The sequence below is a fragment of the Nelumbo lutea genome, chromosome 6 (genome assembly GCF_056320005.1).
Source record: "Nelumbo lutea isolate HS-2025 chromosome 6, American lotus-T2T, whole genome shotgun sequence".
NCBI classification, from domain to species: domain Eukaryota; kingdom Viridiplantae; phylum Streptophyta; class Magnoliopsida; order Proteales; family Nelumbonaceae; genus Nelumbo; species Nelumbo lutea.
The window spans coordinates 54,588,295-54,660,383 of record NC_142689.1 but is presented as its reverse complement, the minus strand read 5'-3'; the positions used below and the strand labels follow the sequence as shown (position 1 = coordinate 54,660,383).

Below are 72,089 nucleotides of genomic sequence, written 5' to 3'. Positions count from 1 at the left end.
AACTTTTTGAGAAGACGAGATTGATGGGATTGACAAAGAAAATTCGCAGTAATTACAGAAAATCAAAGTGACCCTTTGAAACAGTTTGGGTTATGGTTGAGTTGGCCTCGAGTGTCATGTGGCACTTTCATGGCCACCTTACCTCTTTGGCCACGTTGGCACCATGTGGAATGGATAAGCACGATCAAGAAGAGGAATCCCATACAGATAAGGAGGATAGTTCCACCGGGGATTATGAGATTATGACTTATCTCAAAAACCTCGGCGGACAACCTCATCTCAACAACCCTGGAAGCCTCATCTGAATCAGACACAGATATTTGGCTATAAATTGTTAACATCCGCTCAAGGTAAGGGACTTTTGACTCTTTAACCTTCGTACTATTATTTTGCTTCTGCTGAGACTGACGTTCTTCTCAACTGCTCAGCCCAACTACCCATCTCTCATTACTGACTTGCGCGACAAAGTGCCTACCCGGGGAATAACTCATTGGGCCTCTGATCTCTTTCTTAGTTTCAGATCTTGCCACGTGACTTTGTCCTACCACCTTGGCTTCGCTAGTTTCAGATCTTGCCACGCTGCCCAGGGAATAACTCCTTGGATCGGAAAACATTAGATTGGCGCTATTTGTGAGAAGCGTACAAAAAGTCATTCCCAAGACTCTTCCCGCGCAATCAAGAACCATGCTAAGAAACACATCCGATCACTCCATAGCCCGATCCCCATCTCGGGAATCTCATTCACACCACAACTCTCCACCTTGGGAGCCACAATAGCAAGCCATTGTCGACCCTGCGCAGTTCCAGGCGATGCAACAAAAGGTCAATCAGATACCCGCAATGATGCAAATGCTGGGACAGTCAGCACAGCCCCCCCCCCCCCCCCCACAGACCACTCCCCCTTCCATCCAAACGCTTAACATGACCGGTCCTTGCCCCAGTGACCCCAAAAAGTACCACTTGGATGGGCATAAGGCTCAGTCTAACGAATAAAAGCATTAATCATCAAAAAGACTGAACTACCCAATCCGATCTCGTGCACGCGAAAACTGCAACAAATCAAACTGCCCTATGTGGGTTCCGGTGAAAGAAAGGCTCAATCATTGTTAGCAACAACAATTGATCTCAATCACTGAATCCAATTCGGTCAGGGACCATCCTACGATACTAAAGGGAGAGAAATCCACAAGCGCAGCCCCAACCAATAGAGATGTAGAGAACAAGGTGTTCAAAGAATGTCTGGCCAAACTGGAATGCAACCAAGCTGACAGAAGCATGGCTTCTCCAACGGCCCAGCCCATGAAACCTTACAACCAGCTTGCCAAGGAGTCAGTCTTCGTCCAAGAAATCATGGACGAACTCCCTCTAGCCAGCTAGCAACCTCCGAAGTTCAAAATGTACGATGGAGCTACAGACCCCAACAACCACATAGAAGGGTTCAAAGCCCTAATGATGTTGCATAGCTCACCCAAGGGGTTAATGTGTAAAGCCTTCGTCTCCACCCTCAAAGGAGTCGCTTGGACATGGTATGCTTCACTTCCCCCGATGCTCCATCTCTTCTTGGGAGCAGCTGGAGAGCCAACTCCTGGCACAATTCACAACCAGTGAGCGACATTAGAAGACTTTGGCTAGCCTCATGTAGGTGCGACAGAGGAAGGAAGAAACCCTCATAGAGTACTTGGCGAGGTTTAATGTCGAGGCCTTATAATTTTGCGCCCTGAACCAGTCCATAGTAGTTATGGCCATCATGAACGGCCTACATTCTTCTGCCTTCATCTTCTCATTGTCAAAGAACCCTCCAAACCTAGCCGTGCTAATGAAACAAGCCTAGAAGTACATTGGTGTGTCCGGAAGCGCATCGTTAAACACTCTAAAACACCAGTTTAAACATTTATAGAATTTTACCCTCAAACAACTACTAACGTAGTAAATGGGTGGGAACGGGTCGTATCCACAGGGAAGCGAGGGAAAAATTAATATTTTCTTAGATCCAGACAAGAGAACACAAAGGGGAGTTGTAGAAATATAAAATTAATTAATTAAAAAAATGGAATTCAGTAAAACCAAATTCGAACAGTACTAATAATAAGTGCATAAAAATAAATAAATAACATAAACAAATAAATAAAAAATAAAATAAAAATGTTTGAGAATCCGATCATAGGTAGCACTTTTTGGATATCTCCTTCCACCCTCGAACTTCTCGATCTAAGCCTTCTGTATTACCTGGCCAAATTTCAAATCTGTAGAAGAGAATTAAAACACAAATTAAATCTAATAAAAGTAAATTTGCATGAAGAAAAAATAAATTAAAATTAAAGAACAGAAAGTAATTCTAAAATTGAAGAAAATATGGTTGGGATTCAAATCCAGAGGTGGTATTAGTGGTGTTGGCGAACTACAAGTAAGAACCCCTCCTCTTGCTTGGGCGTCCTCCTCCTCCTCTACCCTTGAACTTTTCAAGATCAGCCTTCCTTCTTACCTGGGTGAATTGACCAACCCCTTCTACAGGGCCCCTAGGACCCTTTTTATAGAGAATGGTGGACACAACTAGGAATAGGGAGAAAGATGGGGGTGGCAACTGGGTCTTAGCAAAGTTAGGGATGCCCTAAGGTTTCTAATGGAGGGTTAAGATGGTTTTGGGGTGAACTATGGCTGAAAATAAAAGGAGAGGGTGCCCAATATTATGTAGGGCTGAGATTTGGGTGCCCAAAAATGGAGGGTGTAGATTAGAACATCTAGGGTTGAAGGGTTAAGATTAAAAGAATAGGTGGTGCCCTCAAGTGAATGGTTGCGAGATAAGATGGAGGGAGTGGCTTAGATTTAATGGTGGGGATCTGAATGGTAAGGATTAGTAGAATAGGTGGTGCCCTATGGTTTAAAAGCTAAAAAGGAGAGCACTAAAATGAGTGGTTGAGATTAAAAGAGGTGGAGGGTGGAGATTAAACACTTAGGGGCGGCTAGGGTTTGCTAAGAGTGAAAAGATTAGGTTAAAAAGGCTCCCTAGGGCTGCTAAGGAGAGGAAAGCATGGTAAAACAATAGGATGGGCGCCAACTGGGTTTAGCAGATAGGAGGCGCCCTCCTGTTCTCAGTTCTTTACAAAAACACCCCCTCTCTCAGCTGGACTTCACACCAGCTTCCCAAAAACTGCTTTTCAGCCATGAAAACTTCCTAGTTTTCTACCTAATTTGCACAGAGCTCCTCAGAGGTCTCATAATTGATTTTAACCGGAAAAAAAAAGTGTCCACTTTGACTATTCTATGGCTGAAAATACCCTTGAATTGATGCCCTTACATCAAAATGCAGGGTTATCACACCTCCCAACTTAACCATTGCTAGTCCCTTAGCAATGCAGCCTTAAAATTACACTAAGTATATAGATCTTTTCCATTACAAGGTCATCCCTAACAGAATTAATCAAGCATCCTGATTCCAACATTCTCAAACTCTATACAGATCGGTATTGGGCTTTAGGGGTAAAGCTGTCTTATTTTGAATATTACAAAAATATGGCTAAAAGATCTTATTTACCCTTCCATTTGTTGACTGTCTTGATAAAATGAGATTGATTTTAAAATCAGACAGGTATTCTTCTTATTATTTCTTACAATGGATTTCTACCCCTGAACTTATTATTTTTATTACATTTTACTGTTTTACGCGAATCTTGACACTTGCCTTAGGTGAAGAGACCTGGTTACTAAGTGTTAGGTAAGTGTCTTTGGCATTCCTTTTTCCATTTGATGCAAATCTCGACACTTGACTTAGGTGAAGAGATCCGGTTACTAAGTCTAGGGTGTCCATGACCTTTTATTCCTTTTTTTTTTTTTTGCAATGTTGTGTTTAGGGTAGTCCACTGCTTTTAACAATTTGAATAATTTTTGTCTAATTTCTCCATCTTTCTCTTCTTATCTTGGCAGGGGCAAATTGGGAGTAATTTCCAATTTCTAAACAGTTTCAATAATATTCAAATAAGACCAATTTTGACTCCTATCACTTGCTACCAATTTCTACAAAATTCAATATTCTTTTATCAGTTTCCTCAACTTTTTCTATTCGGGAATCTCTTTTAATGGAAAATTTTAAAATTTTTTAGTGAAATTTTAATTCTACATATTTAAGGCTTAGATTCACAATTTTTTTTTTCAAATTTTATCTCTTTTTCCTCACTCATTAGCCCAGCGCAACATGGAGAACGACATGCACTCCATCACATTTATCCTCACTATTTGCCGAATAGACACCTTATCTTCCTCAACAAGTTCAATCACGGATCACGTGTTAGATAGTTGTATGCCCTTAGCTCTAATCAGAATGATGTACATTATGAATTTATTGTAAATGAATAAAGTACATATTTGATTCATGTTCATGTTGTATGTTTTTGTGTAATGCCCTTAAACTAGACACTTATGACAATCGTGTTAGTTTAGAATGTTCATAGCCGTTGGATAAATCTGGGGAGATTTATCCTGCCAAGGCTGACACTGGTGTGCTACCAAATGTTGGGGTGGCCTGTCTCAGCCACCTGGGTGACACCCAAGGCACAAGCAGTGTAGGATTAATTGAATCTTTGAATCAGACCAGATTTCCAGTATTGCCCTAGACCTTGGAGATTGATGGGCAAAACTGGAAAGTTACACTGATCCCTAGACTCGATTATGATACTACACTAGGTGTCAGATTGGGTTGTCTTTGATATGCCAATCAGTGAGATCCTTAGCGGGGGTCAAAACCTGGGTATGTTGGGACAGTCTGATAATTCATCTGAGTGGGTGATCATAGTGACAGGATCAACCCCTTTGTCGGACAAAGGTAATGGTTGGGGATGCACTCTCTCTGATGGAAACCAAGACTGCCGGCAGCCGATTTCAATCGTTGAAATTTGTTTTGCAAAATGTATTTTATATGAGATATAAAAGTATATATATTACGGTTTCTAATTGTTTGCAAAATGTTTTAATTCTTAGGATCCATGTGAGTAGAGAGTGCAACATTGTTCCTTGCAGCCGAGGGAGAGGTCCTCTTTTGTCGGGCAGTGTTTGATCATTATGGGCTGAGAGGTTAAGTGTAAGATCATTGAGGGTAATACCTTATGGGTTAATCTTGCATCTGCCCACAGTCCCTGGGTGTTACAAGGTGGCTTGGCCCAGGGACCACTTAGGGTAAGTGTTGGGCCCATAGAGACCATGTGATGGGTTTCAGGGGGTGCACTGTCCATAACAGTGTATTCGGCCAGGTCTTGTAATAAAGGCTAGGCTGAACCTATGTGGCTGATGTGTAGATCAATGTTTGGGTCCCACGCCATACAAAAAAGCCCAACTGGGTAACAATTTGTAAGGCTAAGTGAGCACATAACCTTATTGGGCCTAAAGCCCATTTCGAACTGGGTTGTTTTGATCAGTTGGGCGAATTTTAAGATTAGATTGGCTGATAGGATTAGGCCTTAACCCTATCCACTCAGAGAGTCCAGATCTGAATGTGATTCAAATCTGGAAACCTCCTAATAGGATTAGGAAGGGGCTGATCTAATTTGTAGATAAGATAAGGGTTTACCCTTATCACTTAAAGGGAATTCTGATCCAAATATGATTTGGATCAGCAACTCCTAATGGGATTAGGAACTAATCCCTTTAAGCTTATAAAAAGAGGAGGGGGAGGCAGCCTTTAGAAGACACATATTCACATCCTCTTCAGAGCTGAAATCACAGAAGAGAGAATTCAGCATCACTATGCTAAATCTCTCTTGCCCCTTCTTCCTGCCGCCGCCACATCTGCTAGTTCATTCTCCTCGTGTCAGTAGGAGTGATCAAGATAGGATCTTGATATCAGTCCTTTGTGAAAGGGCTGATTGGATGTAGTGCTCATGTGCCATACAGTTGATTCTTGTGAAGGATCTGGTTCTTGTGAAGAACGCTGCTGATTTTGCTCCATCCTGCATTGGGCCATCTTTAGTGGGAGCAGTTTTTGGTTCCTTCGTTGGGCGTGAACACCTCCATTGGGAGATACTATTTCTCCATATCAGGTATATCCCTCTCCTACTGCTTTTGTTCAGATCTGGTTCGGTTCTTGGTTCAAGATTGATCCTTGAAAAATGTGATTTTTCTAAAATAGGGAATACGATTCCCAATAGGATGGAGAGAAATTTTTGAAATTCGCCCATTCTATCCCACAAGATTCGGGCATCCATACAATGGATATCTCATTCCTTCATCACGCCTTCACCTTGGTTCTCAACTTTTGAAGCTCAACGGGAAAGGGCCAGCCTCTAGGGTAGCGTACAAAGAAGAATCTCTCCTTCCAGTGCTTCACTGAAGATGGAGCCCTGACAAGCACCTTATTATGCTATCGAGCTAAGAAGTAGTAATACCCCTGTTGGTGCTTCTTTAGTTGTAGGAAATAAACAATCAATAAGGTGACATCCAGACCATGGACCGAACAATATCACAAAAGACTCACTAAGTACCTAAAAGAGTTCGACATCAGCTGAATAGGCTGGACATGGAACCACCTCAACACTGCGACAATCCCCTCGCTCGAAGAAAACCTTAGCCCAACCATAAGGTTGTTTTCATAGACACAAAGATCGCCTAGCCAAGTTGAGGTGGCTCTCTCACCAGCACTCGAGCATCTCATTTCATACTTCTTGAGTATACAGTAAAGGGCCCTGATTCAGGCCAAGTCCCCAAGAGTCAAGCAGCATAGAATGGACCCAAACCGGTTGTTAGACTGTGGAGGGAGGTCAGTCCCCTTCTCAAACGCCACTTTGACCTCGACCTCATCAGCCTCGGCCCCCCAAACTGTGGCCTCCTCCAGCTCTACGGCCTCAATTCCAAGCTCATCAGCCTCACGAACTATAAGCGCGGTGGCTTCGACAAGAGACCCCGGCTTGGACTCACTACCCGAGGAAGAAAAGGAAGAGGATAAGCAGGAAGAGTCAGTGGACAAAGAAGAAGACATCTTACTAGGCAAGAATGAAAGTTTAGAATATGGGAACCGAAGCACCAGCCGAGCCAAGGACTACTTCTTGCTGAACTCCAAAGAACTCTCTTCGCGAGTGACAGTAGAAATGCTCTTCACTCCCCTTTTATAGGGCTCCCAGCGATGTAGATCAAGACAAATCAACAACATTGATCAAACGCTGCCCTTTGATAGATTGGGAAGATGAAATGATGCCACCGCCCTTCACATGCACATAGCCTCGAGGAAATGAAACGATGCCCCTACTGATCCATCTTGAAAATGGTATGGATGTCGAACCGGCCGGTTCACCCAAAAAACCAGCTACACCTTAGGTCGCTCAACTTGGAAAGATATGCTTAACCAAAAGAGTTCCTCAACCGAAGACCACAAACCTCTTCCATGCCACACCGGGGCTGAGCACTACACTCCTAGACTTCAGAACTGGGGGGGGTAGTGTTTGGGTTATGGTTGAGCTGGCCTCGGGTGCCACATGGCACCTATACACCCACCTTATCTCTTCAGCCATGTCGGCACCATGTGGAATGGATAAGCATGACCAAGAAGAAGAATCTTGTATGGATAAGGAGGACAGCTCCCCTGGGGATTAGGAGTTATTCCGAAGATCTCGGTGGACAACCTCATCCCAACAACCCCAGAAGCCTCATCCGAATCGGACAAGGATCTTCAACAATAAATATGTAACCTCCGCTCAAGGTAAGGGACTTTTGACTCTCCAGCGTTCGTATTGTTATTCTTCTTCTGCTCGGACTAACGTTCTTCTCAATTGCTCAGCCCGACTACCCATCTCTCATTACTGACTTGAGTGTCGGAGTGTCTACACGGGGAAGAACACCTCGGGCCTCTTATCTCTTTCTTGGTTTTAGATCTGGCTACACGGCTTCATCCTACCACCTTGGATTTTCTTGTTGGCAGAATTATCTAATTGCGATCTTGGTTCGGGACACCTCGTATCAGATTGCGTCAGAAACATGTGAAAATAGAGCAAAACGTAGTTAATTAAAACCTTTAAAAGAATAAGAAAAAAAGAAGAGTAATAGATCTGGTTAGTGCCAAGACATACATGACCTAAATCAACTCGGTCTTTCTCATTCCAAATGTAGATTCGAAAAAGATAATCAAAGAAACCTAAGAGCAATGTTTGGTCGAATGTAAGAAGATACAGACAAGCCAGACAAAGAAAAAAACAAGTTTTACCTAATCAGGATGTGGCCTGAAGCTGAGATCAATCATTATAAAGAGGATACCCAACTAAACTCGAATTTTTCAATGTGTGAATCTTAGACTATGAAAGGAAAACCAATACAATAGATTGAACAAGGAGCTTTTAGGTGCAAGCTTCATCAATTCTATAGGCTAGAAAACTTTGACAACAATTCCAATAGCTGATTGGGTTCAAACAATGAAGGATTCATGCCAAAAAATGATCAAAGGTGCAAGGTTCCATTGTTGTGCACATGCTTTTTCTTGTAAAGGAAATGAACGGTGAGCAGAGTAAACGAGAAAGGAGAACGATGGGGAGAAAGAAAAAGAAAGAATGAAATCAATAAGAATGTAATAGGAAATAGGAAAAGAGGGAAATGTGGAAGATTGGTAGTTTTGTGTAAAATTTTATAGGTAGGGTTTCAAGATGTTTGGAAGCTAGTAGTGGTGTTTGATTGGTTATGGAAGGTCACGGTCATGGGAATATGGGTCAAAAAGATGATCCAAAATAGAATCTTGATTTGGTGGAGGAGCAAATAGGGAAATTTTGGGTTATGATTTCATGGGTAGATGTTTTGGTGTGTTCTAATTGATTCAGATGTGTTTGGTGTGTTCTAATTGATTCAGATGAGAGGGGTCAAAATGGAATATTCGCTTGATGATAGGGTAAATGGAGGAATTTTGACTTGAGATTTGCTAGTAGGTATTTTGGGAGGTTTTGGGTCTAATGGTAGTATCTGATCTAAGGGTTGAGGTGTAGATGGGGGTTGATTAGGGCCATCGGATTGGGATCAGGTATGATTATGGTGAATCTAAAGGCTTTTGGGCTAAAATTTGGATTCTTTAGGTTTTTTGGTATTTTAGATGGGTCGGAAGGGCTTGATTGGGTATTTTGGGTGAATTAGGGATTTCAAGCAGTGAACCAAGCAAAAAGTGGGTGCTGAAAGCTGCCCCTCTTTGTTGTAAGATAGAAAACTATGAAACAATAAAGACTAAAAAGTACACATATTTTTGTGAAGGGTAATATCGAAAGATGGATGAATTTAAAATGAGTGATAAAGTTGAATTTACTCAAACTGGGTTAAGTGATAATTCTATCATGTTCCAAATGATTGATCACCTCATTATCTTTGATGTCCACTTCCCTAATGCATTGGGCTTTTAACAAGAAGATTCTCTTCTTTTTTTTTTTCGTTTTGCCCCTTGTTTTAAAGAATCACCAAGTTCAACTTTTCTTCTTGTTCCTCTTTTTTCTTCCTTCCCCCCCCCCCCTTTTTTTTGACAATTCTTATATTCTAGTCTTTGGGGTGGATCCTCAAAAATTTTCATAATTTTTTATTCTTTAATTGCCAACCAATTTGGTCTATCTAGCATTAATTGCTAATTCATCTAGGATCGTGGAGGACTTCTAACTAAGACGAAACGTGGCTTATGGCAAGGGTTCTGAAATGAAGGATAAAAATATCAAGAAGATTTACTACAATAGGTATTAGATGCTTGAATCAATTTATAGGGCTTTACTCAAAATTATGCTCATGCGCTCTTATTTTTTCTCGATTAAACACTCTTACAATAATGCTTAACCAAACAATCAAATGAAGAAACATTTAATGTGTCATTTTTTTAGAAAATATTTATTTGAGAAAATGCCCCATCAAGAAACACCCATGGAACAAAAAATATACTAAATCAGTAATCGAGAGAAACATTAAAAAAAATCATTCAACTTCTAATTCAACGTAACCTATAAAATATAAATTATCAGATTTTATGAGAGTTTAATCAATAAGAGAAACTCCATGTTTCAAATCAGACATGGTGGCTGGCGAGGACCTCTTGGCATATGTTATGAGGTTCTAGAAATTAACACACTCTATTTTTGATGAGCACGCCACTGAATTGTTTTGTTGAATAATGCGTGCAAGGTATGCAACCAGCCTACAGGATAGGCATTTAGAACATTGAGATTGAAACCTTCAACCAGTTGTGGAAGTGTACAGAGAGGACCATGCACACTGTTGGTGTGTCCGGAAGCATGTCGTTAACCACTTCGGAACACTAGTTTCAATATTTATAAATTTTTTGATTCTCAAAATAACTACAAAACATAGTTAGTGGTGAGAATGGGGTCGTATCCATAGGGAAGCATGGGAAAAATTGTTACGTACTTCAATCCAAACAAAATAACAAGATTTGAGATTGCAGAAACACAAAATTTAATTAAATGAACTGGAATCCATTAAAATAAAATTCTAACAATGTTGAAAGTAAAAATTGTAGAAAATAAACAAAATAACAAAAATAAAAAAAACTAAATAAAAAATCTGCAACCCGGTCAAAGGTAGCAGTCTTTGGATCTATCCTTTAACCCTCGAACTCCTCGAGCTGGGCCTTCCGTCTTACTTGGTCGAATTTCAAATCTGTAGAAAGGAAGACAAAAATTAAATTTGATAAAAATAAATTATAAAGATAAAATAAAAACTAAAAATTAAAGAACAAAAAATAAAAACACGCATAAAAAGTAAATCTAAAACTATGGGAAACTGGTTGGGATCTGAATTCAGAGGTGGCAGTAGTGGCTAGGCGAACTGCAAGTAGGAACCCCTCCTCTTGTTTGGCCGTTCTCCTCTTCCTCTACCCTTGAACTTCTCAAGATCAGTCTTCCATCTTACCTAGGGGCAGAATCCAACCTAAAAGAAAATAAAAAAACAAAAGGAATAGATGATCAAATCTAGTGACGGTAGTTGCAGATTGGCTGGATTGCTTGCAAGAACCCCTCCTGACAAGATCTGGGTGTCCTTCCTTTCTACAACCCTTGAACTCCTCAAGAAACATTAGCCTTGTTAACTGGGTGAATTGACCAATCCCTTCGCTAGGGTCCCTAGGGTCCTTTTTATAGAGAAGGGTGGACAAAACTAAGATTAGAGAGAAAGAAATGAGCGACAACTAGGTTTTTAAACAAATATGGGTGCCCTAGGGTTGAGAATGAAGGGTTAGGATTGTTCTAAGATTATCCTAATGCTGAGAAGAGAATGAGAGAGCGCCCAATATTATGTAGGGTTAAGATTTGGGTGCCTAGAGCTAGAGAAATGTGATTGGTTGGTGTGATGTGGCACCCTAAGGTAATTAGTTAAGGTTTAAGGAGTGAGGTGTTAGGCTAGAATGTTGTCTAGTAAGAGATCTAAGGGCTTGATGGGCTGAAGGGATGAGAGATCCATCAAACAGATGGCCGAACCCTATAGGAAGGTTGGGCAAAATTTTAGAAAATTTTCTCTCTCCCATTTTGGAATCACATTCCCTATTTTAGAACACTGCATATTCAAGGATCAATCTTGAACCTAAACCAAACCAGATCTGAAACCAAAAGGGAGTGGAGGGATATACATGATACGAAGTAGTAATAACCTCCAATGAAGGTGTTCACGCCCAAGGAAATATCCAAAGACTACTTCCACCGAAAATGACATGGTGCGGGATGAAGCAAAATCAGCAGGACGGTTCTTCAGCAAGAATCGAATTCTTCAACAAGAATCTGATGGAGGGCTAGTGAGTACGACTTCAGATTACCTTTTCTGCCAAAAGGTAATATCAAGAACTCTTCTTGATCACTCCCATAGGTGGAGATCGAACTGGTATGGTGGCAAAAGCAGGAGAGAAGAAGACAGTGCAGTCAAACTGTGTTGTCTCTCTCTAGAAATCAGCAATCAGTTAGATGATTTTTGTGTCCTCTAAGGGTTTGGCCTACTCTCCTATTTATAGCCTTAAAGAGGGGTTCTCCTAATCCTATTAGGAGTTTCCTAATCCAAATCTTGTATTTGGATTTGGACCCTCTTTAAGAGATAAGGATAATCCCTTATCTTATCTGCAGATAAAGATCAGCCCTCATAATCTAATTAGGAGTTTTTGATCCAAATCTTTATTTGGATCTGGATTCTCTGAGTGGATAGGGATAACCCCTTATCCTATCTGCTGATCTAAATCCTAGAACTACCGTCTTTAAATTAATCTCATTAAGCCAGTTTGAATTGGGCTTTAGGCCCATTAAGTCCATCTGCCCACTTAGCCTCCTAACTGTTGCCCAATTGGTTATCCATGTATGGCGTGGGACCCAAACATTGATCTACACATTAGCCACATGGGTTCAGCTCAGCCTCTATTACAAGACATGGCCGAATTCACTGTAGGACATAGTGAACCCCTGAGTTCATCACGATGGGTTCTTAATGGGCCCAACATTTACACTAAATGATCATTGGGTTAAGCCACCTTATAAAAACCCAAGGACTGTGGGCAGATGCAAGATTATCCCATCAAGTATTACCCTCAATGTTCTTACACTTAACCTCTCAGCCCATAATGATCATACACGGCCTGACAAGAAAGGACCTCTCCCTCGGCTGCATGGTACAGTGTTGCACTCTCTACTCACATGAATCCTGGGAATTAAAACCTTTTGCAAACATTTTGAAACCATAATATATATATATATATATATATATATATATATATATATATATATATATATGTAGTATGTCTCTATATAAATATATTTTGTAAAACAAATTTCAACGGGTGAAATCAACTACCGACAGTTTTGGTTTCCATAAGAGAGAGAGCATCCCCGATCATTCACTTTGTCCGACAAAGGGGCTGATCATATCACTATGATCACCCACTCAGTTGAATTCTCGGGCTGTCCCAACATACCCAGGTTTTGACCCCCTCTAAGGATCTCACTGATTGGCATATCAAAGACAGCCTAATCCGACACCTAGTGTAGTATCATAATTGAGTCTACCGGTCAAGTGTAACATTCTGGTTTTGCCCATTTATCTCCAAGGTCTAGGACAATACTAGAATTTTGGTTTGGTTCAGGGTTTGACGAAAACCCACACTGCATGTACCTCAGGTCTCACCCTGACAGCTAAGACATGCCACACCAACCAACTTGGCAGCACATCAGTGTCATCCTTGGCATGATAAATCTTCCCAGATCTATCCAATGGCTATGGAGATTCTAAACTAACACGACTCTCATATGTGTCCAATTTAGGGTATTACACAGAAACACACCATAATAACATGAATAAATTTGTACTTTATTCATTTACATTAATGTCATAATGTACATCATTCTGATTGGAGCTAAGGGCATACACTATCTAGCAGCTCCCACCTGCACTTAGGTCCAATCTGGTATAACCCAGAGTCCCATGCTTTCCACGTGTTTCTCAAATGTTTTGTGTCAGTGGCTTAGTCAATGGGTCTGCTACATTTTTCGCTGATGCTACCTTCTGAATTAGGACGTCCCTTCTTCCAACTATCTCCCGCAGTACATGGTACTTCTTCTCGATGTGCTTCGACTTTGAGTTGGCTCGTGGCTCCTTAGCCTGAGCAATGGCTCCAATGTTGTCACACAATAATGGAATGGGTGATGTACTAGATGGAACTACTCCCAATTCGTGAATGAACTTCTTCATCCATACGGCTTCTTTGGTAGCTTCACTTGCGGCAATGTATTCAGCTTCAGTTGTGGAATCCGTCGTGGACTCCTATTTGCTGCTTTTTCAGCAAACAGCACACGATCCTATCGTGAAGATATAGCCAAATGTAGACTTTCTATTATCTGGATCTGATTGGAAGTTGGCATTAGTATACCCCTGGATCTATAGTAAACTACCATTGAATACTAGACAAAACTCTTTTGTCATTCGAAGGTATTTTAGTATGTTTTTCATAGTGGTCCAATGCTCTTGCCCTTGTTTGACTGGAATCTACTTAGCACACTCTTTGCTTGAGAGATGTCAGGACGAGTGCACAGCATGGCGTACATGATGCTCCCTACGGCTGAGGCACAGGGAACTTTCATGCCCTTAATCTCTTCGGGAGTCTTGGGAGACATACCCTTGGAGAGATTGACTCCATGGCTGAAAGGAACATTTCCTTTCTTGGATTTCTCTATGATATATCTCTTGACTATTTTGTCAATATAAACAAATTGGGATAATCCTATTATCCTCTTTGATCTATCTCTATAGAGTCGAAGACCCAATATGTAGGAGGCTTCTCCAAGATCTTTCATAGAGAATTGTTGTGAGAGCCACACTTTCACCGTAGTCAACATTCCTACATCATTCCCAATGAGTAGAATGTCATCTACACACAGAACCAGGAGTGTAACCTTATCACCACTGGTTTTCCTACAGACACAGGGCTCAACCTGATTTTGCTCAAAATCAAACTGTTTAACGGTAGAGTCAAACCAGATGTTCCAACTCCTAAAAGCTTGCTTAAGTCCATATAATGATCGATTTAGTTTATATACCATGTGTTCCTAACCCACAGCTATGAAACCGTATGGTTGCTGCATATAGATATCTTCAGTAAGATCTCCATTCAGGAACACAGTTTTGACATCCACTTGCCAAATCTCGTAATCATTGTATGCTACTACAGCTAGTAGGATCCTAATGGATTTAAGCATGGCCACCAACAAAAAGGTTTCATCATAATCAATTCCTTCTTATTGAGTGTACCCTTTCGCCACAAGACGAGCCTTGTAGGTCTCAACCTTACCATCGGTTCCCTTCCTCCTCATATAGATCCATTTGCAACCAATTTCTTTTACCCCAGGGAGTGGATCTACTAGAGTCCGGACTCCATTGGTCTCCATTGAGTCCATCTTAGCTCTCATGGAATCTATCCACTTCAAGGAATCTATGTCCAACATAGCTTCCGTATAAGTCATGGGATCCTCCTCATTGGTGGTGGCTTCCACCAAGTAATTTTCTTGGCCATAGTCATAACGAACTGGAGGCCTGGATGCCTGAGATGATCTCCTAGGTTGGTTATTAAATGGAGCTTGTGGGACATCTCTCACTACCCCTGAGCTCTCCTCATCAAGAACAACTTCTTGACGATGATTGTTCAAGATGTAATCATCTTCCAAGAAATGGGCATTTTGACTACAGAATACCTTCTGTTCTCCTGGGTCATAGAATAAGTAACCCATAGAGCCTTTGGGGTAGCCGATAAATAAGCGATGGCTGGTCTTGGATTCCAATTTGTTAGCACTCGTTCTTTTAACATGTGTCGGACAACTCCAAATCTTCAAGTGTCTCACACTTAGTTTCTTACCGGTCCAAATCTCATAGGGAGTCTTCAGAACTGATTTGGTTGGGACTCGGTTTAGCACGTATATTGTAGTCGCTAATGCGTAACCCAAAAGGATGCGGGTAATTCTGAATGTATGAAAAGTGATCGGACCATATCTAAAAAAGTTTGGTTCCTCCTCTCAGACACACCGTTTAGCTGCAGTGTGTTAGATAGTGTATGCCCTTATCTCCAATCAAAATGATGTATACTATGACATTTAATGTAAATGAATAACTTACATATTTGATTCATGTTATTATGGTGCATTTCTGTGTAATACCCTTAAACTGGACACATATGAGACTCGTGTTAGTTTAGAATCTTCACAGTTGTTGGATAGATCTGGGGAGATTTATCCTGCTAAGGCTGACACTGATGTATTGCCAAGTTGGTTGGGGTGGCTTGTCTCAGCTGTTAGGGTGAGACCTGAGGTACATGCAGTGTACTTTTCTTGAAACCCTGAACCAGACCAGAATTCCAGTATTGCCCTGGACCTTGGAGATTGATGGGCAAAACAAGAATGTTTCAATCAAATCAAATTGTCCAGGGATATCTTGGACAGTCTAAGGACGATGTATGAAGAGCAGAACCGTTCTACTCGACAGAAGGTCTTGAAATAGTTCATGACCGCGCAGATGTCCAAGAACCAACAGGTTCATGACCATTGTCTAAAGATGATGGGTTATATTAATGAACTTGAGGCTCTTGAATTCGGGCTGGACCATGTGACCAAGGTAGATGCCATCCTAAATTCTCTGCATCCTTCCTTCAATCAGTTCATCATGAACTACAACATGAACAAGTTAAATGTTAGCATCCAGGAACTCAGCAATATGTTGTAGAGGGCTGAGGAACTGATTAAGAAGGATGAGCCCATTGATATGATTGTTGAAGCTGACAAATTGGGCAAGAAGAAGAGGAAGGCAAAGAGAAAGCCTTAGAAGAAAGCTACAAAGTCCAAGAAGCAGAGGAAGGACAAAGCATCAAATGCTTGTCACTTCTGCAGATAGGCCGGCCATTGGAAGAGGAACTATCCTCAGTACCTGGAATCCAAGAGACAAGGTAATTTTGATTCCTTTGCCATAGAAACCAATTTGTTGGTAACTTTTACTTCCTGGTGTATTGACTCTGGGGTTTCCACTCATGCATGTAATATGTTGCAAGGGTTCAGGACAAGTTGAAGATTGAGTGACAGAGAGGTGATTCTTTACTTGGGGACTTCTGCAAGTGTTGCAGCTACAGCCATAGGATCTATAGAATTGTATTTCAGAGAAGGATTAATTACATTAAAAGATTGTCTTTATGTACCGAATTTGAGAAGAAATTGATTTTTGTTTCACAGCTGTGTGCAGATGGATATTCTATTCTCTTTAGTAATTTGATTACTATAAAAAGAAATAACAAATTCCTCGCATATAGAGAACTTGAGAATGGTCTCTATGTTTTCCATCCTTCTCTGGAAACAAACATAACCGAAACTACGTCAGATAATATCCCCAAAAAAAGAACCCATGATACAGTCAATCCCGCGTGCCTGTGGCATTACCGACTTGGCCACATTAACATAGATCGTATCACAAGGTTGGTAAAGGATGGTCCTTTGGATTTTCTAACTATAGAAGATCTTCCAATCTGTGAACCTTGCCTTCAGGGTAAGATGACGAAATGACCATTTAATGGTAAGCTTGAAAGTTCGACAGTTACACTTGACCTTATACATATTGATGTATGTGATCCCATGAATGTTAGGACACGTAACCAGCACATTTACTTCATAGCATTTACCGATGATTATTCACAGTATGGTTACGTGTTCCTAATGAGACATAAGTCTGAATCTTTTGAAAAGTTCAAAGAATTCAAACAAGAGGTCGAGAAACAGTTAGGGAGAGAAGTTAAGACCCTCTGATCACAACTAGCTCCTCCTGCTACACTGTGAAGGGATGAGAGATCCATCATATGGATGGCCAAACCCTGCAGGTAGGTTGAGCAAAATTTCAAAAAATTTCTCTCTCTCCCATATGGGAATCACATTCCCTGTTTTAGAAAACTACATTTTCAATGATCAATCTTAAACCCTAAACTAGACCAGATATGAAACCAAAAGGTAGAAAAGGGATATACCTGATACAGAATAGTAGTAACTCCCAATGAAGGTGTTCACACCTAAGGAGATATACCTGAGACATAAGTCTAAATCCCAGAACCGCCCCTCTTTAATTAATAAAATTAAACTAGTTCGAATTGGGCTTTAGGCCCATTAAGTCCATGTGTTCACTTATCCTCCAAACTTCTGCCCAGTTGGGTATCTTTGTAAGGCGCGGGACCCAAATCTACACATCAACCACATGGGTTCAACCTAGCCTCTATTACATGGCCTGGCTGAATTCACTGTAGGAGACAGTGAACCCCTGAGTCCATCACCATGGGATCTTAATGGGTCCAACATTTACACTAAATGGTCCCTGGGTCAAGCCACCTTATAAAAACCCAAGGACTATGGGTAAATGCAAGATTAGCCCATCAGGTATTACCCTCAAGGGTCTTAAACTTAACCTCTCAGCCCATAATGATCAAACACTACCCAACATTTCTCTCCCTAATTGTTTCTCGACCTCTTGTCTGAACTCCTTGAACTTTTTCAAAGGATTCAAACTTGTGTCTCATTAGGTACACGTAACCATACCGAGAGTAATCATCAGTGAATGTTATAAAATAAACGTGTTGGTTACGTGTCCTAATACTCATGGTACCACATACATCAATATGTATAAGGTTAAGCATGCCTGTACATCTTTTAGGCTTACCGTTAAATGGTCGTTTCATCATCTTACCCTAAAGGCAACGTTCACAGTTTGGAAGATTTTCTACAGTTAGAAAATCCAAAGGACCATCATTTACTAACCTTGTGATACGATCTATGTTAATATAGCCAAGTCGGTAATTCCACAAGCACGTGGGATTAACTGTATGACGGGTTCTTTTTTTGGAGATATCAACCAATGTAGTTTTGACTATGTTAGTTTCTAGAGAAGGATGGAGAATATAGAGACCATTCTCAACTTCTCTATATGCGTGGAATTTGTTACTTCTTTTGATAGTAATCATATAACTAAAGAGAACAGAATATCCATCTGCACAGTTTTGAAACAGAAATCAAATTTCTTTTCAAATTTTGTACATAAAGACAATCTTTCAGTATAATTGTTCATTATCTAAAAATTAACTCTGCAGTTCCTATGGTTGTAGCTGCAACACCTGCAGAAGTCCCCAAGTATAGATTCACCTCTCTGTCACTCAGTCTTCTGCTTATGCTGAACCCCTACAGTGAGTTACACACATGAGTCGAAGCCCTGGAGTCAATACACCAGGAAGCAGAAGTTACCAACAAATTGGTTTCTATGACACAGGATTCGAAATTACCTTGTCTCTTGGATTCCAGGTACTGAGGACAGTTCCTCTTCCAATGGCCAGCCTATCTGCAGAAGTGACAAGCATCTGATGCTTTGTCCTTCCTCTGCTTCTTGGACTTTGTAGCTTTCTTCTAAGGCTTTCTCTTTGCCTTCCTCTTCTTCTTGCCCAATTTTCCGGCTTCAACAATCAAAGCAATAGGCTCATCTTTCTTAATCAGTTCCTCGGCCCTCTGCAACATATTGTTGAGTTCCTGGATGCTAACATTTAGCTTGTTCATGTTATAGTTCATGATAAACTGATTGAAGGAAGGAGACAAAGAATTTAGGATGGCATCAACCTTGGTGACATGATCAAGCCTGGATCCAAGAGCCTCAAGTTCGTTGATGTATCCAATCATCTTAAGACAATGGTCATGAACTTGTTGGTTCTTGGACATTTGCACGGTCATGAACTGTTTCAAGACCTTTTGATGAGTAGAATGATTATGCTCCTCATACATTATAGCACCGGGCAAGAGAATTTTTCACTTCTCATTCTTGATAGTCCATCCTACGTGCCTCAGAAGCCCTATCACCCGGACGTTCCGGGGTAGGGTTTTTAGCTACTTTGTCCAATTTCTCAGACGTCAGGACCAGCATAAGGCTACGGTACCAATCATCGTAATTAGGGTCCTTAAGCTTGTTGTCGTCCAATAATTTAACGAATTGTCCGTTTGTCATTTTTGATAAAGGGCAAAGCAAATATTAGTCCACAACCTTATTTGATTCATGTTATCTACATAGATATGGCTTTTAATCTATGTTCAATTTCCATTTATTCATTTCTGAGATTTCCCTTCTATCTCAATGACGGAGACTGCGAATTATATCTTTAGAAATGTGAGAAATCACATAGGGTGCATGGAGCCAATTGTTTCAACTACATAACCCGACCACCTTTTTGTGAAGGATCATATCCACTCATCGTATGAGCTTTCCCTTTGGCATCTGTCAGACAAGGTTCAATGCCATTTTAGGTTAAACATTTCTGTCCAGTGAGTGCTCACCCATCATATTCATGAACGCCAAGGTACCGTGAGAGAGTCTTCCATTTTAGGATAGGCCCCTCCCACATCGGTCTAGGAAGCCCCTATCATCTTATAAAACAATCCAACAGATCCAGCAGCAAATGGATAGCCCAATTTTATGGTGCGTTTCCTCATTACTGAAGGACCCATCTTCATGTTAATGATGGAAGGCCTTTAGAGAGTTCATCACATGAATCTCCCTATCACATGCACTCATATTTCAGCAGAGGGAACGAAATATTACGCCTTAGTTTAATTTAGGTCAAACAAAGTGGCTCCCACTGACTTTCATAAAGCCAAATTTAGATGGGCCCTAAACGGCTAGGGTTTCGCACGATTCCTCTTAGGGAGGAAGTTAGAGTGAGGCCCACCATAAAGGAAGATCAACCAATGATCTTAAGGACACCATGGCAATGATGTGCATTCAGCCATGGTGTGCGCAAGAAACACTATCATATCAGCATGGGCCAAGTACTTATGGCACATAAACGTTGCACATCACACATCCATACATCACATGCAGGAAAATCATAATTGATCCAATCAATTAAATAACTGTAAAACCCATGATTAAAGCCCATAAAAATTCATAATATTACTAATTAATATTAGCTAGGTATATGGGTTGAATTGCAAAGAGCAGTTCGACCCATATAGCTTTTATGCTGAAATGGGCTAAGGCAGTTTTAACATATTAAAACTGGGTTTTACAGGTGTCGGCTGAATTGCATCTTGCAATTAACCGTCATCTCCTGGACCCCTGAGCAAAAACTTAGGGTTGAAAACAGCCCCCATCGAACCACAGATTCAGTCCAACTATTTTGGTCTAATCTAGTTTGAATGGGTCTAGGGTTTGATTTTTAATTCAAGATTTAATTAAAGAACATAATCGGAAATTAAATTACTGAAACAAGACATTCAAGAATCAGTAGGAGGGCTCTTTGTAGGACTGCTACCCTGCAAAACAAAAGTTAGATCGCAGCATGCAATTTCCAAAACTGCAAATCATAGATGGTCGAACCCTAATCTGAAAAATTCTCCTCCTTGCGCTTTCTGCTTCAAATTTGAATGGAATAAAATAGAAAAACCTATTTTCTATTAATATTACAACAAAATTGAATTCCTATACATTCTGTTTAAAAATTAAAAAATAATTAATTACAGACTAAGAATAAAAAAGAATAGTTAATTATAGCCTTAAAGAGAGGTTCTCCTAATCCCATTAGGAGTTTCCTAATCCAAATCTTGTATTTTGATCTGGATTCTCTTTAAGAGATAAGGATAATCCCTTATCTTATCTGCATATAAAGATCAGCCCTTCTAATCTAATTAGGAGTTTCCTTATCCAAATCTTTATTTGGATTTGGACTTTTTGAGTGGATAAGGATAATCCCTTATCCTATCTTTTGATCTAAATCCCAGAGCCGCCCTCTTTTAATTAATCTCATTAATCCAGTTCATATTGGGATTTGGGCCCATTAAGTCCATCTGCCCACTTAGCCTCCTAACTGCTACCCAGTTGGTTATCCTTGTATGGCATGGGACCCAAACATTGATCTACACATCAACCACATGGGTTCAGCCCAGCCTCTGTTACAAGGCCTGGCCGAATTCACTGTAGGAGACAGTGAACCCCTGAGTCCATCACCATGGGCTCTTAATGGGCCCAACATTTACACTAAATGGTCATTGGCTCAAGACACCTTATAAAAACCTAAGGATTGTGGACAGATGCAAAATTAGCCCATCAGGTATTACCCTCAATGGTTTTACACTAAACCTCTCAGCCCATAATGATCATACACTGCCTGACAAGAGAGGCATCTCCCTCGGTTGCAAGGTACAGTGCTGCACTCTCTACTCACATGGATCCCGAGAATTAAAATATTTTGCAAACATTTTGAAACCATAATATATATATATATTTTTGCAAAACAAATTTCAACGCCGACAGTTTTGGTTTCCATCAGAGAGAGTGCATCCCCAATCATTCACTTTGTCCGACAAAGGGGCTGATCCAATCACTATGATCACCAACTCAGATGAATTCTCGGACTGTCCCAACATACTCAGGTTTTGACGCCCTCTTAAGGATCTCATTGATTGTTATATCAAAGACACCCCAATCCAACATCTAGTGCAGTATCACACCCCAATCAAACATCTAGTGCAGTATCATAATCGAGTCTAGGGGTTAGGTGTAACATTCCAGTTTTGCCCATCTATCTCCAAGGTCCAGGGCAATACTAAAATTTTGGTCCGGTTCAGGGTTTCAAGAAAACCCACACTGCATGTACCTCAGGTCTTACCCTGGCAGCTGAGACAGGCCACCCCAACCAACTTGGCGGCACATTAGTGCCTTGGCAGGATAAATCTCCCTAGATCTATACAACGGCTGTGAAGATTCTAAACTAACACGAGTTTCATATGTGTCTAGTTTAAGGGTATTACATAGAAACACACTATAATAACATTAATCAAATATGTACTTTATTCATTTACATTAAATGTCATAATGTATATCATTCTGATTGGAGCTAAGGGCATACACTGTCTAACATGGGCTGCTAAGGCTTAGATGGTTGAGATTAGAGGTTAGGAGAGAGTGGAGGGTGGAGATTTGATAGCCTAGGGCAGCTAGGGTTTGCTAGAAATGAAAAGAATGAGTGGGGAGATGCCTTAGGGTTTGCTAAGGAGAGGGGAGTATGCTAATACAATAGGAGGGGTGTTTATCTGGGTTTGGAAAATAAGAGGTGCCCTCCTGTGCTTAGTTTTTCAAAGAAACATCCCCTCTCTTAGTTGGAATTCAAGTCAGCTTTCCAAAAACTGCATTTCAGCCCTGAAACTTTCCCAAGTTTCCCTAGGATTTGCACGGGGACCCTCAAAGGTCAAAATATTGAATTTAACTAGGAAAATGGTACATTTTCATTTTTCTAAGGCCTAAAATACCCCTGAAATGATGCCCTAAAGGCTCTAAAATACAGAGTAATCAATTGTCAAGAGTACCACACCCCAGTCTACCTTGGTGGCATCGCATTATGGAAAGAACGAAGCATATGCCATTGATCGAAGGGCCTAATCAAGGGCCCTACTACTGTGGTGGCAACCAGAACTGGAGAAGCAACAGGCTACCCCCACCCCCTCCTCCTTTTGCTTGCACCAAGGATGAGGTGATAATGATAATGGTAGAAGACCATGTGATCAACCTATCACTACCGCCACCAAGAGTTGACCCAGAGAAGGAGAGACATGGGGGGGTGTAACTTTCACCAGTCATCGAACCATGATCTAATGGACTGCTTCACATTCCAGCAATTGTTCGTGCAAAAGGTGAAGCTAGATGACTTTGTCAAGATGAGGCCAACTCAGATGGAGACCAACCCCTTGAAGGAAGGTGAAAATCATCATATGGGTGGCCGAACCATGCTAGATGGCTGGGTGAAATTTCAAAAATTTCTTTCAGCCTTCCGGGAATCGCATTCCCTAGTTTTAGAAAAGCTGCATTTTTCTAGGATCGTCGTTCTTGCATTGAAACCATATCAGATTTGAAACCAAAAGGAGGGAGATGTATACCTCATACAGATTCCACAAATGTAGCTCCCAAGGTGGTAGCTCACACCCAAATTGAATCCTAAAACCAACTTCCACTGAAGATGGTGCAACTTGGAGTGAAAATAGTTTAACAATGTAGTTTTCAATCCAACTGGATGGATCAAACAAGAGAGGTGAGCACAAAATTTCTCTTATTTTTCTTGCAAAAAACAAAGGTGGAACTGATCAAGATCAGTCCAAGAAATTGAAGATCGAACTAGGGTTTCTAGGCGGCAAGAGCAGAGAGAGAATTGAAAGTAGAAGTTATTATCTAGAGCAGTTTGCCCCCTCCCTTTTATAAGCCTTAAAAAAACACCACCTCTAATCAAATTAAGAGGTTTGTAATCCAAATCTTTATTTGGATCTGGACTCTATCAGTAGATAGGTCTTATCCTCTTATGAGAATGGGTTCTCTAAACCCATATTCGTCCATGTCACATGACAGCAATCATGTGACATTTTGATTAATCTTATTAATCATGGGCTTTAGGCCCATTAAGCAAGTGGCTCACATCCTAAGATAGCTGTTGGGTTCGACCTTACATAAGCCCATATGGGTTCAGCCTAGCCTCTATGAAAAGACCTGACGAAATTCACTAGTTGAGACAAGCTTCCCCAACTTCTTTGGCAGCACATTAGTGTCAGCCTTAATAAGATAAACTCCCCAAATCTATCCAATGGCTGAGAACATTCTAAACTGACATGAGTCTCATAAGCGTCCAATTTAAGGGGTAATTACATAGAAACACACCAATGATAACATGAAACAATTACATACTTCTATTCATTTACAATAAATGGATTTGTACATCAATCTGATTGAAGCTAAGGGCATATACTATCTAACACCCCCTCCTGCACACACCCAGAAAGGAAGCATCAATGTGGTAGGACAATCAGGTCAGGACCACCCTGATACGTTGATCTAGTTATTAGAGCAAATACAAAGTTGCGGTAGTTCTTCTGCAAGTAGGGAGGTGGTGCTTCAACAAGGTGGCTTGCCATCAAGGCACTAGTAGAAGCATTGAGAAGACCACTAGAAGCCCATCGACTGAACAAGTATCATGTAGAATTCACCCCAGATGACATGTTGACCTTTGACCCCCACCACAACCGGCCCCTATACATCACAACCAAGATAGGGGGCTACGAGATGCAGTGATCCATGATCGATCAAGGAAGTTCCGTGAACCTGATCTATGTCCAACTTTGAAATTGATGAACATACAAAAAGAGACAGTCAAGGGATTGCCAATGGAGGTTACAGATTTCAATGGCAATGCATCTATCACAGAGGGGACCATCGAGCTATCGGTTGCCATCAAGCCATTCACCACCAACCAGGAGTTCTAGGCGATCTCAGGGTGAACAACATATCACACTCTGTTGGGGCACCCATTGATACATGGTTTGGCCCTGGTTCCATCCACATATCATCAGTGCTTCAAGGCCAAATACAGAGGCTATGTAGTGAGGATCACAACAACTCGCGTCCTATTCGATAGAACTGAGACCCACCTCCAAGATGTGATCGAGTACACAAATTAGCGAAGAAGGTGAGACCAGAGTGGCCAAAGTAGGTGTACAATTGTCGAGCCTAGGAAGTGAGCCTCCTTTAGCACCTGAGACGAAGGAGTGGTCCAAGTGTATGTTGATCACCAGTAAGAGCAAGGAAACTTATTACACAATTGTAGAAGAGTGTGAGGATGCCGACACGCCAGCCACCAAGAAGGCTATTCCTGGGGTATGACTTTATTATTATTGTTTATTATATATCGGTGTAAATCATGTCTCCACAAATAAAGAAATATACGCATGCATTCTGAATTTTGCCTCAATCAGAATAATTTTACCATACCATCTCCACAAGAGGACATCGCGATAATCTCATCGCAAATGGATTATGAATAAACAAAGCAGAGCCCATCAGAATCAAAGGTAAGACACAATACATTTATACATACAATTAGCAACAAAAGGAAATACTAAAAATCACTTAAGTAACAGAGATACAACAAGGAAATAGTAGAGTACTACAATGAAATCCACACGCCTCCTAAGCACATGCAAGATTCCAATGGTGTTGTGGAAGAACCACGAGAAGAGGTCAATATGGCTGCAGAAGGAGTAAAGAAAAGACCATTATATATTCCGGCCAAGTTAGAACCTAAGGAAAAATAGAGGCTGCTAGATCTTTTGAAAGGTATAGAAACTTTTCTTTTCCCAATCATAAAATTAGAACACATGTTAAATAGGACAAAATTGTATTTTCTTTCATATCAATATGGCTGTAGAAGGAGTAAAGAAAAGGCCATCAAGCCCATCGCTCACCCACAGTGGTTAGACAATGTGGTCTCAATCAAAAAGAAGAATGGACAACTAAGGTTTGTACCCAGGTCCTAGTACATTAGGCTCAGTTTGGAAGGAGTACAAATACAAACATATAGAGTGCAAAACTTTGTATTTTGTATTATTTTGTATGTATTTGTAGTGTACATATTTGTATTTGTACTCCTTCCAAACTGAGCTTTAGTTTACAGTCATAAGAACGAAATTAGTATACTGACTTTTTCTACCCCTACCCTAGGTGTTGTGTCAACTTCAAGGACCTGAACAGGGTCTACCCCAAAGACGAGTTCCTGTTGCCAAATATGGATATCCTCATTGTCTCAATGGACGGGAACCAGTTGTTCTCCTTCCTAGGAGCCTATAGTGGATATAATCAGATATATGGACCCTGTACATGCACCACATAAAACATTTAGAATGCCAATTGGGAATTTCTACTACAAGATTATGCTCTTTGGCTTGAAGAATGTTGGAGCCACATAATAGAGAGCGATGACAAATGCATTCCATGACATGATGCATAAGGAAATTGAGTGCCATATAGACGACATAGTGGTGAAGGTGAAGAAAAGAGAAGAACACTCCAATGTCTTTAGAAAAGTGTTCACCAAATGTAGGGCCTTTAACCTAAGGCCCAATCTAATGAAGTGTGGGTTCGGAGTATAGTTAGGGAAGTTTTGGGGGTATAAAGTTGATCAGACCAGCATACATCCAAATGAAATAAAGGTGAAAGCAGTCGTGGACCTACCTTCCCCAAAGACGGAGTCACAGATAAAAATCTTTCTAAGGAAAGTCTCCTACCTCAGAAGGTTCATCCCTAGCTTAGCACATGCAGCAATGCCCCTGATAAAGTTGACTAAGAAGTTTGCAGAGTACAAATGGACCCTAACCTTCGATGGGAGCTGCACAAACACCTCCATAGGAGCCGGAGTCACATTGACTTCACCTACCGGAGATACTTCAGCCTATTCCTTCAAATTACAATTTCGTTGTTCACACAACATAGTAGAGTACGAGGCACTTGTATTAGGCCTAACAGTAGCTAGGGACTCTGAAGCAAAGAAAGTAAAAGTAATAGGGGACTCTAAACTAGTAATTAGGCAGATGAATGGCAGTGGAACAATGAAGGAGTTGGTGATCTTGCCATATGGGGCACTAATCCAAATGTTAACCAAGGACCTGGAAGTAACCTACGAGCACCAGAATAGAGAGAAAAATAGATATGGCGATGCATTAGCCACACTGGGATCCAAAATACAACCAAATGAGAACCCGATCAACACAACAATCTAGATGCATTGTGAACCGTTAATAGAAGGATTGGGACACTAGGTTGAAACAAAAGATGACGTAAAAGATGATGATTGGAGACATAGCATAATACAGAAGCTAAGTAACCCAACAGAGGCGATGCAGGATGGCAAAGTCTTACTAAGGTTCCAACTGGTGAGTGGAGTGTTATACTAGAGAATGGTAGATGGAGTCAGGGCAAAATGCTTAGGGCCCAAAGAAGGAAGTCTAGGAATTTTCTCCTTTTTTGAAATTTTATTTTTTTATTCCATGCCATTTTTTAAACAACCAATAAGATGCTCTCCTTTCCCATAAAATTACCTAAAGTCTCTCTCTCTCTCTCCCACAAGTTCCTAATAACCTAAATAATATCCTCTCCTAAAATTTCTCCTAAACTACCTCCCCCACTTTCTCCTAAATTATCTCTAATTTATCATCTCCCACACTTTTTATCAATGTCTATCCAAAGAAAGTTTGAATAAAAAAATTTAAGAATTATTTAGATATTCTAATGGAATTATATAATAAATTTAAAATATTTATTAAAAACACAAAAAATATAATAAATTTAATAATATTCATATTATTAATAATTTTGTATTTTTACAAAATTCAGCGCGCATGAAATTTTGTACTGATAATATAAATTATGATTTTCTGGATCATTCAATTTAAATGTTATTCAAATAATAAAAAATTAACATAAAAGAGAAATATTATTTAAATATTTCAATAACTAATATCTTAAATAACAAGATATTAAATATTTTCAATACTTTACATATTATTTAAATCTTTAAGTAACTAAGTATTTAAAATAACAAAAAAATTTAACAAAACTAGATTTTGAATAGTTAAAATAACGAAATCACATAATAAATTTAAAAACTTTTCTTAAAAGTAGAAAAACAATTATAACATAATATTCAAAATAATAATAATTTAATATTTTACAAAATTAATAACAAAATTATGTAATAATAGTATAAATTATAATTTTATGGATTATTAAATTTAATAAATAATTAATATTATAAATTTTAAATAATGATATTGTTTAAATCACTAAATAATATTGTAAATAGCTAATTTCACTTATATCAATTCATTGATATTTATTAATAATAATTTTAAAATCTTAATATATATTTATTCTAGAAAATAAATTTCCAATAATTATGTACTGATCTATTTTTGTTTTGTTATTTAACAAAAAATTTTCAATAATTATTGGAGATTAAACTACTATTATTTAACTTTTTAAATTTAAGTTATTATACATATTGTGTTTTCGTTATAATTTATTGATTAATATTTGTTAGAGATTAAACTCTTATTTGAGATTACATTGTTTATTGACTAATTTAATATATTTTATTATTTATTGTATTCTTTTAATTTTTTGTATTTATTATATTTTCATTATCAATATATTTTCAATAATTGTGTATTTTCGCTATAAATTTTCAACAATTATTAGAGATTAAACTATTGTATTTATTGGAGATTAGACTATTAAATTAGTTGAAATTAGGAATGTTCATGGATTGGTTCAGTTTGGTTGTAGGTTGTTTGGCCAACCAAATCGACCTGGTTAGGTTGGAGAGTTGGTCACCCAAAACCGATTAACCATTAGTGAAAACCGGCCAACTCAAGTTAGGGTGCAAGTTGGACAGGTTGGGACAGGTTTATGGTCAACCCGAGCATGACCCTAAAATTCGGGCTTAAGGCCCGAGCCTGGACCTAGCCTAAGGTCAAGCCCAATTTTCCCAACCCTAGCACAGTTTGCATTGTAATTTGGTGCACTCAGGTTGAGTTCGAGCCTAGATCAGGCTCGGGTTGGTAAATGAACCCATTCTAAAATTTTACATATATGTGTATATTTATGCAAATATGTATAAATATATTTATGTATATATATAAATATGTATAAATGTGTATAGTTGAGTTGGGCTCAGACCAGGCCCGGGCTACCTAAGAACAAGGCCAGGCCCGGGCCGAAAAAATAAAAAAGTGCAACTTTTTGAGATAAAGCCTAGCCTGAGGACTAAAAATCCAAACCCAAGCCATGTAAAATTTCAAGCCGAGTCAATTCAGGGTCAGGTTAGGCTGACCTAAGTTGCACCCCTAACTTAGGTTGTATCGATTTGGGTCAACTTTTGGTTTAGTTGGTCAGCTCAAAAGATTTTAAACTTAAAAAATTAAATTTAAAAATTAGGTTTAAATTTAAAAGATTACAATGTCATTATTAAAAAATAAATTTATTATATAAGATATTTTAAATTAAAAAATATAGAAATTTTCACTTTCTCGTATTAAAAATTATATTTAAAATATAAAATTTTAATGTATATCTATAATCGGGTCATTCAATTTTGATCGATTTAGAAATAGCAAAAGCGAATTTGATCCAACCTGATCGAATTGGAAAATTGTTGAACCAAAACTGACCGAAAAACTAAAAAAAACTAAACTCGAATATTATACAGACAATTATATACTCTTGTATGTTTTTATTGTATACTTTTGGCTTAACAAACCTTGTGCATCGCACGGGTCCGGGGTCCCCGCTAGTTCCAATGAAAATTAAGAAAGTCTCCACAATTCAATCACAAGAAATACAAAACTCTATACATATTTTTTCATACAATAATCGAACAAGTGTCGAACAACAGCCAGAAAGATACTGTACAGACGAGAAACTGATTTCCTTTCATCAGTCCTAAACAATATGACAACAAAGTATTAATGGGAGAAAGAACGATGCACCTTGAGATCAGGTGGTTTAAATAAATAATCCCTGCGGATGGAATGACGGCCCAAATATTTGTTTTATATGGAAAAAGAAAGGGATAAAAGAGAGCGACGATGATGGCGAGTCTGCTTTCTTCTATGCCACATACTCAGACGAGCTACGGTAGATCTCATTCGCACGAGTTGTGGGAACGTATATTGCATTCTGAAGCGAACTATGAGTCCGTCCATAAAATATGTAAATGAGCACGCCAGCAATCAGCCATATCGAAACTCGAAACCATGTGGAAGCCCTGAGGTCGCAAGGAAAAATATTAGAGAGCGACGAAGAAACATAGTTCAACAAAAATTTACCAGATAATAAGAGAGAAACATGTCGAATTTCTATTTTTTCTCATAGGGGGTGTGGTGTTCTACAACATGAATTTTTTTGTTAGTTTTTGAAATCACCATATCAGCAAAAAACAAAAACCCATTCTTAAACTCTGATTTTGTTTTGAAAGAAAAATACAAGTTTTGTTTCAAAAAACAAAAATAATGTTTTTAGAGCCATCAAAATGATGATTTCTAAAAAAATTGTAGTGTAGAAATAATATGATATGATTATGATATTAAATAACCAGATGCAAACATATTCTTTAAACCAGAAATTCAAGAACACTGTATTGGGTTTCAGTTTTGGAAATGAAAAATACATATAACCAAGAACATGTTTCACGTATTTTGTTTTGAGAAAGAATTTGTTTTCAAACCAGTTGGTTTTGTTTTGTTTTTTGGAACCGGCAACCAAAAAAAAAAACAATTGACAATAAAGAACACCCCCATATTTTCTATCAAACTAAAAACAGCCTGAACAAAGGGCAAAAGGAACAGTGAATTACTCACCCAAGATTTATTAACAAGTAAACGTTTATGAGAATGCAGGCAATAGGCAGAAGTGGTACAAAGGGGCAAATGAAACCTGCATGGATGCCAACGGATTCCATCAATTTTTGCATGTATGTGGAGTTTTGTTCCATGGTACAAGTTAGAATTACATTGCAGGGTAATATACAGGCAAATCCATATAGAAGTTACAACTGTACTATCAACCCGGTCCACAAAAATTAGCAGTCCCACCCTAAGTTTCTACGGCCATGCCTAGGCACTAAGCATCTTCCAGACAGAGTGGTTTCTTGGTCCAGGTGATGCCTAATGAGTTGACAAAAAAAAGAAAACATTGGATGTGACTCATGATATAGCTAGTACCACTTATTATCATGTCAATAGTGCAGCACTGCAGCTAGGATAGGTGGTCAATGTCCATATAGATCTTGCTGAATTCATTATTGTGACAGAATGAAAATTACCTCCTACATGTCCGAAGGCATGCCTAGCATCATCTTGATCTATCCAGGAGAGCACAACCAGACCACATAAAATGAGTGCGCCACCCAATCCACACACCGTGAATCGAGGCAAACTGATAAAAGCAACCAAAGTCAGAAGCAAAGCAGTGTCAAAGGAATCAAAACTAATTACTGTACACCTTTTTTATCAGTACTGTCACTACTGTACCTTTTATACTGATAAGAGGTAATTGTAACCTTTGAATAAAAGAATATAGACATGATTTCTTCTTATAGTTACAAAACTCAAATGTATGGTCATATGCTGCATCCACGCTGTATTCAGAAGTACAGATTTAATTTCTCTGGGTACACAATGACATTTGTGTAATTATAATAATGATGGACAGGATAAAGTAGTTTTACAGCCTCCACGCTGTTAAAGGTATCCAAAGAATTATAGTTTGAAATTTAAAAGCTAAATAGAACTCCAAGATTTTATACCTGCAAATCCTTAAGCTTTACTAGATCTTCACATAAGCCTAGAGTAACTAGTCTAAGACATCAACTTGATTCATCAATCAATAAAACCAGAAAAACCCAGTAAATATAAATTTCAGAGCAGCACAGGAAGAGCTTCTGAACAGAATTTACCTTGGTAGATGTTCAGCTGAAGCTGCAGATGTAAGAAGCAGTACCCCTACACAAACAAATGCAATATTCCATGCAGCAGCCTTACGCCTCTTTTCTTCACTTAACCTAGCTGCAAAAATGGAAGTAAAAGTGATCATCTAGTAGTTCCTTGAAGATGGAAGGTGGAGATGAATAATAAAAGACAAACTACAAAAAAAAATGTTAAAAATTACATATAAGGAGAGGATATCAAAGAGAACAAAAAGATGGATTACTGGACTGTCAGTTCCAGCTGATCAATAACATAACCATTTTTCCCTGGCAATAATATAGTCATATATCTGAAAAGGAGGCACTGATAAATAACTACTCCTAGTTGATATTGTTGAATATAGAAAATAAAACCAAGAAAAAAAGAGCATCTACTGTTAAAGAATCTTGTGAGTATCTAACATTGATTTACTTATACAGAAAGTGATATTAAATGCTAAACATACATCTTTCCAATCCAATATTCCTCAAACAGGAAGAATTTAAACTGTATCTTTGATTCCTGATGTCAAATGAACAAGTAGGAAAAGAAATGAAATGAAGTATCACTTATTTGTGGAGGGTTTCTGTACAGTGTGTGCCAAACATGAACACTTGATTAAGTCCAAATAACACTGCAAATAGTTTTAAGTGAATGACCAAGTCTGACCAATTGCATTGTTAATCATTAATCAACCCCACTCCATGAATGCATGACAATGACACCTGTATGACTACATATTTGACTGACCAATTCATCTGGGTAACACCTTGGATATCAGAGTTGACCAATGAGCAATTTAACTTGATCACCTTGGTCATGTTCTTTCAGAATAAGGGGATCTGAAGCTGATACTTCAGTATTATCTTTAGAATTGTCTGCAGGATCTTTTGGATTTTCCTGGTCAATCACTTCACTTCCAGTACCATATCGTGATGATACTGAATTAATTGTCTCCTGAAGTGATGATGGAAGTGGCATTTCGTCTGGTGGAACGTATCTGAGTATCAAAATAGAAACTGCAACAGTGGTAAATGCAAGAAGCGTGCCCACACTGACCTGCAAAGAACATCTAAATATCAGCTATTCATAATATACAGAAAATCTATAAAATGATTGCAATCAACTAGGTTAAAACATGTAGGTCAGCTAACTGATCTTCATCCTGTGGAACCCCATTTAGTAGGCAGTAGAAGGTTCTACCAAGCCTTCCATGAGGTATACATCTAATGGTTCAAATATATATAAAGATGGATCCTATTGGGAACTTTCCAATACCAAAGTATTCTGATCAAATGATTGTAGCCTTACATCCTTCAGTAGAAGGTTCTACCAAGCCTTCCATGAGGTATCTAATGGTTCAAATATATATAAAGATGGATCTTATTAGGGACTTTCTAATACCAAAGTATTCCGATCAAATGTTTGTAGCCTTACATCCTTGGCATTATGGATCAGAAAGTAGGTGATTAATTGTTAATCTAATGTGTGTGCACTAATTGTTATATACATCATCTAATTATAACCATTCAGCAGTTTAATACATGCTGGATATTTCCATATGGCCCCTACCCTTTGCATGTGCACCATGTACAGTAATTCTTTTATCAGATTAGGTGTAGGATTTTCATTATTATCAATATACTTATAGATTCAATTTCAAACACAACGAAGTGGACATCTTCTGACCTCAAAAATTCTCCATGAGATCAACTTACCATCCCTGCAAGTTGTGAAACATCCATAAAGAATGCTAGGATTGCAGCACAAACCCCGGTAACAATTGTGCTATTGACAGGAACTTGGGTTCGCTTATGGACATCAGAAAAGAAGGCTGGAAGCAATCCATCTCTAGCCATTGCCATTAGGATTCGAGGCTGGGAAAAATAAGTACATTTAATTTCATCAGGGAGAAAATTTTCTGTTCAAAAAGAAACAGTATAACAAATTAATGAAATGCATAATTAGATAAAAAGAATTTCCAACAGTAATGATTGCAGGAGTTAACCCCGTGTCCATTTTCTGACATTAATAAGTTGAGTACCCAAGTGGCCAGCGGGTAAAACATGCAATTTTAAATGTAATAAAAAAACCCCAGTACTGGATTGCCAGATTTCCCTTTTTAGCTATGTTAAAACCTAAGATATATTATTAAGAAATTTAAGCAGATAAAGGTTAATTTCAGATAAGACAAACGACACATAGATAAAGAGCACAGAAAGATTCCTCAATGGAAAATGGTAAATTTTGAATAATCTAGATCCAGATTCTTCCAAGAGAAAGTTCACTATAAATAAAACAAAAGCGCCTCCTCTATTCAAGTATCCACCCATTAATCAATGCTCTAAATTCCAACAGTGAAAAAAGTCCGTTCCTTCTTTATCTTATTTTTGTACTGAAAAATTTTCTGGCATTCCAGTGCAATGTGACGTTTTGCCAAAACTTTCACTAAATTTCCTGTTCCAAGTTTGGTCAAAACCTAAAAGGGAAGCCTTTTCTGCAAAGTAGTAATTGAACTATAGGTTCTTCAGTCTCCTCTATGCTTGAGCAAGAGTAGTAAGGTCTCTATAGTGGAGATTTGGGGCCTGCATTTGCATATTAACAAATATCAAGGTGAAGGGAAAGAAGTGAAGCATCTGTGGAGAAGGATTGTGTGAAGGGTGAGATATATGGGACACCTAGACAAGGTAAGAATGGAGGAAGATAAGTTCATGCAGTCTGCCACTTGGAAAAGATACATGAAGATTGAAGCCAAACAGTTTCTTTTCAAAAGCTTCAGGATGAAAAGGTAATCAGCTTTGAAGATTAGGGAGATGAAAAGGGCAATGGTATTTTTGATTGGTGAAGAGGTTATTGGATGGTTCAAGACCTTCATAGAGGAAGAATCTCAGGTGGGTAGGAAGGACTGCAAGGGGGTAAAAGAAGAAGGTGATAGAAAGTACATGGCAGAAACCAGGCAAAATGCAAAGGGCAGATTTCCGGTGCTTGCGGAATATTTCGGAAATGGAAAAAAAAAAAAAAAAAAAGACAATTGGTATGCTTCCCAGAAGGAAAGATGGATGCCAGGTGGAAAGAAGTTTTAGGCAGGCTGAATGATTTCACTTGCTGGCTGAAAGGACTGCAAGAGACCTGGAGAGATACAGAGATACCTCAGGAGGAAAATAGAGGTCAAGTTGAGAAGGTGCAGACTCAGTGCGAGGAGGTGGATACTTTGGTAATAGTTGGTCATCCTGTAAGTGCTGGTAAAATAATCACTTGTGCTTCCAAGGAAGACTGGGAAAAAGAAACTAATAGTAACAGCTAATGCACCACCTAGAAATTGCAGATTAATAGCTGAGGAGGTATTAAAAGAGCTGAAACTAAACTGTACCATTATTATAACACCCTTCGAGGACTGTAAAGCCCTTTTGGAAATAGTTGGGAAAGACATTGGAATTGATGCTGTTTGCTTGAAGTTGGATTCAGGCACAGTGACTGTGTCCAGATGGTCACCTGAGTCTAATTCCAAGAACTTTGGTGTGCAAGACAGTTTTGGTTCAGCTTCTAGGATTACCCTTTCATTTATGGAATACAGAAGTGTTTTGCTCCATTGCCTCTCTCTGTAAGGCTCAGTTAGATGGCATTTTGTGAGAAATCTGCATTCAACAGTGGTATGGTTGAGCAATGTTCTTCCTGTAGACATCCCTAGAATGGTGAAGGTGTGGTCATACAGTCATCCACTCTGTCTAGTTGGTAACCGCCATTGAAGCTTCTCTGTGGTGTGAAAGAAGGTTGAAGATGAAAAGGTAGAAGTAGTTGGGCTATGTGGAAGTAAGGAAGTAGGTAAGAAAATTGAAGCTGGACAGAGTCACTGGAGGAAAGGCATGTGCCAGGTCCTATCTATAGGTGCTGACAGAGGGCAGCCTTAGGCAGACAAACGGTAGACAGGCTGCACTGGTAAGGCAAGCTAATAGTGCTGTGGACTGAACCCAAGCTCATTAGGCTTGTCTGCTCAGAAGGAAAAGGTAACGAGCAATTTTAATTTGAGTATGCATTGTGTGCACCCATGGGTGCACTGGTCGAGTGAACCCACGAATCACGTTTGACCACGTCGACCAGGGGAAGGACGCATAACGTTAACAGTCAAACACCCGTTAACATTGGTTTGGCGGTTCAACTGGCCTTAAACTGGCCACAAAACGACAAAAGGTAAATAAAATGAACCAAACCACATTTTGCATTTCCCCTGGATGCTTTTCCTCCCTCCACTGAACTCTACCCACACACCAGCGACCGTACCACAGTGAGTGACCCAAACCAGCGGCCATCGGCAGCAACAGCGAGAGCTCTGGCAACACATTTCCCCTGGCTGCTCAGACGAGAAACCACTCCACCGATTTGAGGGTTCTATGAGATCGATCTGCCTGATGCATTCTTTAGTTCATATAGTGAAGATCTCTGTGGAAGGCCAAGCTAGAGCAGGGCACTTGAGAAGGGAAAAAGAGACTGAGCTAATTAAACTAAGTTCATACAAGTAAAACTGGAAATACAAGGAGTTAATGACAAATCTGCTAGCAATATTTATCAGTTCTTCTCAAAGGAAAATCATATGTCCCCCTTTGTTTTGGGTAATGGGACCCTTGGTTTCTCTGTGTTTTGGGTAATGGGGCCCTTGGTTTCTATGTGTTCAAACAGGAAAACTGCCCTGAACATAGAGGGATCCAGATTACAGTAACCATATAACCAGTTCATCAGTTGGGTTACAACGGGAAAATGAAAAAAAGAGAGTATATTTAGTTGTGAAATTAGTTACCAAACCAATGAATTAAATCTTTAAATTAAGAAATTTCACCCTTGGTCTGCGTTTTTGCCAATGTAGAAGAGGGCAAGAAACAAATCTTTTTCTCTGGAAATGCAATTCAATGATTCAGAGTGAAATTGTTTTCTCAATATATATATATATATATGACAGCTGAGCAATGATATTGCCAAATACTTCTGCTAGCTGGTACAAATTACAGAATTACAGTGGGTCTTCCTGAGACACCTAATACAGCATTCCTCGAGCTTTGGTTGCATCTTTTAACTCCAAATCATCTACTCTTCTACCAGCCAAAATGACAGTACTTGAGCAAACCACCCAGACTCCTCTCTGCAACACACTCACCATTTGAGGACAACCTCATCTTCTGCCCTTTTCTTGGTTAAATCAAGCAGTTACAATATCTCAAGCTACAGACTGATAGTCAGTCAGTCTCCTTCACAAAAATAGTGCAGCTTGTGCTCAGTTGTCTGCTGAAGGATGAAAAATTCAAACTTGAAAAAACAACTTGAATTTCAGCAATCACAATTGCAGGTGTTGGGAGCACAACCACCTTGTGCCGATATTCAAAGCTGGTCAGTGTTTATTGTGACAACCCAGAACCCAGGTGGGTGATTTCTGTTGACACAAGAAGCCCCCTGTAAGAACCGATATTCAAAGCTGACTTTATCCAGAAGGTTGAGGATTCGTGGAGAAAAGAGGTGTAAGGAGTCTGGTGGAAAGGTGTAAGATTTCATAGGAAGTTGCAAAGGCTTAAATGTGTAATTAAAGAGTGGAGAGTGGAATAGAGATCATTTCAAAAGAATTGAGGAGAGGAAACTAACTGTAATTTCTCAAAACGAGCTTTTGGATAGAAAGGAGAGTCAAGGTGTGATAAGTGAGGAAGGCAGGATTATGAGATGGTCCTTGACAAAGGAGATGGAAGAAATCCTTTTGACGGAAGAGATAAGCTGGAGACAGAAATCAAGGCACCAATGGATTAAAGAGGAGGATGGTAATACTAAGTTTTCCATGCACTTGCTAATGGTAGAAAAAGAAAAGAACTTTGTGGAGAAATTACAAGTGAATGGAGAAACTTTGATTGATCAAGAAGAGACTGCTAATTGCTTTGTGGCTCACTTTAAATCTGTTTATAGGAGACGAGAATGTGGGGGCTACTTTGGAAGGTTTTGAATGGCCTAGGTTAAGTCAGAGTTGGTAAGAATGTTGGAAAAGGATTTTGATCTGGAGAAGATAAGGGGGGCAATGTTCTAAATGAAAAGATCAAAAGCCCCTAAACTGAAAGGTTTTACTATGGCATTTTATCAGGATTTTTGGGAGATAATTAAATCGAACCTTTGGGAAGCTTTTGAGGAATTTGCTAATGAACACTTTATTAGTCCAGGGATTAATTCCACCTTCTTAGCCTTGATCCCAAAGAAGGGAGAAGCCACCCATGTTAGACAGTTTTGTATGCCCTTAGCTTCAATCCGATTTGATGTACTTTTGTTATTTAGTGCATGTTTGATTCATGTTGTTTGGTATAATTCTGTGTAAGACCCCAAAACTAGACACTTATAGAGACTCGTGTTAGTTTTAAATGTCCACAGCCATTGGATAAGTCTGGGGAGATTTATCCTGCCAAGGCTGATACTGGTGTGCCACCAAGTGTTGGGATGGCCTGTCTCGGCCACCAGGGTAAGACCCAAGGCACATGCAATATGGGATTACTTGAATCCTTGAACCGGACCAGATTTCCAGTATTGCCCTGGACCATGGAGACAGATGGGCAAAACTGGAAAGTTACACCTGACCCCTAGACTCGATTATGACACTTCACTAGGTGTCGGATCGGGCTGTCTTTGATATGTCAATCAGTGAGATCCTTGGCGGGGGTCAAAACCTGGGCATGTTGGGGCAATCTAAGAATTCATCTGAGTGAGTGATCATAGTGACAGGATCAGCCCCTTTGTCGGACAATGGTAATGATCGGGAATGCACTCTCTCTGATAGAAACCAAACTGCCGGTAGTTGATTTCAATCGTTGGAATTTTGTTTTGCAAAATTAATATACATATATATATATATATGTATGTATATGTACGGTTTCAAAATGTTTGCAAATGGTTTTAATTCTCGGGATCCATGTGAGTAGAGAGTGTGGCACTGTTCCTTGCAACCGAGGGAGAGGTCCTCTCTTGTCAGGCAGCGCTTGATCATTAAGGGCTGAGAGGTTAAGTGTAAGACCATGATAATACCTGATGGGCTAATCTTGCACCTGCCCACAATCCCTGGGTTTTTATAAGATGGCTTGGCCCAGGGACCACTTAATGTAAGTGTTGGGCCCAACTGAGCTTTTCAATGAATTCAGCTGGGCCTTGTAATAAAGGTTGGGCCGAACCCATGTGGCTGGTGTGTAGATCAATGCTTGGGTCCCACGCCATACAAAGAAGCCCAACTGGACAGCAGATTGGAAACTAGTTAAACACTAAACACTAAATGGGCCAAAATCCCATTACGAGCTGGGCTGATATGATCACCCATCTATGGGGCAAATCTGAGATTAATGTTAGTAAAAGGATTGGGCCTTTAACCTTATCCACTCTAGGAGACCAAAGTCAAATCAAATTTGAATCTGGTAACCTCCTGATAAGATCATGAGTAAACTAACTTAATCTGCAGATAGGATTAAGATAATCCCCTATCAAAATACTGATTTGGATTTGGGATAACTCCTAATTAGGAGGTTTTCTTAATCAAGAAGAAAGGAGGAGAAACCCTAAGAGAGAAAGACATCAGATTTCGAACCAGGGGTTTTTGAATAAGCAAGAAAGCATCCTGCGAATTGAGATTAGATCTCATACAGACTCCAAAGAGAAGAGAAGCAATTCAGCCATCTTCGTCCCAGGAGTTCTCCTCAAGTTGCCGCCATTCCCTTTTGCAAGACTTGATCTTTGCAACAATAGGAAGTCAAGAAATCAGTTCTTGACATCAGTCTTGCAAGAAATACTGAAAAAGATTCGGTGTTTAGAGTTTCCAGAGGGTTCTTGCAAAGGATCCAGTGTGTAGGACGCACCCTGCTGGTTCCGTTCCACCCATAGTTGTGTCATCTTCAACAGGAGTGGATCTTGGTGTCTTCTTTGGGCGTGAACACCAACTTTGGGAGATACTGTTTCTCCGGATCAGGTATAATCCTCCCTTTTTCTTTTTGGTTCAGATCTGGTTCGATTATGGTTCAAGTAGAATCCTTGAATATTGTATTCTAAATTTAGGGAATATGATTCCCAATTGGGAGAAGGTAGAAAATTTTTTGAAATTCGCCCACCCATTCCGCAACCATCATGGCGTCCATTAGATGGATCCTACCATTCTTTCAACCCAATCAAGAAATTTCAGACCAATTAGCATGGTAACTAGCATTTACAAAATCTTGGCAAAGGTGTTGCCTCTGAGACTGAAGCTAGTCCTTCCCATCTTAATAGGCCACCCTCAAGGGGCATCCATTCAAGGTAGATAGATCACAGACCAGATATTGATAGGTAATGAATGTGTGGAGGATTTTAGAAAAAGGAGAAAGAAAGCTATGGTTAAAAAGCAAGTTGGTGTTAAGTTTTGAGACATGGAAAACAGAGGGAAGAATTAGGGTTTGTGTAGCCTTAATGTCTCCCTTCTTGAAATTGGAGTAAGGGAGCCATCAGTTCGTAAGTGTTAAACAAATAGAAGCCACTAGTCATTTGGTTTGATGCACCAAATCAATTATCCAAGGAGTACTAGGATTACCTGAGATAGTAGAATGGTTAGGAAAAGTACAAGTACCTGAATAGGCATATACAAAAGAGGATGCATCAACTGGTTGCCACCAATAGTATCTTCAGGAAGGGTTAGAAGCTTGCTATATCTCAAATTCAGCCCTAATGCTTCAAGAGTCTGTGCCAAAATAAGAGGCTTGTCTACATTTTGATTCGGTTACTTATTCTCAGATGTTGCCATATTGACATTACCACTTCTAATAACAGGCATCAGACTTATCTGACTGTTTAGTACTACTAGGTAGATAGCCAATTTACCACATCCTCCAACATGAATCTAGATGGACTATGCCACTCTAAGTAATTTCTTCAATCTCATCTAATATTAATCAAAAGGTTGAGAAATTTGTTTCCTAATCCCATTAGGAACATCCTAGATTCAAAGTGAAAAAAAATGCACTACTAACCTCAAATCTCTTAACCTACAATTAAGGAATCAACAACCAACTAGGGTTTCATAAACCCTTCAACCCAAGAGAAAATTTGGATCCCCACCCCTTCAAGCTCTTATTCTTGTGCTTCATTCTTCAAGACTCTTGCACAACAGTTGGGTGACTGCCCAACTCAGATCCTCTTCTAGGGAGGATAACCTCCAGAATAGGGGAAAGTGAGAGTGAAGAGAGAAAGAGATCAAATCTTCTTATTATCCCCTTATTGTAAGTACACCTCTGTATTTATATTCAATCTTGCCTTCAATGTAACTGATTTACAACAGAATTAGAACTTGCACTGGCTTGGTCGCCTTAACTGATTTACACTGGCTTTGCACTGGCTTGGTCGCCTTAACTGATTTACAACAGAATTAGAACAACTTGCCAACTTGTTTGATTTAGTTAACTCCAAGTTGATTCAGTTAATTCCAGCTGTCTTTGCACTGTCTTCCTTATGCTGAGGTGGCCTTCTTCTCCTTCTAGAATATACTTGTAGTTCCTGCCCCCTTGTGCCTCTAACATCTCCCCCCTCCTCAAGCTGGCACTTGTCCTCGAGGCCAAGGTGTGGAAAGTGTTGCATCAGCTCGGTGTAGGGATCCCATGTGGCTTCTTCATTTGGTACCCCTTCCCAGCAGACTAATGCCTCTTTAATAAAGGCTTGACCTTGTTGCACATGCAGTTTGTGGATTGATTGCTTTCTTGAGGATGGAGACATGGAAAATTGGGTGTACTTCGGAGTCTATTGGCAATTCTAACTTGTAGGCTAGTGATCCTGTGTTGTAGAATTTTGAATGGTCCATAGAACCTAGGGGCAAGCTTGTTGTAGGGGCAGGAGGCCATTGAGGTCTGTCTATATGGTTTGAATTTTGGGTAGACAAACTCACCTTCCTGGAACTTAACAGGCCTGTGTTTTGCATCATAATAGCGTTTCATCAGTTCTTGAGCATGTGTAAAGTGAGCCTTCAGTTCACGAATGATTCCATCTTGGGATGAAAGACACTCATCAACTGTTGCATTAGCTAAAGACCCATTTTCATAGGGTAGAACTGATGGTGGGTCTCTGCCGTATAATGCTTTAAATGGTGTCATACCTGCTGAGACATGGAATGAGGAGTTGTACCAAAACTCTGCCCAAGGCAACCATTGTATCCATTGTTTAGGTCTGTCCCCCACAAAGCATCGTAAATATGTCTCGATGCATCTGTTGACAACTTTGGTCTGCCCATCCGTCTAAGGATGATAGCTAGTAGAGGTGTTGTATGAATTGCCTTGTAACTTGAAATATCCTCTCAAAAAACTACTAAGGAAGGTTGGGTCTCTGTCGGAGACAATTGCCTTTGGTACCCATGTTCCATCTTTTTTCTTGACTAGAAGGGCAAGTGCTGAATATGGGCTTGAACTGGGCTGTATGAATTTTTTTCTCTAGTAATTCTTGAACAATTTTCTCCATCTCTTCCCTCTGAAATCTGGGGTAGCAATAAGGTCAACATTTGATGGAGCTGCCCCTGGGATGATCTCAATTCTATGGTCCATGGGTCTGGAAGGAGGTGGCTGATTGGGTTCTTGAAAGACATCTGAATAGGTGTTGAGTAACGGCTGGAATGCTTGTTGGTTTTCCAGTGGCGTGGCTGCTTCCTTTGGATTGGTTAAAACTGGGCTGGTATTCAATCCCATATGCAATAGGAGGGTTTGCCCTTCACTGCAACTAGTCTTGAGGATGGCTCTTAGTCCTTCTTGTTGTGGTGCACTCTTAGCCACCCCATTCAGATGATACTTCTTTCCATTAGTGGAGATATCCATTGTTAGTGTTGACCAATCACATACAACTGGTCCCAACTGTTGTAGCCATTGCACACCTAATACCACATCAGCTCGGCTCATCTCTAATGGATGGAGGTCCACTAGAAATGAATGTTGCTATAACTTCAGGTGGACCCCTCTGCATATGCTATCACAACTGATGTTGTTGCCATATGCTACATGTGCATTGAATGGCAACACCTGTTCTTGTATTAGGCCCAATTGTTTGGCTGCCATTTGGGTCACAAAGTTGAGAGATGACCTGCTGTCAATTAGAACTGAAATTGCTCGATCCTGTATTGCCCAACCACTCTCATTGTCTGGGTGGAGGTTAGTCCTGTTAATGCATGAAAGGATATCTCGGGTGGGTCTAGCCCATCCTCAGATTCTAACTCAGTAGGTATCGCAATGGGTGTGTAAGGGATTTCCTCCTGAGGTTCAGCTTCATCTGTCTGTAGTAAGAATAGTTGGGGATTCTTACATTTATGGCCTGGGCCGAACTTATCGTCGCAGCTATAACAAAGACCACGATCTCTATGGGTTTGCATCTCTGCCCAAGATAATCTTCTTAATGGCACTAGGACGGGTACAATGGCTTGGGCCTTAGGTTGAGGACTTTCAGCCTGCCCATGGGTCTGATTTCTTGTGACTGCCGAGCTGGACCCCAGGATAGAAGGATTACCTGGTTGGTTTAGTTGCCGGTTCCAAGACTGTGGTCCAAAGTTGAATGTGTTTAGTTGACCCAATCTTTTCAGTCGATTGAACCTTTCTTCTTGCAATCTTGCCAAATCCATTGCCGCCGATAGGGAGGCGGGATGGAGGGACTTCACTTCTGTTCTTATTTCTTCCTTTAGGCCGCCGATGAAGCAGCCAAGCAATGCAGTTTCAGGCCACCCATGAACCCTTGTCGACAATCTTTCAAACTCAACTTGGTAATCCCTCACAGATCTAGTTTGTTTGAGTTTTGAGAGATTCTCATCATAGTTTTCAAAGCCAGTGGGTCCAAAACGGATGCACAAAGTTTCTGTGAATTCAGACCAAGAAACTTGTGGGTGGGCTTGCCGGAACCATTAAACCACAAGATCGCTTCTTCCAAGTTGAATGAAGCGACAAGAACTCTTTGATGGCTAGGTGTATCATGGTATTTGTAATCATTCATGGAGAGTGGGAGACGAGAGAGAGAAAGAGAAGAAAAGGGAGATACGATTGAGAGGGAAAAAAGATACTACTGGCTGCCGCCAGTTCTCTATTTATATTAACTTAAAAGAAAGAATAAAATTACAAGTATGCCCCTGGTGGCATACCCTAGAACCAAACTAATAAGAAAAAAAAAGACAAGTAACTAACTAACAGTATCTTAAGAAGTCAGCCTACTAACAGCAACTATAAAGTAACAATTAAATAAACCTTACAACCCTCCCCCTCAAGTTGGGCTGAATATGTCTATCATGCACAGCTTGTCACATAACTCATTGTGTCGCGAGTATGGAAGCCCCTTTGTGAGGACATCAGCAAGTTGCTCCTTGGGTTGACATAAGGGATGTAAATTTCCCTTTTTCCAATTTTTCCCTTATGAAGTGTTTGTCCACCTCAATGTGCTTGGTCCTCTCATGTAGGAAAGGGTTGCTGGCGATGTTTATTGCAGCCTTGTTGTCATAGTAAAGAGACATAGGACTATGAATAACAACTCCAAGCTCCCCTAGAAGATTCTTTAGCCAAAGGACTTTAGCTGCCCCATGTGCCATAGCTCTATATTCAGCTTCGGCGCTTGACCTTGCTACCACACTTTGTTTCTTGCTCTTCTAGGTCACTAGATTTCCTCCCACAAATGTGTAATACCCACTTGTGGACTTTTTGTCATCCACAGCTCCTGCCCAATCAGCATCTGTAAAGAATTCTCTTCGCTGCCTCCATGTGTGGTTTCTTAGGAGAATGCATGAACTGGCTTAGGACCCCAACAGAATAGGTAATGTTTGGACGGGTCATGCACAAATAAATCAACTTTCCCACCAACCTTTGGAACTTTTTCACATCTTTCAGAGGTTCACCAACATAGTCACCTAACTTGTGGTCAACATCCATGGGAGTATCTGTCGGCCTTGCACCTAATTTGCCTATATCCTGTAATAGATCAAGGTGTATTTCCTTTGAGAGATAAAGATACCCTTTTCTAAGCGGGCAACTTCAATCCCAAGGAAATACTTTAGGGAACCTAGATCTTTCACTTCAAATTTAGATGCAAGGAATTGTTTCAATTTTTGTATCCCTGAGCTCCAACTTCCTATAATTATGATATCATCTACATACACTATCAATACAGCAACCTGTTCCTGACATCTCTTCACAAAGAGTGTATGATCAGACTGACATTCTTTGAAGCCCATCTGTTGAACCGCCATGTAAAACTTACTGAACCAGGCTCTAGGAGACTGTTTTAAGCCATAAAGAGACTTTCGCAACTTGCACACCTTATTTTCACTTCCCTTGGCACAGAATCCAAGGGGTTGAACCATGTATACTTCCTCCTCCAAGTCACCATTCAAAAAAACATTCTTTATGTCCAATTGATGCAATTCCCAATCAAAATTAGCAGCTAAGGACAGGAGAACCCTAATTGAGTTCATCTTAGCTACTGGAGCAAAAGTCTCATCATAGTCAACCCCGTATACTTGTGTGTACCCTTTGGCTACTAATCTTGCTTTGTACCTTTCAATTGTTCCGTCTACCTTGTGCTTAACCGTGAACACTCATTTACACCCCATAGGGTCTTTCCCCTTTGGAAGATCCACCAATTCCCAAGTTTGATTTTTATGAAGAGCATTAATCTCCTCCTTCATGGCATCTGTCCATTCAGGGCATTACAGATAGGAAGGCTCGGTATGAGGGGGAAATGTGATCATAGGAGACAAAATGGGTAATGGGGTGTTTGCTAGTGCATGACCTGACTCCCTTTCGTTGAGCAATAGGAATGTCAAAGTCATCCACAGTAGGAGTAGGATTAGGGAGTGCACTTACCTCCTGGGAGTCTAACGGTGTCGGTTGCTCAATGTTTGGCTGCTCCACATCTCTATCACATCGCTAATCTCTACAACGTGTACGTTGGAAGACATGAAAGGGAGCAAGGTCCAGAATAGAAGGAAGAGATACCTGAACCTGCTTCTCCTCTTCTACACTACTACCCTCCCCCTGAGGAGAAGTAGGAAAGAATGGCTTAGACTCAAAGGACACATCAATAGACACAAAAAACTTACGACTAACGGGATCAAAGCACCGATATCCTTTTTGAGAGGAGGGATACCCTAGAAAGACACAAGGAATGGACAGAGGGTCTAACTTATCTCGAGATGGAGACAAATCATGGACAAAGGCACGACAACCAAAAATTCTCATGGGAATGGAAAATAAAGGAGACTGAGGGTACAACAACTGATGAGGGGCCATGTAGTTCAGCACTTCGGAGGGCATGCAGTTGATGACATAAGCAGCTACAAGTATAGCATCCACCCAAAACCTTTTTGGAACATTCATATGTAACATTGTCCCGTGAGCTACCTCAAGGAGGTGTCTATTTTTTCTTTCGGCAACACCATTTTGTTGTGGTGTTCTGGCACATGAGCTCCTATGAATAGATCCGTGGGAGACAAAGAACTCATTGAGCTCCCCATGGAAGTATTATTTTGCATTGTTGGATTGGAAGATCTGTATTTCAACATGGAACTGCGTAAATAACATCATCTAGAAGTCTTTCACAATCTTTGGAACTTCGTCTCTACTACGCATAGGAATTACCCATGTATAGCGAGAGTAATCATCGATCAATGTGATAAAGTACTTATATCTGCCCTCAGAGATTACATTGGTAGGCCCCCATACATCAGAATATACAACATGAAAAGGAACATTTGATCTTTTATTACTTGAGTTAAAAGTTGTTCTACATTGTTTGCTCAACTGACACGTTTGACACTGGAACTCTAACACTGAACATGACTTTAATAAAACCGGAAACAAAGACTTTATTATTTCAAAAGAAACATAACCTAAACGACTATGCCACAAAACAATTTGACTCTTATTTGACTGACTATGTGACTCTGAGGATGGCACCGAGAGACCAGCTTTGTTGTCGAGAATGTAGAAACCATCCACTAGGCTCCCTCTACCAATCGTCCTCCCAGAAGTTAGGTCCTGAAAAACACACGAGTCAACAAAAAAGGCTACGCTACAGTTTAAAGAGCTTGTAATGCTACTAATTGAAAGCAAATTTATAGGAAGTTGAGGGACATGCAATACACAATTTAGGTTAAGGCCATGGGGAAGAGATATTGATCCTTGGCTTGCAATGGAGGAAAAAGAACCATCTGCAAGTCTCACTCTATCCCTTCCTGACAAAAGGCTATAAGTCTGAAACAAGTTTGGCTTACCGGTCATGTGGTTGGAGGCCCCTGAGTCAATGATCCAAGGGGAATCCGTGGGAGTGACATGGAATGCAGAAGCCGTATTACCTAAAGTAGAGGGAGTACCAGTGACTGAGCTGTCCATTTGTCACAAAGCCCTACCATAAGATTCCAAGCGCTCTCTAAAGGAATTCATTATATCTTCCTTGGGGTCAGACTTATTAGGGTGGTCCCGGGTACTACCGGCAACCTGAGTTTCTTGGGTTGCCACATGTGTTGCATTTTGTGCTGTGTTCATCTTCTTTTGACCTTGACTTTTACCTCGTTCTTTATTCTTCACTGCCCACTTGGATTTCCCGTGGATGTCCCAACAAGTGTCACGTGTATGCCGTGAACGCCGACAGTGGGTACAGAACAACTTATCTTTATCATCAGTCTTCTTAGTGTCACTCTTCTTCTCGTGGAGTTATTATTCATTGCAACCAAAGCAACTAGTTGCTCCCCCTCAACTGTAACTATCACTTTTCTTCTTAGTGTCTCTTCTGATTGAACAAGGGAGTATACCTCGTGAGCCGTCGGCAACTCTTTGCTTCCTAGGATCTGAACCCTCAACGATTCATATGCAAGGTTCAGTCCCAACAGAAAGGCAAACACACGTTGCTGAGAGACCAACTTCCTATAGGCCTTAGCATCATCATCATGCTTCCACTCTATAGCCTGATAATGATCCAATTCTTTCCATATGGAGGTAAGGGCTGAATAATATGAAGACAAACTACGGTTTCACTGTTTACAGGTTGAAGATTCAGCTTGTAACTGGTGAACCTTGGCATAATGCCTTTGCTCAGAATAGGTAGTTTTGGCCTATTCCCATATCTCACTAGTGGTGTCTGCCCACATAAAGTTCTTCACATCAGGTTCCATGGCTGCGAGGAGCCAAGAGATCACCATACTGTTTTCTTGGTCCCACCTATCATGTTCAGCTGTCTCACCCTTGGGTTCTTTCACCCTTCCATTAATGTAACCAGCTTTACCCCTTGTCGTTACATAGAGTTTTACGCTCTTAGCCCACTCCAGGTAGTTTAGACCATTTAAAGGGGTAATTGGCATGGGAAAAATCATGTTTTCACCTCCCATACCAGCTGTGTTGCGGGTTGGTGTAACCCCCGATGAGGTTGATTCATAATTCACCATAGGATACTGCTGAAAAACAGTCCAAACACCACACAACTACACAGCAGCCACAAACAGAATACCAACCCTCAAGGAATTTACTTCTAGGATGTGAGGAAGAGAACAAGACACTGCTGAAATCAACTCTGAGATGGTTCAGTCATTAAACCAACCCGGTAATCAGTTTAACACAACCAAGGCAGACATTGCTATCAGTCTGACTGCAGCTCATACAGCCTAACAATCCAACATCCAAACAAGTATATATAACCAAGGAATAAGCCCTTCATACCATTGGCCAAAGAAGACAAAAACAAGAACACACCTGTCCAGCACCTGTACGAAGGTGCCAACCTGAAATCAACTTCACAACATTGAACAGAGAAGGAAGAGAGTCTCTATCAGCATCGCCCTTCTCCGACTAGGGTTTCCTTGGTATTACGACCAAGGAAAAAACACAGGAAGTGCCGCCAGAAATCTGCTAGGGTTTCCGCCAATAACCTACTAGGGTTTCTCTGTCTTCCACGTCCAAGAATTTAAAGAAGGAAACCTTTCTCAAAACAGGAGGGATCGTAGGTCTTTTACAGCCCAGAAAACTTGCTCTGATACCATGTAATCATTCATGGAGAGTGGGAGACAAGAGAGAGAGAGAGAGACAGAGAGAAAGAGAAGAAAAGGGAGATACGATTGAGAGGGAAAAAAGATACTACTGGCTGCCGCCAGTTCTCTATTTATATTAACTTAATAAAAATAATAAAAATTACAAGTATGCCCCTGGCAGCACACCCTAGAACCAAACTAATAAGAAAAAAAAGACAAGTACCTAACTGACAGTATCTTAAGAAGTCAGCCTACTAACAGCAACTATAAAGTAACAATTAAATAAGCCTTACAACAGTATTCAAAATATCTTTCTGCCTTAAAGATCCAGGGTATGGGATCCTCCCCTAAGTATTATGGGAAATCCAGTTTTGTTGAACAAGTTGAGGCCCAACCATGCTGACCACCCCTTGATTTCTGTTATTTCCTTCCGGGTTTCCATCGTGGTTTCCATCCATCGAGTTTTTCTCCATTTGCATCATCAACAGGGCTAGTGTTTGCTTGATTTCTTGTAAGTCTCCTGTGGTCTTGTGTAGATGGATCTCCATGCGATCCATCCGATCATCCACTGTTTCTGACCTTGTACTCAGCATGGTGTTGCTGGTTGCAGGCTCTGATACCAATTGTTGGGTAGCTGCCCAACTAGGGAGGTTAACCTCCAGAATAGGGGAAAGGGAAAGTGAGAGTGAAGGGAGAAAGAGATCAAATCTTCTTATTATCCCCTTATTGTAAGTACACCTCTGTATTTATATCCAATCTTGCCTTCAATGTAACTGATTTACAACAGAATTATAACAACTTGCCAACTTGTTTGATTTAGTTAACTCCAAGTTGATTCAGTTAAGTCCAACTGTCTTCGCACTGGCTTCCTTATGCTGAGGTGGCCTTCTTCTCCTTCTAGAATATACTTGTAGTTCCTGCCCCCTTGTGCCTCTAACAACAACCCACCTCAAGCTCTCTACAACCTTTTCCTGTCAAGGAGGTTTTTGGTGCAAGCCCATTTCGCTAAGGGTTGGGGCTTCTTGCTAGGAAGTTGTATACAAAAGAATTAAATACTTTTAACTAGCTCCAAAGAAAAAGTAGTGCTTATCTCCTCATTGGTGTACCCTCTACAAGGCTAAAGTGAGAATCGTAATCATTTATTTATTACATGTCCCTTTGTTGTAGGAATTGGGGAATGGCTTTCCTCTTTATTAGGATGCAAGTGGACTCCTCTGAATGATGTCAAAGGTCTCTTTGCTCCAACAACATTTCCTTGGCAAACGAAAAAAGGAAAACTTATGTGGAGGTGTGGTAGGGCAGCAATCTATTGGACAATGTGGGAAGAAAGGAATGCAAGAATTTCTAGGGAAAGGAAAGAGGAATGAAAGCTCTAACTGAAACTATTTTGATTAGTGGCTCTCTGGCTTAAATCCATGGAAGCTTTCTCACGTGTCCTTTGATGACATCATTAGAAATTGAAAGCAGACGCATAGTTGCCAAGGCAATGCCGAGGCGACAAGGCACCCTTTGAGGCTCGCCTCGCCTAATCGCCTAGCAGTTTTCTACTTCCTACTATAAAATACTTTTTTATTCATTCTTTTTTGAGATTATAATTATAAAATAGACATTATAGTTGAAAAACAGCCCACTTGATGTATGGAACTGTTTGAGATTAGATGCAAACCAGAAAATGAACAAACAAGAGAGGAAGAGAAGAGAGAGTTGGCGGCAATGAGTGTTAGAGAGTAAGAGGTTCGAACATAACCCCTCTCTAACACTCTAAACATCTTATTAATAAGTTAATCTTTGACAAATTACAGAGAGGCCCTTGAGTGAGCAGGAAAATACAAAAAACAGAATATTACAGAGTATGGGCCCAGAATAAGGCCCACAACAGAGAGAAACATAACATAACATGAAATGACAGTCTATGGGCCATTCGGCCCATCTTCTCTACACTCCCCCTCAAGCTGAGCATAGATGTTAATCATGCCCAGCTTGCCAGTGTCATGTTGAAGCCTTGCCTTGGAAATGCCCTTGGTGAGAAAATCTGCCAGTTGTCCTTCAGAAGTAATGAATGGAAGACACACTTCACCGGAGGAGACTCTTTCACGAATAAAATGTCTATCAACCTCAATATGTTTGGTTCTATCATGTTGTACCGGGTTGTGAGCAATGTTAATGGCAGCCTGATTATCACAGTACAACATCATGGGTTTGTCATGATCTACCCCAAGTTCTTCCATTAAGGATCTTAGCCACAATAATTCTGAGACTCCATGTGCCATGGCTCTATATTCTGCTTCTGCGGAGGATCGAGCCACAACTGTTTGTTTCTTACTCCTCCAAGAGACAACATTACCAGCCACCAGACTGCAATACCCTGAAGTAGATCTTCTATCATCAATATTTTCAGCCCAATCAGCATCAGTATAGGCTTCAAGTTTCAGATGACCATGTTTGGCAAATAGAATTCCTTTTCCTGGAGAGCCTTTCAGATAGCACAAAATCCGTTCTGCTGCTGCCATATGGGTATCTCTAGGAGCATGCATGAACTGGCTAATGCAACTGACAGCATACGCGATATCTGGCCTAGTCATGCACAGGTACAAAAGCTTCCCAAGAAGTCTCTGAAAGACCCCTTTGTCTTCCAACAAAGTTCCATCCGAAGCTGAAAGTTTGTGACTCATATCAATAGGAGTTGCAGCTAGTCTTGCACCCAATTTTCCAGTTTCAGACAACAAATCAAGGACATATTTCCTCTGGGAAATAAGAATCCCATCCCTGGATCTGGCAACTTCTATGCCAAGGAAATATCTCAACTCCCCCAGATCCTTAATCTCAAATTCTGTATGGAGGAAAGACTTAAGGCCCAGAATGCCAGAGGCATCATCACCAGTCACTATAATGTCATCAACATACACAATGAGATACACTGCTAGAGACCCACTTTTCTTCACAAAAAGAGTATGATCTGACTGTGTCTGAACATAGCCGAATTTAACAAGTGCAGCTCTAAATCTCTCAAACCACGCTCTAGGAGATTGTTTGAGGCCATAAAGAGATTTCTTCAGTTTACATACCTTTCCTTGCATATCTTTCCCATACATTCCTGGAGGAAGACACATGTAGACCTCCTCATGTAAGTCACCATTCAGAAATGCATTCTTTACATCTAACTGATAGAGAGGCCAATCAAAGTGAGCTGCCAGAGATAAAAGAACCCTCACAGATGTCATCTTAGCAACAGGGGCAAAAGTCTCCAGATAGTCAATCCCATATGTCTGTGTGTAGCCCTTTGCAACAAGTCTGGCCTTGTACCTTTCAATAGTCCCATCTGCCCTGTATTTAATGGTAAAAACCCACTTGCATCCAACTGGATCCTTCCCTTCAGGCAAATCCACCACCTCCCAAGTACCATTTTCATGTAGAGCATCCATTTCAGCCTGCATGGCATCTCTCCATTCTGGAATCCCAAGAGCTTCTGATACAGACCTAGGAATGGGGTTAGAAGCAACTGAAGAGAGGTAGGCACAATATGAAGGGGAAAGTAGGTCATAAGAAAGGTGTTTGGAAATGCAGTGTGCAGTACACTTCCGCTTTCCTTTCCTAACAGCAATGGGGACATCAAGATTTAGGAAGGGGGATTCCAAGGGAGCTGAAGCAATACCTGTTATCTCATCTGTGATTGGGAGGGTATGAGCCTCATCTGTTGTAAGGGAAACCACTTGCTCATTCCTGGATCTCTGCCTTTGATACACTTTGGGATTATGGGTAGAACGAGGAGGTAAAGAAATAGGAGCACTAGGACAAGAGGAATGAAGTGGCTGATCCTCCTTTGATTCATTTTGTGAGGATACAGATTTGTCAAGAGACTGAACTGGGACAGGAAGGGGAAGAGCAAAAACTTGTGACAGACTCTCCCCCTGTTGACAATGTCCTTCCTGAGAGGAACCATAAAAAGGAGAAAGTTCATCAAATGTAACGTCCATAGAGACATGTCTGGTGCCAGTCTTTGGATCAAAACAACAATAACCCTTTTGTGTGGAGGAGTAACCGAGGAAGATGCATTTGTGGGCTTTTGGTTCAAACTTGTGTCTCTGCACACTTGGAATGTGAACATAACAGGTACAACCAAACACACGAAGAGGAATTAGGAAGAGATCCTTATCTGGATGAAGAAGACTGAAGGGGGATTTAAACCCTAAAACCCTGGATGGCATACGGTTTATGAGATAGGTAGCAGTAAGTACAGCATCACCCCAAAATCTGGTGGGAACATATGAGGCAAATAAAAGGCTCCTTGCAACTTCAACAATATGTCTATTTTTTCTCTCAGCAACTCCATTTTGTTCAGAGGTTCTAACACAGGAGCTTTGGTGAATAACCCCCATGTCAGAGAGATACAAGGATAAGCTCTTCTCAAAATACTCTTTTGCATTGTCAGATCTGAAAACCTTAATTCTGGTACCAAATTGAGTCAAAACAAGCTCATGAAATTGCCTCACAAGTCTCGGGACTTCGTCTCGGGATTTCATTAAGTATATCCAAGTGAATCTAGAAAAGTCATCAATGAACAGGATAAAGTATTTGTAGCCCCCCATAGAGGATAAGTGGTAAGGCCCCCACACATCAGAGTGTACAATATGAAAAAGAAAAGAGGATCTTTTATTGCTCACAGGGTAATTTTTTCTACAATGCTTTGACAACTGACATGACTCACAATTGAGACTGGACACACTGACTCCCTTAAACAGTTTGGGAAGCAAATGACTTAAAGCAGAAAAAGGTAAATGACCCAACCGACAATGACTCAACATAATTTGACTGACTGACTCTGAAGAAGTAGAACCAAAAGCAACATTCTTGGGATGATCAAAGCATTGGCCAGGGGTGTCGAGCAAGTATATTCCATTCGCTTCATGGCCACTCCCAATCACCTACCGAGACTTCAGGTCCTGAAACACACAGTGAGAAGGGAAAAAGGTTACACAACAATTCAATGACTTGGTCAAGCTACTTACAGATAACAAGTTGGTATTTAACTTAGGTACATGAAGAGTGAAAGATAAAAGTAAAGAGCCTGTAGGCTTGACAGTTCCCTTGCCAGAAATGGGGGCAAGAGAACCATCAGCTAAGGTGATTTTGTCACGACCAGGAAGCAAATCATATGACACAAACAAAGTGGAAAGGTTGGTCATGTGATCAGAAGCACCTGAGTCAATGATCCAAGGGGTCTTGAGATTACTTGAGGTAGATGCATGGTTAGCAGAAGCCCTTATACCTGAGTGAGCAAATGCAGAGGTGGCTGGACTTCCAGAAGGGTTGGATGATGAAGTTATACCTTCAAGCTGGCTGATCATCCTTCCAAACTTCTCATAATCAGCTTTCATGGCTTCCAATTGTGCACTTGCAGACTCAAACTCTGTATCTGTACTTGTGGCTGTATGTGCACTTCCTGTCTTTCTACTGTCATTCTTCTTCTGGAATCGAATAGGGACAAGACTGGGATGCAATTTCCAGCACTTGTCCTTAGTGTGTTTCGGCTTCTTGCAATATTCACACACCACCTCCTTCTTTCCTGTGCCACTGGGGGCTCCTATAACCCCTTTGGGTTTGATTCCCATATTTGCAAAATGATCATTGATACTGACCCCTTGAACATGCACTTGCTTCCTGCTTTCTTCACTGCTGACCAAAGCATATGCTTGAGACAATGAAACATCTTCCTTGGACAAGATGTTTTGCTTTGTAATGTCATATTCAGAATTCAGCCCTGTCAAGAACTCAGACCATATTCCTTTCAACCAATTTCCTATATGTTTCAGCATCTTTAGGGGTATCCCATGTCACGGCCTCTATCAAATCAATCTCTTGCCATATAGATTTTAGGGCTGAGAAGTATGTTGCAAGTGACTTCTCCCCCTGTCTTAGATTCTTCACATCACTTCTCAGTTTGTAAGCTCTGGCAACATTCAACTTCTGGGAGTAAGTTTCTGCAACACTATCCCAGATTTCTTTAGCCGAGTTCATCCACAGATAATGCTGACTAATCTGTGGCTGCATTGAGTTCACAAGCCACCCAATCACTGTATAGTTTTCTTGTACCCATCTCTCATAAGATGGATCATCCTCTGGAGGAGCTTTCTTGCTCCCAGAAATAAAACCCCATTTTCCTTTGCTACAAATGTGGATTTTCACTGATTGTGACCAAGCCAAGTAGTTGGTCCCATCAAGCTTAACTGTAGTTACAGTCAGCATAGAATCAGTTGGGGTTCCCAAAATCTGTCCATATTCAGCAGCATTCTTGTTTTCAAGGCTTGAGAAATCCATCATGTAAAGGCTCCAATTAGGATTTTTAATAGGTTTCTCAAGGTACTGGGGTCTTGATGAGTTTAGTTTGAGCTGAATAGGCAACAACAACTAGCTCACAGAATCAGTTCAGACTTGATAACTGTGACAGTCCAGTTCGGTGGTAGTTTTTTTCTTTACTGTTTCACCCTTTAAAGGACACCCAACAAACCTCCAATCACAAGGTATTTCAGGTTCTCAACAGCCGTTGTTCCAAAGAGAAGAAAACAGGGCCACAGTCCTTAAGAGGCCTTTCGTCGAACACTCAGCGTGCAGTAGTTAACAGCCTACTGTTAACTAGAAGAAAACACTTCAAGGTGTTCAGTATAGGTCCAAGAAGAGGCTGGGATGAAGATGAGACTAGTGCCACTTAGTTTTAGATCAGTTTCAGCAGCTCGGCAGTCCAATAATCAGCCGAATAGCACTTCCAAAACAACCTAGAAAATCATTCCAGCAACAGTGGACCGAATGTATGTGGGCTTTGAATGCTTTAATAGTCCTCCCAAACAACAAAAAATAACTCAGCAAAGGACTGAGAAAAGACCTACAGCAAGAGAGTCTCTGGTTTGAACTATAAACCAGGCCGAACACTTGTTCTCTGAGATAACTTCGAAAGTCCTTTTCTCTGATTTCAAATCAGGCCAAACAACTTGCTCTCTGATTCTTCTTGGTCACCGAACCCTTCTCCAAGTGTATAGAAACTTGGGCACCATCCAATGACCTCCAAGAACCAGGCGGATGACTGTAAACTTTCAGTCCTAGAACCTCCTCATGTAGTTGGCTGAACTAGAACCACATGAGGGACACGCCAAGCAATGGCCCGCTCTGATACCAAGTTGAAAAACAGCCCACTTGATGTATGGAATTGCTTGAGATTAGATGCAAACCAGAAAATGAACAAACAAGAGAGGAAGAGAAGAGAGAGTTGGCGGCAATGAGTGTTAGAGAGTAAGAGGTTCGAACATAACCCCTCTCTAACACTCTAAACATCTTATTAATAAGTTAATCTTTGACAAATTACAGAGAGGCCCTTGAGTGAGCAGGAAAATACAAAAAACAGAATATTACAGAGTATGGGCCCAGAATAAGGCCCACAACAGAGAGAAACATAACATAACATGAAATGACAGTCTATGGGCCATTCGGCCCATCTTCTCTACAATTATTAAACTAAAATAATCATTTTGTATGTTTATATACTAATTTATTTTTATTATTTTCTTATTTATTAGGGTTTAATCAACACAAACATTGCTAAATGCTGTATTGAACCCTCAAAGACTTAAAAACCTGAACCAATAAGTAAGGAAGAACTACAAATTTTGTATAATCAGCACATTTTCCTCTTCCATATATTCTTCTTTTGCTTCTTCTTCTTCTTCTTCTTCTTCTTCTTCTTCTACCAATACTTTTTATTTTCTTCTTTTCCTATAACAAAAGTAAGGGTTGAGCCCCTATATTTTTTGAATTTTATTTTCCTTCTTCCTTTTCTTCTCATGAATATGTTGATTTTCTATACTTTAATATGAAATTTATACTTTTCTTATGAAAATCATGAATAATTATTGAAGAAATATGGTTATGGTACCTAGGGAACTACCCTAGGATCTATGTTTTTAACATAAAAAATCCATCACCTAGGCGACTAGGCGACAAGGCACCCCCTAGTCGCCTAGCCTCGCCTTGGCGCCTTGAAAACTATGAGCAGACGATGGAGTCAACTTCTAATAAGCAAGTTATCAGTCTTGTTTGGTCACCACCAGAAAGAGGATTTATCAAACTAAACTTTGACGGGAGTAGTTTGGGCAATCTAGATTTGTTTGAAATTGGAGGGGTTTTCAAGGATGATGAAGGTGTTGTTGCTTTATTTTTTCAGGCCAGTTGGTGAGGGGGACTCTTTAAGGGCTGAAGTAACGGCTTTGATGGAAGGAGTACGAAGGGTAGGAGGTATGAACTTGAGGAAGCTAGGATGTGGAGGTACAACAATGAGAAGAACAAATTTTGATGGATTACTAGGAAAATGGATTTAAGGTTACAATAGGTGAAAAGAACTACAAACTCTATGGCTGATTCTCTAGCCAAACAAGGGGTAGGGAGAAATCGATTATGTTGGGCAAAGTTGTAAACTTTTGTTTTTACTTTGAGGGGAGAGATAAGAAAGCTTATCTCTCACTATCTTCTTTGTCTTATACTCTTACTTTATTGATCAAAAAAATATTGTGAACAACACTGCTCCTACCAGCCTTGATATAAATCTTCCAATGCAAGTCAACCTCCAAAACAGCCCAAACTAACTCCAGAAACAATGGAGCACCAATTGCAATCAATCCCTTTGATGTGAAATTCAAAAACGTGCTTTACTTCTCTTTTTTTATAAGTATAAGAAAACTTATTAAAAAAATAAAATAGTATATCATGGATTAAGGCAACACCTGATGACAAAAATAGAACAAGAACAATTACAATTTCAAATCTCCAAATCACAGTTTTGTAGCCCCACCATCTCCCAAAATCTATGTGCCTTATCTCTCTAGTTGATCCTGATCTTGGGCAGCAACAGAAGAAGCAGCTTCTAGGGCTTGAAACAACCACTAAAGCTCTCCAAGGGACCCTATCAACCAGGTGACAATAAGAGAGAGATGATCAGCCTCTCACAACCCCATACACCCTAAGGAAAGGTGAAGAGTTCCTGCTCTGATAACAAGATGTCAAAGAGAAGAAAAATAAAAGAAAATAGCAAGATCTAATGGAAGGAAAGGTAGAGAGGTTCAGAAGTAAGAGAAGAGAAGATAAAAGAAGATAGGTTGAAGAAGAAGACTCTATCGAGAGCTGAATACAGCTCTCGCCTTTCATTATATTTAATTGAAAATAAAAGGACAATACCACCCTGAGTAGGATCGCTGCTACATTAGGAATAAAAAAATAAAAGAATGGTGGGTGTTAGAGTTAGCCGAATAAGGGTAGATTAGTCAGCTCACCTTGGTTAAGTTATGAGCTTATGTGGCAGTCTTATTAGAGGTTCTCTGTCCCATACTTAAGTAGGGGCAGTTTAGTCCCTATACATTTAATTAGAGCCTAATCACTATTAAGAGGTCAACTGATAGGGTTTAGCTATGAGGTTCGACAGTTCTTTCATCTTCTTCTTCTTCTCCTCTTCTTCTTCTTCTCCTTCTCTTTCTTCTTCTCCTTACTGGTTCGGACTACTGTAGCTACAGTAGAAACATGGTATCAAAGCAAGGTCCGTGACCTGTTTCAGTTCGTGACAACTTCAGTTCGTGCTTCAGTTCTCTCCTTTTCTTCTCTGGGCTGTCAATGGAGAAAAGTGGTTCGTCCCAGGCCTGAAACATCTCAGCTCTTCTTTTTTTCTGGTGCACAGAACCTCCTTTCCTAAGAAAACAACTTCAGCAGTGAATGGTTGGCTGAAGCTCTCAAACGAAGGTTGGTTATCTCTTCTCTTTGTGTTGTTGTTATTTCTGGGTTGAAAATCTTCAAGAACTTGAGAGGACTGATCAGAACCTAGAGAACTAGGTTGGTTGTTGCCCTGGTTCTTGGAAAAATTCCAAGAACAGGCTGTGTTTACAGTGACCAAATGGTGTAAGGGCTGCTGTTGGTGGCCGAATGGTGTAGGGGCTACTGTAGGTGGCCGAATGGTGCAAAGTGTAATGCAATGGTACTAGTTGAGTTCTTGTTGGTCCTTAAAAGCATTAAAGCAGGTCTGTATTGTGTGTGACAGCTATGGCTGTGTGGTGGTGCTTGTGATGCACAAACTCTATTGAGTAGTTGTAAGAGAGCTTGCATGCGTTTAGTAAGTGCTGAATTAATGTTGGTGTAGTCTGTTTTTTTTTGTGAAATCAGTAGTGGTGTGGATAAGAACAAAGGCATGTGTATCTATCATTGTATTTAGGGACTGCTGTAGGTTCTAGAACATCAAACACTTGACAGCAGCACTTAGTTGGTGATTGGGAATTCAGATTAGGCAGCATTGAAAGAGTATCATGGCAGCAATGGGAGATGGCTGTAGTGACCAGAAACCTAGTGTGGTGGTTTCCTCTGACTATCTAGGTGTACAAATGACCTCAATTAAACTGAATGGTGAGAACTATGTTCCATGGGCCAAGTCAGTAAAAGTTTTTCTCAAGGCAAAGAGAAAAGTGAAGCATGTGAAAGAAGATAAACCACTGGCTGACTCTCCAGGGTTTGATGATTGGGAACAGAAGGATGCTCAAATCATGACATGACTATAGAACAGTATGGAACTCAAAATAAGTGCCAACTTCATGTTCTTAGATACAGCTAAGGACATATAGGAACATGCCAAGAAGCTGTATTCTGGGCAAGATAATACTACAAGGGTATATCAGCTCTATCAGGAGTACTTTGGTCTGCAACAAGGAAATAAAACCCTAGAAGAGTACTATGCCAATATGAACCTCAGAAATGAACTCAATGTCTATCATCCTCTCACTCCAGATGCTAAGGTTCAACAACAGAGGGAACAACTAGATGTCACAAGGTTCTTAGTGGGGTTGAAATCAGAGTATGAACCAGTTAGGGCCCAAATATTTGGGGGACTCTACCCTTCCTACACTTGAGGAAGTGTTTGCTCGGCTTCGCAGGATTTCTTTGGGACAGACAAAGAATCCCACATAGTCTGATAGATCAGCTTTTGTGACAGCCAGGGGAGGTGGACGTGGTACGAAAGGGGGAGGACATGCCTCCCGAGGAGGTCGTGGTGGTTCCATATTTGGCTGTGGTGGTGGTCGTGACTCAGGGGGAGGCCGTGGCAAAGAAAAAGGCAGCTCTACAAGGAAGTGTACCCACTGTGGTAGGGAAGGACATTCGGTAAATTAATGTTATGATCTCCATGGCCACCCTCCCTCTAAATGGGCCAATCATGCTATTGCTGGTGGGGATGATGTCAGTGATAATCAACAGGCAGACCTAACTCCTTCCACATCTACATCTGTTTCCGGAAGGGAGATGGTGAGTGTACCGCGTGATGAGTATGAGTGGTTCCTTCAGTCCACTTCACAGCACACTACTACTACTCTTGCCCACTCAGGTATAGCTTGCCTATCATCTAAAACCTCACCTTTGATTATTGACTCTGGAGCCTCCGATCACATGACCGGGACTCCAAGTGTGTTCTCTTCTCTCTCTGAAACTTCCACATCTCAAATTGTTACCCTTGCCAATGGTTCTTCCTCTCCCATCTGTGGTGTTGGCAATGTTGACATGGCTTCTCTTTCTTTATCATCTGTTCTATATGTTCCTAAGTTTCCATTCAATCTTATGTCCGTTAGTAAATTAACCAAGACTCTTAACTGTCTGTTACTTTTTTCCCTTCTCTTGTGTTTTTCAGGATCTCAGGACGGGGAAGAAGATTGGTGGGGGGCATGAAGCTGGTGGATTGTATTATCTTGACGGTGGTGGATCGTCAGTTGCACTTCAGACTTCACTCACTCCTCTACAGTGGCATTGTCGACTGGGACATCCTTCTCTCAAGGCACTCAAGATGCTAGTTCCGTCTTTGAGTCATTTGTCAGTGTTACAGTGTGAGTCGTGTCAGTTTGGGAAACATCGTCGTGTTTCCTTCAGTCTTAGAGTTGAAAGTCGTATGTTGAGTCCTTTTGCTTTGGTTCATTCAGATGTTTGGGGCCTAATCAAAATAGAGTCTTATAATGGTTACAAGTATTTTGCCACTTTTATTGATGATTGTTCAATAATGACATGGATTTATTTAATGAAAGAAATGAGTAAATTATTTTCCATTTTTCAAAAATTTGATGCTGAAATACGTACACAATTTGGTGTTCCAATCAAAGTTCTTCGTTCAGATAATGGTCGTGAATATTTTCTTAGTTCCTTTCAACAGTATTTAGAACAGCATGGCATCATTCATCAAACTTCATGTGCATCCACTCCTCAACAAAATGGGGTGGCTGAACGGAAGAACCGTCATCTCCTTGAAACGGCTCGGTCTATTCTTCATCATATGAGTGTTCCTAAACGGTTTTGGAGTGATGCTGTACTTACTGCGTGTTTCCTCATTAATTGGATGCCCTCCTTTATTCTTCATGGTCGGTCTCCCTTCTCTATCTTGTTCCCCACCTTGTCTCCCTTTCCATTAACACCTCGTATCTTTGGTTGTGTGTGCTTTGTTCACAATCTAAGTCCTGGCAAGTTGGATGTACGCTCCATTAAGTCTGTCTTTCTTGGCTACTCTCGGACTCAAAAAGGATACAAGTGTTACAATCCCATTACTCGGAAGTGCTATGTCCGTCCTAATGTCACCTTTTTTGAGTTTATTCCCATCTTCTCAAGAACTGAAGCATCTTCGTCTCCACCTTTACTTTCTCTTCCTCTTCCGGTCAGTGATCCCGTTCCGGGTGTTCCTGTTGAAGTTGACTCGTCACCTCATCCAGTGCAGATCCCTACTGAACGACCACCAATTCGACAAGTGTATACACGTCGAACGGCACCGGCCCCTCCTCCGGCTTCTACCTTGTCCGCAGATCCTGTCATTGCTCCTGTTACTGAACCCTCTGGAAATGTCCAAGAGGCTCTTAGCTCACCTGGGTGGAGGCAGGCAATGGAGGAGGAACTCTCTGCTCTTTAGCATACTCACACGTGGGAGCTCACTACTCTTCCTCCTGGTAAGCATGTTGTGGGTTGTAAATGGATGTATACTATTAAATACTTGCCAAATGGTAGTGTGGAGCATCTGAAAGCCAGACTTGTTGCTAAAGGTTATTCACAGTTGTATGGAGTGGACTATATGGAGACCTTCTCTCTAGTGGCTAAGATTAGCTATGTCCGTGTGTTAATTTCCCTAGTAGTTATGTATGATTGGCCCCTATTTCAACTTGACATAAAAAATGTCTCCCTTCATGGTGACCTTATAGAGGAGGTATATATGGAGCAACCATCTGGGTTTGTTGCTCAGGGGGAGGTTGGTAAGGTGTGCAGACTGAAAAAGGCAATTTATAGGTTGAAACAATCGCCTCGTGCTTGGTTCGGGAAGTTTAGTGAAGTGGTGAAGAATTTTGGAATGAAACAATGCCAGGTTGATCACTCAGAGTTCAGCTATGACTCAGAAGTTAGAAAGATTTTATTAGTGGCCTATGTGGATGATATCGTCATAACTGGCAGTGGCAAATTGGGGATCGACAAACTAAAGGTCTTTCTGCAAAATCATTTTCAAACAAAAGACCTTGGGACATTGAAGTGCTTCTTGGGTATAGAAGTTGCTAGATCAAGACAAGGTGTAAACTTGTGCCAAAGAAAATATGTTCTCGATCTATTGGACGAAACAAGACTGTTAGGTGCAAAACCGGCTGAGACTCCTATGGAACCAAATGTTAAGTTGAGTAGTGATACAAGGGAAATATTTGATGATCCTGGAAGGTATCGACTAGTGGGGAAGCTGAACTATTTGACTATCACGAGACCAGACATCTCCTTTGCAGTCAATGTGGTGAGACAATTTATGCAAAACCCTCGTATATCTCATTGGGATGCAGTTCTTAGAATTGTAAGATATCTGAAGGGAGCTCCGGGCCGTGGGCTATTGTATAAACCAGGAGGAAAACTTGAAGTAGTTGGGTACACGGATACAGATTGGGCGAGCTCTGTGTCTGATAGAAGATCTACTACAGGTTACTGCACATTTCTTGGAGGAAATCTTGTGACGTGGGAAAGTAAAAAACAGACGGTTGTGGCTAGAAGCAGTGTTGAAGCCGAGTACAGAGCCATGTCACACACTACATGTGAATTAGTGTGGTTGAGGAATCTCCTACAAGAAATCGGGTTCCACATGGATAAACCTATGAAGTTGTACTGTGACAATCAAGCTGCGCTCCATATCTCATCCAACACTGTTTTTCATGAGAGAACAAAGCACATAGAGATTGATTGCCACTTTGTGAGGGAGAAGGTTCTTACTAGAGAGATAAGCATAGAACATGTAGGCTCAGGTGATCAGTGGGCAGATTTGTTTACAAAAGCCTTAAGCTCAGGGAGAGTGAACTATATATGTAACAAGTTGGGATTATATGACATATATTCTCCAGCTTGAGGGGGAGTGTTAGAGTTAGTCGAATAAGGGTACATTAGTCAACTCACCTTGGTTAAGTTATGAGCTTATGTGGCAGTCTTATTAGAGGTTCTTTGTCCCATAAGTAGGGGCAGTTTAGTCCTTGTACATTTAATTAGAGCCTAATCACTATTAAGAGGTCGACTGATAGGGTTTAGTTATGAGGTTCAACAGTTCTTTCATCATCTTCTTCTTCTCCTTCTCTTTCTTCTTCTCCTTACTGGTTCGGACTACTGTAGCTACAGTAGAAACAGTGGGCTTATGATGGCCCATTATATGTGGCCTATAAACATAAAGTAAAAAATAAAAGAGACTTAACCTACCATCCCAATAAAGCCCACTAAAACATAGAATAAAAGAGATTGTGACAAAACTTTTACTCAGAATTGAGTCCTCTTTTAAAAGTAAAAAAAAATAAAATAAAAATAAAAGCCACAACTAAGGAAATTTGATCCAAAATGGTGGTATCATACTTTTTTAATTGGTAAAATCACTTTATTTGAAGTTTTTAAAACTATTGAATTTAAAATTTGAACAATGCCAAGATTAATAAAATTTTCAATATGTACAAAGTTTAGAGAGAAAAAAATATGAGCATATGCTACATATTTTTTGGTGAAAAACAAATGTGAAAACAAAATTGTTAACAAAATAACTTCAGTAAAACAGATAATAAGAAAACCATATGGCAGGCTTGTGAGCAGAGTATCCTATACCAAATTAATATCTTGACATAGGTTTTACCCTGTTTTTTGGTGAAAAAAAATCTTGACATAGTTTAGTCTAATGAAAATATAGAGGAGTTGCCTTCATCTATATAAACTTAGGTACAAATTTCAATGGTATACATCATCCATCCAACCAAATCTGCTGGTTTTGGGGTTCTGAGATATATATGGCAGTACAGATACACAGCTTGGATAAAAATGGGTAGAAAGCGCTATGAAATAAAAATGTTTAACCATTAGCAACAACTAATAGAAGCTATTTACAAACTAAATTCTACTTCAACCTCAAAGTGTCATTGGAAATTATCATTTAACAGAACAAATTACATGGCATTTGTAAGTGAAACCAAAATCTAACCATATACAAACTAAGTAATTGAATGGAATAACCTTTACGAAAACAGATGTTCAACAATTATTCATCTTTGTTTAGAAACTATTTACCTGAGGAAGAATTGAACCCATCAAGGTTGAGCAAAGTGCAGTAATTGCTCCAGCTGTAATTATGTATCTACAATTAAAACCAACAAAAATTGAAACAAATAAGCTTCACCCACAAACCCTCAAAATTACATTCAGCATTGGAATATTAATTATAGAAATGAAATTTTTTAAACATACACTGCCCATTGCATCCCATGGCTAGAAAATGCAGAGGATATTGGGGTGTCTGGATCCATAGCATAGAACGGTACCAGGCCAACAATTACGATGGACACCAGCATATACAACATACAACATATAGACAGGGCAATCCCTATACCCAGTGGCAAATCTCGCTGAGGATTCTTCACCTGTTATGAAGATGCGATGATCTAAGAACAATAATTGACTTGAAGCTTAAGAAACATTTAAATTGTTTATCATTGTAGGAGATGATTGTACTTAGCTCCAGTTATCACTAACCCATGCTAAAGAAAAGTTATTAATTCAAGCCCATAATTGAAAAATAAAATAATCAGTATATCCAAGTCAATCATCAAATAAAAAGCAATAAATCAGGTACTAAGTCAAAAAAAAAAAAAAAACTTTTCTTCTTTTTGTTTTCTTTTGGTTTAGGGAGGAGGAGAATTGGAATGTAAAGGTTCTAACCCTCTAAGTTTTCCATGGTTTTCACATGATTCTTGACACTTTTCAGTGAAACAGACTCCCCTGAGCTACAACAAATGTCTTGAAAACTAACATTTAAATGTAAAGTACATAAAAGTTTATCCCCAAGGCAAAATTTGGTGACAGATGGGTTGAAGTCAATATAATGTCAATCTTAATTTCAAATACTAATAAGTTCACATACCTCCTCAGCTGTGCTGGCAACTGAGTCAAACCCAATATATGCAAAGAAGACTGTTGCAGAACCAGCAAGCATCCCATTGACCCCAAAGGGAAAATAGCTGAAGAATTCAATAAGAAATATAAACTAAGATTATCGATCAAAAAAAACATAAACTAAGATTCCATCAACAAAAGACTTCATTTGTCACAAAAGAAAGATATGAAAGAAACTCCTGTTACCCGCTTGGAAGTTCATATCCAGGCCATCCAGTCCTGAAGCCAAGGTATCCACCAACTATAATGACAAATACCATGACACATACATTTGCTGTTGTAATAATGGCTTGAGCAAATGAACTCTGCAAGAAAAAAGTGTTTAAATAGAAAGCAGGCAAATAAATTACACTGTTACATGTAAAAGGCTTTTGCTAAAAGGATACCTCCTTGATCCCCACACATAAGAGTCCAGTAACTAGAAGAACTATCCTATAACTACTATGTGAGACAGAGAGAGGAAGAATAAAAACAAACTGTTTGGAAACCATTCAAACCCAAGATCTTTCTTGGCATTAAATAATTATATGATCCTATAGAAACGGCATGTCAGCAGAGATAGCAGGATTGAAATGATCTATGAATGTTAATATTTACCCTTCTCCAACACATATGTAGGAATAATGATAGGCACTTCCAGCAGATGGACAACGACTTGCAAGTTCCGCATAGCAAAATGCTGAAAGAGCTGCTGCTATCCCAGCTATCAGGAAGGAAATGGTGAGGGAAGGACCTGCATGTTCTCTAGCAACTGTTCCAATAAGAACATACACTCCAGCGCCAATGGTTGATCCAACACCTAATGAAAGAAACCAAAAGTTTAAAAGTAAGTAAATATATGAATACCCAACTCTGACAGGATCATGCAAATTAATCAGTATTTTGATTAAATCCTTGGCACACCATCAGAGAGTCCGGCTACAGAAACCCCACACCCACACCCCTCCCCGGTTTGCCTAGCAAAAAAGAACCAAAAGGGAAAAAACCGTGACTACACCATAACACAAAGCAGAAGCACTCCGTCTTCTAACATTGCTTGCTTCATAATTATCATTCCTATCATGTTAAAGTGGACTGCGAGCAAAAGAGAATAATGAAAATTAACCAGATAAATCCATTAAAGAGAGAAGAAAATACAAAATCCACAACTTAAGCATTAAAAACAAAAGCTTTACATCAATCGTCATAACCATGTTGAGACGGTAAAGCTACACTTTTACCAGAATTGATGCAGTCAGAACCGGAAGTGAATTCCCATCAAAAACATAAAAAAAGGGGAAGAAATAAAAAATAAAAACAATTCAGATACATAATTCAAACAAAAGCTGTAAAAGCAAACAAACTCATGAGAAAAACTATTAACCTTGTAACGAACAACGAAAAGGGATAGAAAACAAAGGGAAACAAATCAGCCGAATCTGATAGTTGAGTACCCCAACCCAACCCCGGACCCTCCACTAAACTTGAAACTTAACTCCAAAATTTAACAATTGAAAATCAAAATTCATTACCAATTGCAAGAAGCTGAAGAACAGTCAATTCCTTGGCCAATTTGTGAACCCCCGACCTCACATGTACCGAATCAACTTGTTTTCGCCTCATAACACATCGAAATCCCCATGAAGAGCCTCCTGCACCTCCACTACCACCACCCTTTTTAGAATCAACAACAAACCCCATAATATTCAGCAGCTTTAGCTCTTCCCCTTCTCCTCCAACGATTACACAAAATAAGTTGATTTTGGGCCAATCCAATACTTACCCACCTGCCCGCTTACCCTGAAATCCCTCGGATTTAAATCCTTCTTCGAGGGAAGCGGGCAGATTAAGTAAGAAACCTCGAAAAAAAAAGTCTCACCCAGGGGAGGGAAAAGGAGAGAAGCAGAGAGTCTTCCGTGCAAGAAAACTCCCCTCTTGAAATAGTCTATATATTATTGTATTCACTAGGCTCTGAGATGCCAATTATTCAAAATCTATGGACTATGGATGATTTTTGTGTAAATTTCATTTTTTTTTCCCGGTAAAACCGTGAAAGTGATTTTTGTGTAATTTTGTTTGGTATTTGGTGGATAGTGATAACAAACGCACCACTTTCCCCAAAATTGGTGAAGTCGGGATTCGAATCGCCGTGTCTATTAGAACGAATCTGCAAAAATAGCAACTAAAGCCACCGCTCAACGACAGTCAGCCTAATAACCAATACCCCAGTATTATCAGAATTTGTAGGTTGTACATTTGGGGTTGGCGTCAACTTGGAATTGATGCAATTTATAGGCGGATATGGTGCATACGGTGTAGTGTTTAATTATTTTGAATGTTTTTAGCTGTGTAGTGGAAATTATATTGGATGTATTCATATTTATATTACTTCTTTTGTTAATAAAAAATTATATATTTTTGGGATAATAGTATATGAGGGCAATTTTTGGGATTTAATATTAATAAAAATAATATATTTAAAAAAATTCAAAAATAGGTTAATTTTTTTAAAATAATATCAATAAAAGATAAAAGTACTGTTCATCTTCTTCTTTTTCTCATTTATTCACTAGAGCCACCACCCGCCGCCACCTGCAACCACTCGCCACCGCCATCCACTACTGCTCGGCACAAACAGAGAAGCCACATTGTCGGAGGCAGAGGTGGTGGATGGTTGTAAGCGATGATGAACAAACGGCAAGAAGAAGAAAATGAACAATGTTTTTATTCTTTATTAATATTATTTTTAAAAAGTTAACCTATTTTTAAATTTTTTTAAATAGATTACTTTTATTAATATTAAACCCCAAAAATTACCCTTAACCCTATATTAGGAATACACAGGATGCAGAATTTTGAATTCCAGCCCCCCTTACTATCCCTCTCCCCTATAAACCACATCGTGCATGTGAATTTGGTCAAAAGCATTTTCCCTGTATTTTGGGATTATAAAATTCTGATATGACTGATTGGTCAATCTTCTTTTTTTTTTCTAATAAAAAGAAGTACGGATATATCCGAAATCTGATTCCCACTGCACGGTCATTCTCCCTCTGGTGGGCGGTGGTCATTCATTAAATCTTGTCTTTTTCCAACAATAATGGCCATTCATCCAATCCAATGTCAATAATGGAGCACTGCGGCTGTCCATGAGGTCTTGTCTGGGCCCGCATTCAAGGATGACATTTCAACGTACGTAAACCAATAGAACACAAATACACAATCCAAATTCTGGTTTATACAGGTATAGAAAAGTACGAAGTCAAAGCATTACAATAATTAAAATAAATATAGAAATTATAGTAAAATAAAAATTACAATGATTTTGTATTATAAAAAATTGTAAAAATTAGAGAAATAATAGAAATTAAACGAATGAGAATAATTACAAAACATAATAAATACGGACATTTTAAAGTAAATAAAGTAAATCCAAAGTAATTATAAAAGTTAAAACCATCGTTTTTTAACCACCATTGACCCAGACGATCAAACCATTCGGCTTGGGAATTGTTCGGGCAATTGATTCCAATTTACCCAAAACTCAGAATCTGGTAAAAAATCGTTGAAAAAGTTAATAAATCATTGATCTGGGCGGTTGAACCATCAACCCGTCGATTCGTTCAATGATTTTTGAACTTTTTTTTTAATCATTTTTATTTTTTTAATTTTACTATCAGAACAGGCCATCCATTCGAACTGAACGATTGGACCGTTGACCTAGAAACTGATGGCCATAACGATTCCATTTTCAAGTCATTTTTTAAAACGTTGGTTAAAACAATTTTATAAACTACATGAATTATATAAATTAATTATCGAAATTATAGTACTTATAGAAATAAAAAATTTACATGAATTACAAAAATTATAGTAACTATAAAATTTATAAAAAGAACAAAAATCCCGTAGAAGTTATAGTAACTACTTTAAGAGTTTTCACCAATTGACTTGAAAGATACCTTAAATATATCTTATTAATTAGTTGACGCCATTGAACTAAAATAATACCTTTCCTTATTTAGACATTAGATGTTGTTTGATTGTGACGTTATATGTTGGGGATTTATTAAAATACCATTACTTTATAGTTTCATGGAATTATTAAAATACCTCTTATAGTTTTATGGAATTACTAAAATCTACTCTATAGTTAGTATTTTATTAAAATACTATTTATAATTTATAATAGAATTAATTAATTTTCTATTAGATGATAGTGGAAAATGATAGTGTTAACTTTAATATTCATTTAAATATTTTTAATAAAAATAAATAGAAATATCATTTTTTTCTCTTAATAAGATACGAGCAACTACTCTATTGACTATATTTGGTCAATTTTGTTTTTTGTATAAAAAAGTATTAAGGGTATTTTTAGAATAAAAAACCAATGACTTAATCGCAAAACAAACCCTCCTTAATGAGAGGTTGATTAAGTAAATAAGTTGTAAAATATATGAGATGTTTTAGTAAATGAAAACTATACGATAAGCTTAAGTAAATATCTAAAACTATAATGTCTGTTCTAATCAATGACCATAATAGAGACACATAAGTGTATACAATTGTTTTATATTTTAAACTTTTTAAATAATTAATAATTATTCAGTTAGGTTTATTCATCAAACTAATGAAACTGGCCAACACGATCAATTCGACCCAATTTGGTCGGTTTTCTAGTATTTTAGATCAGTTTTGATTCAAAAATTTCCCAATTCAACAAAGTTGGATTAGTTTCACTTTGGCCATTTGTAAACCGACCAAAATCAAACAACCTAACCATGGATATATATTAATAATTTACATTTTAAAAAAATTTAATATGAAAAAAGTGGGAAATTTCCCATATTTCTTAGTCTAAAATGTTTTATATCATAAATCTAATTTTTAATAATTACACTATAATTTTTAAAATTAAATTAAATTTTTTAAGTTTAAATCTTTTGATCTGATTGACCAAACCAAAAAATCGACCCAAACTGATACAACTTGAGTTGGTCAGTTTTTACAAAAGGTCAGTCATTTTCAGCTGATCATGTCAATTTGGTTGGTCAAATTGGCTAGAACTGAACCAAACCAACGCATGAATACTCATAATTTCAGCTATATTAATAGTATCATCTCTCATAAATAACAATATCTTAATCTCCAATAATTATTAAAAATTTATAGCGAAAATACACAATTATTGAGAATATATTAATAATGAAAAATACAATAATTACAAAATTACAATAAGTACTAAAAATATATTAACTTAGTCAATAAATAGAATATTCTAAAATAATAGTTTAATCTCTAATAAATATTAATCAATAAAATATAAAAAATATATAATAAATTAAATTTTAAAATTTCAATGATAGTAATTTAATCTCCAATAATTATTAAAAGTTTTCTACTAAATAACAAAACAAAATAAATAATTACTAAAATATAATAAATATTAATTTTAGTATATATAATTATATAATATATATGGATTAAGAGTTTAAAATTATTATTAATAAATATTACTTTTTTTGAAAGTTATTTTCTCAAATTATTACATGATATAAGTGAAATTAGTTATTTACAATATTATGTAAAAATATTAAATTATTATTAATTTCAGTATTATGTTATTATTATTTTTTTGCTTTTTAGAATTTTTTAAATTTATTAAATAGTTTCTTTATTTTAATTGTTTAAAATCTAGTTATCTTAAATATTTTTCTATTTAAAATATTTAGTTATTTAAATACTTATATAATATGTAAAATATTTAAATTTTCAAATATTAATTATTTATTGAATTTAATTATCCAAAAAATCATACTATTATTACATAGTTTCATTTTTAATTTTTTAATATATTAAATTATCCATACTATTAGAATATTTAAATAATTCTTAATTTTTTTAATCCAAGCTTTCTTTAGATAGATATAGATAAAAAGTAGGGGAGAGGATAAATATGAATTAGAGATAATTTAAAAGAGAAGCTCTCTACTAAATTAGAGATAATTTTGGAGATAAATAGGAATTAGAGAATTTTGAAGAAAGTGGGGGAGGTAGTTAAGGAGAAATTTTAGGAGAAGAAATTATTTAGGATATTGGGAAAGTGCATCTCATTAGTTGTTTCAAAAATGACATGGAATTAAAAAATAAAAAAATTCAAAACAATTGTATACTTTTAATAATTAATCATTACTTAAAAAGTTAGAAATATAAAACAATTGTATACCTTTAATAACTTTTTACAATACAAAAATAACAATTGTTTATTTCATCTAAGCTTATTCATCGAACTAATGTAACCAACCAACTCGACCAACTCAACCTGAGTTGCTCAATTTCTAATATTTTCGGTTGAAATTGGAATCAGTTTCTCTATGGCCATTTGTAAATTGACCAAAATCAATTGACCCAATCACAAATATATATATATATATATATATATATATATTTTAAATATAATTTTTTAATATGGGAAAGTGAGGAAATTCCCATTTTTTTAGTTTCAAATATTTTATATTATAAATTAATTCTTTAATAATGTTAAGGTAATTTTTAAAATTTAAAATTAAGTTTTTAATGTAATCTTTTAAACCAATTGAACAAACCAAAGATCAACCCAAACCAACACAACCCGATTTAGTTGGTTTTCATTAATGGTCAATAGATTTCGAGTAACCAATTCCCCAACCTCACCATGTTGATTTAGTTGGCCAAATAGCCCACTACCGAACTAAACCAAGTTGTGATCAATACTCCTAATTTCATCTAAATTAATATTTTAATCTCTAAAAAATAAAAGTAACTTTATCTTCAATAATTATTAAAAATTTATAGTGAAA

At 39.1% G+C, this 72,089-nt stretch overlaps 1 protein-coding gene across 1 annotated transcript; it reads right to left on the bottom strand.

The window, feature by feature from the left end:
• Nucleotides 1–29,669: 29,669 nt before the first annotated feature.
• Nucleotides 29,670–67,454, bottom strand: LOC148848945 (cationic amino acid transporter 2, vacuolar-like). The gene is made up of 12 exons (XM_088948110.1): nucleotides 66,780–67,454; nucleotides 65,655–66,067; nucleotides 65,455–65,573; nucleotides 65,237–65,333; nucleotides 64,564–64,736; nucleotides 64,387–64,453; nucleotides 33,515–33,673; nucleotides 32,609–32,855; nucleotides 31,787–31,895; nucleotides 31,154–31,266; nucleotides 30,690–30,765; nucleotides 29,670–30,097 (listed from the first exon to the last, which is right to left on the bottom strand). The coding sequence occupies exons 2-12, from the start codon at nucleotides 65,757–65,759 to the stop codon at nucleotides 29,941–29,943; spliced, it is 1,422 nt and encodes a 473-aa protein (XP_088804236.1). The 5' UTR covers nucleotides 65,760–66,067; nucleotides 66,780–67,454; the 3' UTR covers nucleotides 29,670–29,940.
• Between the last annotated feature and the right edge of the window lie 4,635 nt (nucleotides 67,455–72,089).

Coding starts and splice junctions, on each gene's coding strand:
- LOC148848945 (XM_088948110.1), bottom strand. CDS start 65,759: ATGGTTTCCAAACAGTTTGTTTTTATTCTTCCTCTCTCTGTCTCACAT. Junction 64,737..65,236: donor TTGCCAGCACAGCTGAGGAG/GTATGTGAACTT, acceptor TCTTCATAACAG/GTGAAGAATCCTCAGCGAGA. Junction 33,674..64,386: donor TGGGTTCAATTCTTCCTCAG/GTAAATAGTTTC, acceptor TATTTTTCCCAG/CCTCGAATCCTAATGGCAAT.